The 72089-nt window shown below is 40.7% G+C and overlaps 1 protein-coding gene and 1 long non-coding RNA gene across 2 annotated transcripts; both read left to right on the top strand.

Moving 5' to 3' along the window:
* The first annotated feature begins 8598 nt into the window (after positions 1 to 8598).
* Positions 8599 to 52972, top strand: LOC120860680 (thyrotropin-releasing hormone receptor). Its single transcript, XM_040236431.1, has 2 exons — positions 8599 to 9387; positions 52565 to 52972. The coding sequence occupies exons 1-2, from the start codon at positions 8599 to 8601 to the stop codon at positions 52970 to 52972; spliced, it is 1197 nt and encodes a 398-aa protein (XP_040092365.1).
* Positions 23887 to 40906, top strand: LOC120860693. Its single transcript, XR_005720409.1, has 3 exons — positions 23887 to 23986; positions 27787 to 27792; positions 40896 to 40906. It is a non-coding gene; the product is annotated as an uncharacterized LOC120860693 (long non-coding RNA).
* Positions 52973 to 72089: the final 19117 nt, after the last annotated feature.

The raw sequence follows: 72089 nt of genomic DNA on the forward strand, positions 1-72089 counted from the left end.
GTTTCACTCTTGGAATTTGGTAATTCTTATCCAAGAAAAATGACAAAATGTTTTCACAGACCTTGTATTTGCATGCTATTTAGAGAAGTTTTGCTCATAATTGTCAAAACTTGAAAACAACTGAAATATCCACAGGTGATTGGATAAAATATGATATATTCATATAGCCATACAATGGAATACTATAGCAATAAAAGGGAACAAACTACTGATTCATGCTACAAAATGGGTAAGTATAAAAAACATTACACTGATTTATGTGTATATAAGAGTACATACTGTATAATTCCACTTACATAAAGCTCTTCGAAAGTTAAATATAGTCTAGAAATAGAGAGCCGAGCAACATTTACCTGAACTCAGAATTATTCAGAGGATACAGAATTGAATGGGAAGGAACATAGGGAACATTTTGTGGTGATGATGTTTTCCGTATCTCAATTATGGTGGTTGCTACGAAGTTTTATGTATTTGCTATAATTCATAAAACTCTATAGCTGAAGTGAATTATTTTATGTAAATTGCATCTCAATAAAATTGATTTTTTAAATGGTATATACATAGCTGGGAAGCAGTATTATATGTCTGTATCTGTTTGTCTGACATAATAAATAAGAGCAGAAGAGGAACTGAAAGTCAAATACAAAGTTGACAGACTTAGTTAGCAAAAAAAAGAAAGCATTTTATTGGTAAAGTCTTACACAACTATTTATATAAGGATATAGACTTGGACTTGAAATTCCTAGCAGCCAGAGTAAGCCATATTCAGTTTACAAAATGGAATTTTATAAAAACTTAATTGCAATAACTTTTTTATATTATATGAACTTTTAAATTTATTTTTATTGAAGTATAGTTGATTTACAAGCTTAGAAGTTTTGATTAAAATCCTTACTCTTCAATCTTTTGTGTAGGCCATGATGCTTTGGAAAATTTTAGTAACTGATGTTAACTCTTTCTGAATACGTTTCACTCAACCAGGTAACAAATGGTAGACTGCAGACAGTAAGAAGCTATGTGTATGTATGTGTTTCTACTTTTTTAAAAAGAATATTTTTAGGTTGACTTCTACTGTACTTCATTTTTATTTTATTTTTTTTTATTTTTTTTTTTAATTTATTTATTTATTTTTGATTTTTACTTTACAATTCTGTATTGGTTTTGGCATAGATTGACATGAATCCACCACAGGTGTACAGCAGGAGGATTCTTCACCGCTGAGCCAAAAAGGTTCAGCAAAAAAAAAAAAAAATACACATTGTTACTGTGCAACTTACTTTTGCCTTTCAGATTCTGTGCCTTTTTCAATGAGCACAAACACAACTCATAATCCCATTTCATAAAGTACTTTTCTTTGTTGATCAAAAGTTAACAGTCTTCTCTAGCTAATATATAAATTTCAGCCAAAATAATTTTTGACATCTTCTCTATCAAGTTTGCCAAATGCCTTCTTCTACTCCAGGCTCTGTGATAAAGCTTATTCCTGAATAGGAGAAATTTTGAAGGATGCTTAGCTCAATATCCAGATGACTCAGCATCAAATCCTGAGTTGACCTTTTTTGCTACTTCCTGAACCCAGATCTTCTACCCCAATCCCAGTGACCAGGTCTTTACGTCTGGGTCTCAGCTCGATAGCCTGCACCTCACTCTGCTCTTCTAAACCAAGCAACCTGCACGGTTATAGTTTCTCTCAGGAACCAGTCTAAGCCAGTGTTGTGTTGCCAGCGTTTTCTGATGTCGTCACCCTTTCCACAGCTTGGCGGGTTACCTGCATCTAGTGTACTTCACCTCCCTGGCACTCCCACAGCTTGGATGCCCATGTACCCCTACCCCCTCCTCTCCAGAGACCAGCAGTTTTTCGGTGTAGTTCAGTGGCTCTTAATCATCACCATACATACCAAAGTTTAGGCTTCACTTCCTGCCTAATTAAATAAGAATATCTGGGAAAGGGACCTGAGTATCTATATTTTTTAAAACTCTCCAGATGATTCTGAAATTCAACCAGGGATGAATAGACAGAAGCAAGGGAGGGTACAAAGTTTCATGGGGCTCCAAAAAGACAACAATCAGGATATAGATTTAATGCAATGGTTTTTTAAAACTCAAAATGAATGCAAAATAATCCAGAGTAAACAAAAGATCAAAATTTTATGTAAAGAATCCATACTTGGAGCCTGAGGTGAAAGGGACAGTTAATAATAATGATGATTCTGTCTCTATTTAAAATGTTGATATTTTATTCATCATAGACTTTTTGTATAAACTTTAATTTTAAAAATATTACATTAAAGTATTAGTGATATTAATTAGTGAGGTTGTTGGCAACCCCTTAAATTTTACCCTCCCCTCATGCTGGCCAGGGTCCTGCAAACCATGGACCTAGCTGGATGCTCGGTAGTATCTCTGAACCCAGGGCCACTTGACCACAGTGAACACAGATATTCTCTTTCCCAACAATCCTGCATCTGCTGAACCAAGCTCCAGGTATGACGGTAGAGATGAGAGAGAATGATAGATGCAGAGGAGTAGAACAAGTCAGTTGCTTTTGTCCAGAACCCCAGTCTCTTTCTCAGGCCCTCATCCAATTTGAGGAAATATACCAAAACTCAAAATAATTAAGAGAGAGCTAAGCTGACATGTACATTTTAAAAACTCTCTCCGGGTGATTCAAATTCATCATTGTTCCCACCTCCCACAGGAGAATCACTGACTAGGTTGTACTGTGCAGTATTACTCGTGGTACACAGACAAGCAGCATCACCATCACTTGGAGTTTATAGTAAATGCATGTGCTCAGGTTCCACCCTCAAGCTACTGAAACAGCAACTTGGGGCTGGTGTTACCCAGATTTTAACACACTGCCCTGGAGATCCAGATGCATGCTAACATTTAAGAAATGTTGATGGCAGAACTAATCATCTTTCTACTAATGGGTTCATGACAACCAAAGGACAGTCACCTGCTGCCTAGACAACTGAGATCACTGTCAGAGGCCAGCGTAGGATTTTCCTAAACTCCTCTTGTGTAGAATTCTTGTAGAATTCCCCTTGTGTAGAACGAAGCATGTGTGGAAGCATGTCAGCCACTGTGTCCCAGGGACAGAGACTTGGCCAAGCAGATGGTTTCCTGGGGTAGCCAGGAGAGGGAATGCCAGACACTGAGAGCAAGCTGTCTGGTTGGGAATGCCAAGGGTGGGAAGCGGAAGTGCTAAATCTTTCCTCAAGCTCAAGGGTCAAGTCTGTGTCCAAGCACAAAAAAAAAAAAAAAATGGCCTAGCTTGGAGTCCAAGGACATTCTTATAAAGGAACCTGTAAGTGTGATGCTCATTTTTACTGATGCTAGCCAAGTGAGTGAGAAGGCCTGCCTGGCTAAAGCTCAGAGAAACAGGGTAAACTGAAAGTGGATGATGAGGAGTGTGTGCACCAATCTACATGCCCATGACTTACCCTTGTTTCAAAACAGATGCAACTGGACAATTTTCAAAGGAAGCGTTTTTCTCCAGTCAGAATTACTCAAAAGACATGAATGTCAGACCTGGTTAGAATTTCAGCTACTATAGGGAAAATCTCAACCCAACTGTGTAGTCTAGCTGTACACTATTTTGTGCTATTCTTTACACATGGGAACATTTATTAGATATTATCTAACTGAGGTTTACAAATAAAAAACCTCCATTATAAAATCACAGACACTTTGAGAATACAGTTTTGCAAAGGGCATGAATTAGACTGAAAACAGACAGGACTGTAATGGACGGCAAGTCTGGGATGGAAAAGGCAGAAGTCTGGCCTCTGCAGAGGAGAAAGAGGTAGTTATGAGGGAGGGAAGGACGAGCTGAGGATGGTCCAAGTCAGAGGAGGTGGGAGCCTCCTTAGTACAAAAGCTGCCTGTTGGTCATCAGTGGTTGTCTCATACCAGCTCATACACCTCACAGCCAAAGCAGAATTATAAGGTTACTTTCCCACACCACCTCCCACACACACAATCCTTGCCATCTTACACAGCTGGGCCTTATATATTCTATCTCCTCCAGTCAGAATATCTTCACTTAGCCCACCTTTTGACAAAAAGCTGTACTTCTCTTTCAGACTGTGCCCAGATGTTACTTGGCCTCAGAAGCCGGCTCTGGCCCCTCAGCCCGTTGCCCCCACCATCTGTGAATGCTTTCCCTTCACAACCTAAACCCTCTTGACAGATCTGTGCATATCTGTAACTGTTCATGAGTCAGCTTCTCCCAGTAGACCACAACATATCTGAAGGTAAAACAAAATGTTATCTACTAGGTGCCTGGAGCATCAGTCAGTCAGTTCAGTCACTCAATCATGTCTGACTCTGCGACCCCATGGACTGCAGCACGCCAGGCCTCCCTGTCCAACACCACCTCCTGGGGTTTACTCAAACTCATGTGCAGTGAGTTGGTGATGCCATCCAACCATCTCATCCTCTGTTGTCCCCTTCTCCTGGTGGTAGTAAGTGCTTAACAATTAAGCTCTAAAAAATGAATAGAGACAAAATGGAGACTCAGAATGGCGTCCTTGCATAGAAATGCTGAAGAATGTGATCAGATTTACCAGGAGATGGCGTTGCCAAGGCAGATAGCTTGTAGATGGACATCCTCTCCCTTTGCCTTTACTACCCACATATAAGACTTGAAGTGAAGTTTCACACTTTTAAGGAGGCCTAAAAGCTGACTAAAATCTTGGGGACAGGAAGAGGGGAAGAAGTGTTTTATAAAGTGTGACTTTTCAAGAGGTCTTTCAGATTGGAGGTGGTGGGGTTGGGATGGGGTAGGGAGACAGTGCTTTCACCTTAGAAGGCACTTTTTTATTCCAAAATGGAGAGGACTCCACCAGGAGCCAGGTGGTCAGAGTAATCTCTGTCCCCGAGGGCAAGGAGGGAATTAAAGAGGGCGCCCTTTTTCCAGTCTGCTAAATCAGCTGGTCCAACAAACTAGAATGTGGACAGAAATCCTATCCCGAGTAAAGGAAGACTACAGAGGCCAGGTGTGTGTGATACTGAGTGAAGCTGGCATGTGACAGAAAAGAGGGAGGAAATTAGGAAAGGACACATCCTATACCTCACAAACTGCTCGCACATCCATACTCATGGTTATTATTTCTAGCAGGAATATGGACTCTTGGTTGCCAGATCTTTCCATGTTTATGAGAGGTAGAAATCTAGATTTAGTATGCAATATCTCCATTTCTTTATAGTCCAACTCTCACATCCATACAGAAGAATTGATGCTTTTGAACTGTGGTATTGGAGAAGACTCTTGAGAGTCCCTTGGACTACAAGGAGATCCAATCAGTCCATCCTAAAGGAGATCAGTCCTGGGTGTCCACTGGAAGGATTGATGCTGAAGCTGAAACGCCATTACTTTAGCCACCGATGCGAACAGCTGACTCATTTGAAAAGACCCTGATGCTGGGAGGGATTGGGGGCAGGAGGAGAAGGGGATGACAGAGGAGGAGAAGGGGACGACAGAGGATGAGATGGTTGGATGGCATCACCGACTCAATGGACATAGGTTTGGGTGGACTCGGAGTTGGTAATGGACAGGGAGGCCTGGCGTGCTGCGGTTAATGGGGTTGCAAAGAGTTGGACAGGACTGAGCGACTGAACTGAACTGGTCTCCATTTCAATATTGAGAAATTGTCTAAATAGTCTACCTTTGAGCCTACATTGTACAGGCCAAACCATATCTTTCTGAAACCTGAATCTGGGTCATGTGTCACTAATTTGTAACTGGATGATTTGGAAGGAGAAGTTAGATACTCAAGGAGCCCTCAATGGTTCCCAGGGTGGAATTCATGCAGCGTCATTCAAGTTTCACCTTCATCCCATTGTTACCTAGCCCCGAACATGGTTCTGATACCTCCATGGTCCTGCCTACTCCAAACCTGTCCTTCCATTGACATCTTCTAGAAAAAAGAATATCTACACTTCTCAAAATAGAGAATCAACCTGTTCTATATATGGGGAATTAAGTTAAGGGCTGTTTTTCGTTGTCAGTATGAAATAAAAGTGGACAGACATTAACATTTGGTGCATTCAGTTGCTTCTGAGAGAAGAAAGACATATTTTCTGAGATTCCATTAAAAAGTATAAAGATTTGCCCATGGGCTACTTTCCACTAAAAAGTATAAAGTTCATTTCAGCTGCTCAGTTGTCTCCGAGTCTTTGCAACCCCATGGACTGCAGCACAACAGGCCTCCTTGTCCATCACCAACTCCCAGAGTTTGCTCAAACTCATGCCCACTGAGTCGATGATGCCATCCACCCACTCATGCTCTGTTGTCCCCTTCTCCTCCTGCCCTCAATCTTTCCCAGCATCGGGGTCTTTTCAAATGAATCAGTTCTTCGCATCAGGTGGCCAAAGTGTTGGAATTTCAGCTTCAACATCAGTCCTTCCAATGAATATTCAGGACAGATTTCCTTTAGGATGGACTGGTTGGATCTCTTTGCTGTCCAAGGGACTCTCAAGAGTCTTCTCCAACACCACAGTTCAAAAGCATCAATTCTTTGGTGCTCAGCTTTCTTTATGGTCCAGTTCTCACATCCATACATGACTACTGGAAAAACCATAGCTTTGACTAGACGGACTTTTGTTGGAAAAGTAATGTCTCTACTTTTTAATAAGCTGTCTAGGTTGGTCATAACTTTTCTTCCAAGGAGCAAGTGTCTTTTAATTTCACGGCTGCAGTCACCATCTGCAGTGATTTTGGAGCCCAAAAAAATAGTCTGTCACTGTTTCCACTGTTTTCCGGGCTACTTTAGAGAAATAAAAATCAAGCTGAAGTGCACTTTTCTAAAAAAGATGGCTTATATAGTTCTGTTTCAGAGGTGTGTTATTAGAGTGGCCCCAGTTCAGATTTCCACTAGGTATGTTTTCTACCTAGAAATAAATTGACACAGAACCTTGCTGGATGGTACATGTGACTGGTAGTCCAGAGGGTGGGTAAAGAGGGAAGAGGTATCCAGAGCAGTTAGAAAGAGTCTAGTAAGTGATGCAAAAACAGAGTTGAAAAACAAAGTTCACAGATCATATGTAGGTTTAAATCAATGTTCTTATCTCAAATGGGTTGAAAAAAATAGTCTGTATAAGCCTCAGAAGATTGCAGCTGAAATGGTTTAAAATCAATTTTAACTCATTTTCCATTCATATACCGTGAGAGAAGGGAGCCGACTTCACTGGTTCGCCGGAGAAATAGTCCTCAGGTTTCCATCATAGAGAAAAAAGTGTGCTCTCAGTCCAGACAGATATTTCAGTCTTCCGGGGCTGTGTCTGGACTGAGATGGGTTCGCTCTCCCTAAGTCCTATCCCACAGGGGATGGGACTTTACCCAGGTGCCTGAGTTTCTCTAGAACTTAGACCATAAACAACTGTAAGACCAGCTGCTTCAAACTCCCTGGCTGGTGCCGTCAGCCTTCCAGATTACAACTATATCGTTAGCACATTTATAAGAAAATCCTCAGAGGGGAGATCATGAATCAGTGAGGACTGACTGGCATTTGTGAGTGTGAGTGTGGGGCGTGTGTGCTAGAGGGGAGGGGGAGACAGAGAGCCGAGCGTGTTCTCATTAGGGGACGATCTATGATTTGCCAGGCGCTCTGCTGCTGCTCCTGCTGCTGCTCCTGCTGCTGCTGCTGCTGCTGCGGCTGTATGGTCTGTCATCAGTTGGAAAGGCTGTGAGGGTTTAGAGGAACCGCAGTTCTGAAGACGGAGCCCTGCTAAGTGGTCTCCCTGCCAAACAAAGTGGACGAGGCTTTCCGCAAGGTTGGAAACTCGCGCTTATTACCGCTCCATCTACCTGGAAGAAGGGGCCGCGCTACGGAGGAAAAGGTAAGAGGAGAAATTGTTCTCTGTTGGGTCTGCAGGGCAGGGGGCCTGGGGAGGCTTGCTATTTTGTAGCAGAGGGATCTCACTCTTTGAGAGCCAAGGAGGCAGATGCTAATTTTCTGTCAAGCTTTTTGGCTCCCTGCCACCAACCCCCAGCCTCCCAGCCAGTATCTTTTTCTTCTTTATTTTACTTTCCCCAAGCATCTGAGAGATTTCTTTGTATTTATGTTTCAGGTGGCTGATATTGTTTCTTTTTTTCCCCCCCTTTGAGGATTCTTTCAAAACAGGGAGCATTTTCTGTGTCTCTTTTCTTGAGCATTTTTGTCCATTAAGAAAAAAAAAACAGCCCCTCTTATTGTAAAGTGGTCACAATTGTTACTCTATCCTGTACTGCTGCTGCTAAGTCACTTCAGTTGTGTCCGACTCTGTGCGACCCCATAGACGGCAGCCCACCAGGCTCCTCCGTCCATGGGATTTTCCAGGCAAGAATGCTGGAGTGGGGTGCCATTGCCTTCTCCACTATCCTATACTAGATTGCAATAAAAGGAGTTTTCAGGAGTATGAATGAGCCCTATTACTGCAGAGAAATGGGAGGTGAAATGAGAGAACATGAGAATACCTGTAAGTGACTGTGACGCTGTGAATGAATATGGACTATAACTCTTCACAGGGGGAGAGAACCAGTGTGATAAAGGCAGGGTACCGGAAGGAAGATGTGTTGAGAAGTGTTCCAGAGAAACCTCAAGCCACTAAAGATGGAAAACGAGACAGGAAGTGAACTGAACCAAACGCAGCTTCAGCCGCGAGCTGTGGTGGCCCTCGAATACCAAGTGGTCACCATCTTACTTGTGCTCATTATCTGTGGTCTGGGCATCGTGGGCAACATCATGGTAGTTCTGGTGGTCATGAGGACCAAGCACATGAGGACTCCCACAAACTGCTACCTGGTGAGTCTAGCAGTAGCTGATCTCATGGTCCTGGTGGCCGCAGGCCTCCCCAACATAACGGACAGCATCTACGGTTCCTGGGTCTATGGCTACGTTGGATGCCTCTGCATTACTTACCTCCAGTACTTGGGCATTAATGCATCCTCTTGCTCAATCACAGCCTTTACCATTGAGCGGTACATAGCAATCTGTCACCCCATCAAAGCCCAGTTTCTCTGCACATTTTCCAGAGCCAAAAAGATAATCATCTTTGTCTGGGCTTTCACATCCATTTACTGTATGCTCTGGTTCTTCCTGCTGGATCTCAATATTAGCACCTATAAAGATGCTATTGTAGTCTCCTGTGGCTACAAGATCTCCAGGAATTACTACTCACCTATTTACCTGATGGACTTTGGTGTCTTTTATGTTGTGCCAATGATCCTAGCCACTGTCCTCTATGGATTCATAGCTAGGATCCTCTTCTTAAATCCCATTCCTTCCGATCCTAAAGAAAACTCTAACACATGGAAAAATGACTCGACCCATCAGAATAAGAATTTGAATTCAAAGACCTCTAATAGATATTTCAACAGCACAGTATCTTCAAGGAAGCAGGTAAGCAAATCTGAGCCTCCGAGTTCACAGAGGAAATGTGGGAGACAGTTCCTTGTGAGATAGGATCAACTTTGCCCTACTTAGCTGATGGCAAAACTAAAACACAATCATACAAATGTTTCACTGGTGTAAGCCTCTGCTTTACATATTAAATCCATCTCTAAAACAACTGAGGATCTAAAAATAGATGGGAAGGGTTGACAGCACACCAGCGGGTACCAGTTTGTGTGCTATTAAAATATAAGGGAATATAAACTGAAACCCTAGAATTCTACCTTTAAAATGGTGTGCCTCTCTGAGAAATGTTATCAATATATTTAGGCCATTTCTGGCTTCTGTAGGCAGCAGCTGGATATTTTGAAGAACTCTATCATCTGAAAAATATTTGACAAGGTAGTTTGAGAAAAGATGAGTCAAAACAATACTGAAACTGAGAGGGGTTCCTGGACTTTGTTTTGTTTTCTTCTTCAAGCTTAGTGGAGAAAGATTCTGTCACTTTCTCCTTCAGCTCCCTACAAAATGTCTTGGCGTGTAGAGGCTCCCAGTGCACTCTGCTTAGGAAGTGTTCTGATAAAAAGGCTAACACCAGGCTTATTTGTGACAAAGAATGATTGCATTTTTCACACGTCTTTTTCCTATTTAGCATAGCTATGTTTCAGATCACCTGAATGGTCAGGTGGTTAAGGTTGAACAGTGGTTTTATATGAGTGAAGTGTAACTGTGTTTCAGTAGGTGTAGTTTGTAAGACAGTTGCAGGAATACTTTATATCATGTGCACACTTACCTATGGTTACACACCTAAGTCATCTAGGAACTTGGCTTTCAGATCCTTTTCTTCCTTTGTTAAACAGGAAAAAGAACAGGTGATCAGCAAGACTTGCTCATTCAAATAGGTTGAATTTTCTTTCTCTCTCTCTCTTTTTTTTTTTTGATCCTGTAGGAATTTAGTTCTTCCTATGTACATAAACAGAAACTGAGTGTACTTTTTAAAGTATGCAGATGAATCATTCATACTATCACTTCCTAATCTCTGGATTTGCTGAAATATGAAGAATTGTATTGAATGTTGGGCACATAGTGAAGTAAGTTACTAATAAATAGTGATGTTTTAGGCATGCATGAAATGAATAATGAACTATCACTAAAAAGAAATATATACAACATTTTAAATGATATTATGACATTTGATTTATATAACATTTATTATTAAAGGTGCCTAGATGATAAAAGGGAAGACTTGAGAAACTGTTGCCAGCTCTTAGATTTCTGTTGCTTTGGATCTAGCAGTGCTACCTAATACAAGGCATATTTGGCCATCTATTACCCAAAACTTGATTAAGGGAAACTTAGAGAGATCTGTTGGCCATCTGCCAAGGCAAACATTAACAAATACAATAAGAGAGTAAAGAATATGTATGTACATCTCAATTAGAGACTAAACATGGGTTAATGTCTGTAGCAAAGAAGGTCAGGAAGTAAATTCATTCATTGGACTCATTTATATTCTTGTTATAAATTCTAAAAAATTGTTTGTCTGGTCTAATATCTTCCCTTTCAATTACAGTCATTAGTACCTATCAGCATTAATAATGTGCTTTAAATTGCTAATTGTGTTACATGTTCACACTCATATTTCAAAGCTGTTAACAGATAGGCTGTCCTCATAGAGGCTGAGTGGTAAAACAAAAAGCCAAAGGCTCCAAAAAACCCTGGGCTTTAAAATTTTAGGGTTCTAATAATCTTGGATGTATGACCCTGGGTAAGCAAACTCTCTGAGCCTCAGTTTCCTCATCTTTAAGCACGAGGATAAATAGCAACCAGGATTGGTGTGAGGGTTCAATGAAATACCTGATGAAGGACACCTAAAGTTGGTTCATCTGAGTATTTAATTAGCCTCATTCTGGGTCTGTTAATATGTTGGCAGCTGTAAGGGAAATAGATTTATTCTTTAAACTATACATGCACCATTTAAACACAGATCACTGGTTGAACAGGTGTGTATAGGATTTGGCAATTTCTCGAACTTTTAATAATTAGGGCATTTAGAATTGTGTTCAGAGCATTTAGGGTTGTCATGAGGATATGGCTGGAAAGAGAATGGTACGGATTTGGAGAGGGGACCAGGACAGGGTACTACTGGGGAATTTTAATAGTGTGTAGTGATTTGGTTCCCTGGTAGCTCAAATGGTAAAGAATCTGCCTATAATGCGGGAGTCCTGAGTTTAATCCCTGGATTGGGAAGATCCCCTGGAGGAGGGCACGGCAACCCACTCCAGTTCTTGCCTGGAGAATCCCCATGGACAGAGGAGCCTGGCAGTTTACAGTCCATAGGGCTACAAAGAGTCAGACATGACTGAGCAACTAAGCACACTCAGCAGTGATTTGGTTGATTAAAATGAAGTCTTTGAAGGAACAGCAGAAAGTAAGATTGGATTGCTAGTGTATATGTGTATCTGCGAGAAAGAAAGAGAGAGAGAAGAATGAGAAGAAAGGGTTGTGGAGGATCCCAAATATCAGGCAAAGGAAGAACTTCGAACTTAGTGCAAGAGCAACCAAGAGTGTGAGTGGTGAGCAGGAAGCAGTGGTGAGGAAAGTGGTGTTTGGGGACAATAAATCTGACAGCTGGGGACGAGGCAGGGCTGGAGGCTGAGACTCTGCCTCTACTTTTGAAGAAGGACCACTCTTGAAGCTGTTGGTAGTAATTTAGGCATGAAGTATTGTAGCAAGATTCTCTATCAGGAGAATTTAAAGGTGTAAACCAGAGAGGAGTTTCAAAGAAAGAGGAGGTGAGATGTGAACGTGTCAGATACAAAGGATGAAGAGGGGACAATTCGGCGGTTCTGAGTCTGGAAGAACAGAGGCGTCTCCTGATGAATGGAATGAGAGCCATGAAGGGCAGTCAGTTTTGCCCAAAATCAATGACCCTTTGGTCTGGCTTTTTCCTCTTCTGCAGTGGTTCTTTTCTTAAATCTTGACAAGATTCTAACCTCCACCTCCTCTAGCCCCAGGATTTGATTCTACTATTTTCTCTGCATGTTTTTTCTTTTGGGCAAGTTTAATTTACATTTTAATAAATATTCTGTCTGGACCAGGTCTTTCTAACCAAGTAATTAAAGTATGTAGAGCTTAGGAGAACTACATTTTAGAGGAAATATAAAGAATATTTATATGTGAGGGACAAATGTGAGGTTTGTGTTTGCTGATTTGTTTACTTTTAACTTATATTTCGGATGCAGAAAACTCAGGCCAGAATCTTTCTTTCTGTTATTCAGATTCACCTAAATATTTGGTCATGTCAATAAAACAAATTAAATAATAGCTTGGAATTCTGTAGACAAAAGAATTATCTGGTTGACTAAATCTTTTGTTTTACAATTGGTTGTTTTGACGCTGGAGCCATAGTTTAAAGGATCACATTTGTTACATTTCAGCTCCATCCACACAATACCAAAAGATCTCTCTCTGTTCAGTCAACTCAAGTGTTCAACATTGTATAGATACAATGTCTTTATCATTGGCTGAAGAATTGATTGGATCTTTTGGCATTGTGGAGACACAGCAGTATCTTGCTAAAGGACAACACTGTGAATAAACACATTCAATTCAAATATTTGCTTTCCATAGGACACAGGGATATGTAGACTATTTTATAGATCAGGCTACCAGTTTCATTTTCAGTTGAGTCACTCTAATGTACTTTTTTTAAAAAACAGTATAGCTAGTGGGGAACTGTGTAACATAGTCTGAATAGAAACTCCAAGAGTTTGTGACAAATTTTTCGTTATGGGTTTTGTTTGACTGGACAAGTTTTAAAAAGGCCAAATGGTCTTTGTTTCTATAAATTTCTTAACAGCCTCCTACCTTCCCAAGAGGAGTGTTGGTAACCCAAGAGACAAAAGCAGTCTTCCTTTTAAAGAAATACATGCCCTTTATTTGTTGCTGTTGTTGCTATTATTATTGCTGATGATAGAAAAGCAATCATGTATTATGGAAAACAGAACACAGGGCATAAGAAAAAAAGCATCCTGTATCCTACCTCTCAAAACCATAGTATATTAGCATTTAGTAATATTTTTCTCATGTTTTTGCTTGATTTTCTTTTATATCATTATAGTCTATATAGCTGATATACTGCTGATTCCCTGATAGCTCAGTTGGTAAAAAATCTGCCTGCAATGCAGGAGACCTGGGTTCAATTTCTGGGCAGGGAAGACTCCCTGGAGAAGGGATAGGCTACCCACTCCAGTATTCTTGGGCTTCCCTTGTGGTTCAGCTGGTAAAGAATCCTCCTGTGGAAGTGGTGGTGGGTGGTTTAGTCGCTAAGTCGTGTCTGACTCTTGGCGATCCCATGGGCTGTAGCCCGCCAAGCTCCTCTGTCCATGGGATTCTCCAGGCAAGAATACTGGAGTGGGTTGCCATTTCCTTCTCCAGGAGATCTTCCCGACCCAGGGATCGAACCCAGGTCTCCTGCACTGCAGGCAGACTGAAGACCCGGGTTCAATCCCTGGATTGGGAAGAGCCCCTGAAGAAGAAAATGGCAACCCACGCCAATATTCTTGCCTGGAAAATCCCATGGATAGAGGAGCCTGGTAGGCTACAGTCCATGGGGTCGTGAAAAGCTGGGCACGACTGAGCAACTTCACTTCGCTTCACTTCGTAGATATATAACCTTACATGCTGCTTTTACACAAAATGTTGAAATTAATATTCCCAAGGATAGCACAGAGTAAAAGAAAATGGATAAGACTGTGAGTCAGTTTTTCTCAGCCTCAGTTTTCTCATTAATAAAATGAAACTAACAATGCCTCATGGAGTGACCTGAATCAAATGAGAGGCATCAGACAAAATCCATGGTTTTGTCTCTCCTCACCTGTACCACCAGCTGTCCTTCCCGCAGCCCTGTCCTTCTCAGTGACCTCCACACCCCCGGCAGCCCCCTGACTCCGACTCTGACTGAGCAATCTGAGTAGGATGTGCTCGTGGAAAATAATGAACTTGGATAGAAAAGGGGCTTAAATGTGTCTCTTCTCCCCTGCTTCCCTCCAACTCTTACCTTTTTAAAGAAGAAACCCTGAACAAGAAAAACAGAACACAAAGGAAAAGAGGCGTAATAGTGGCAATAGGGCTGACATTTGCAAACATGAAATCACTGAAGTTGTGTGGGTAGCCTCATCAATGATTAAGCTCCAAAGGCAAATTAATCATACCAAACTCTTCAGCATTAGGCCTAAATCAGAGGTTTCTCAAGTTTACTGGGCCTGTTTTCATACTATTCTCATAGGTCCATCTTTCATTTTTGATTGTCTTATTTGCTCTATTTGTCTGGGCCCAACTACATTCTTAATAATATAAAGATTTCTAAGATGGGAGGGTGCAATTTTTGCCACTTAGCACACAGATATCTAGTGTGCAATCTTATTTTTTAATTATTAAAGAAAAGTGTTCCATTTTCTAATTCACATCCTTTTTTTAAAATTTTATTTATTTATTTATTTATTTTTATTTTCCTTTGGGAAAACTCCATCTGCCATAAATTGCCTCAGTGAAAGTGCCCTACAGTTTCATGTTTTGTGCCCTTTGGTTAGATGAACACACATTGTTTATTCCCAATTGTATACTTGCAGCTTTGAGTTATAATTTCACTGGTAGAGAAAAATAAATTTGTCTATATGCCTACAAAAAAGAAAAACCTGCAGTCCTACAGAATTCTCAATTTGACCATATACCAAAAAGCCCCTTAAAATCAGCTAACCTTGAAAATAAAAAATTATATTTATTTATGCATTCTCTTGTGAATTCTTCAAGTTGCAGACAGTCCAAGTTCCAGACAGATGAAGGCTGGGCTGTAACCAAGTTCTTAGTCTCCTTTACTTTGGTTATGAGTTAGGGGAAGGTGAAAGGTGAAAAGTTAAAGCTAGGTCAACATTAAGCTGAATTTTATGGTAGATCATTTTATATTCAAAGAAAAGTGAAAACAGTGAAAGTGTTAGTCACTCAATCATGTCTGACTCTGAAACCCTATGTACTGTAGCCCACCAGGCTCCTCTGTCCATGGAATTCTCCAGGCAAGAATACTGGAGTGAGTTGCCATTCCCTTCTCCAGGGGGTCTTCCCCACCCAGGGATTGGACCTGGGTCTCCTGCATATCAGGCAGATTCTTTATCATCTGAGCCACCAGGGAAGTCCAGTATTGGGGAAGATTCAATATCCTCCGCAGTTTAATGAAATATTCATTCATAACCCCAAAAGCACCTAACACTCCTAGATATAGAGGCCACCAGGACATTTAAAAGCAAACTCTTCCCCTTCGAGGAGCTCACTATCGGCCGTGTGCACAAATAATCCTGAGTAGACTTCTAATGCTTTACAATAGAGGACACAGCATCCATGAGGAGAAAAGCTGGGGAAGAGTGGAGGAAGGCTCGGTGGAGTACACGGAATTGATCTAGGCCTGTGAAGATGGGTGGGATGTCTCAAAGCAGCAATAAGGAGAACAGAGAAGAAAGGAAGAAAGTTCAACTGTGAGAGGAGTGAATAGGGAAAGACTGGGCACGTTCAGGGAGAGAATAGTCTAGTATCATTGAAGTGGGACAGTGGAAGTGCATTGTCTATGGAGGGAAGCCTGAACTGGACTGTGGTTGCTCTTTCCCAGCCCTGACCTTTGTCACTCCACCTACTTACATCCACACCCAAGGTTACAACTCCCGCCTATGAGAGCCCAGGACACAGCTCTTGCAAAGACATCTGACCCATACACCTAACTGGTTTTTGGACATCATGTAAGTACATCAAATCCAATATGACTAAATCTAAATCCATTCATTTCCTTCATAAATCCATATCACTTTTCTTCTTTCCTATTTTAGATTCCCAGACCACAAATCTAGGAGGCCTTATAGTGCTTTTCTGTCCTATCGACCCACCCCAAGTGATAACCAGATGCTAGTGATTCTAGCTCCTAAACGCTCATGTTTGACCTACTCCATCACATGACCATTGCCCTAGTTTGCCATTTCTCATCTGCCTCATTTCAGGACACACTTCACCAAGCCTCTCCCATTCCACCATCTCCTAGGTTATCCTACACTGCTCACCAGGAGGTTTCTCTAATACACAAATATGTTATCAAAATGCTTTTTGTAGTTCCCTGAAGCCTAGAGTTTAAACCTCTTAGCATAACAAACGTGATCTTGACTCCTTTATATGTTTTTAACTTCATCACTTATGGCTCACCTAATGTATACTTTATACCCCAGCAGTACTGAATTATTTGTAGTTCTCTGAACTTGCTACTTTCTCTCAGCTGGAAAACATTTCATATGGCAAGCTCCCAACTATCTTCCAAGTCTCAGATCAAATGGCAGCCCCCCCCCATGCACCCCATCAAGCCTTCCCTGCATTTCTCAGGCAGATCTATATAACTGAAAGCCTAGCTATAATCATTATGTTAGGTATTCTACTTGTTTCCACAGTACTTTGTATTTACTTCTGGTTTAGTAATTCTCATGTATCATAATTGTTACCTGTTGGTTTTCCCATTGCCACTAACGTCTGTAAGGGTGGGGCCCTTATTCCCAGTGCCCTCAGCACTGAACTTCGTATGCAGCAGCTCCCCAAAGAATATATGGCAAGTCATGTGTTGCAGCCAGGGAATACAGGCTTTGCAAGAGTGGGTGGCTAGCATTTCTTCGCAAATCTACGTTCAGTGACCTCATACTGGTTGCTTAAAATTGGTCATGACTGGAGTACTAATATTGTAGAAATCAGCAAATATGACATTTCAGGGTCCCTCCCTTTTTTGTGGAGAGCCAATTGTTAAATATTGATCAATACACTTCTGTGTATGTGTGTGCATGCGTGTCATACATAATAAATGAATTGTAAAAGAGTGCATGACGTGCTCTGCATAGAAGTTAAATAAGCCGTGTGACAACATACAGCCTTGAGGTAATCCTTTTCCTATTCGGAACCAGTCTGTTGTTCCATGTCCAGTTCTAACTGTTGCTTCCTGACCTGCATATAAGTTTCTCAAGAGGCAGGTCAGGTGGTCTGGTATTCCCATCTCTTTCAGAATTTTCCACAATTGATTGTGATCCACACAGTCAAAGGCTTTGGCATAGTCAATAAAGCAGAAATAGATGTTTTTCTGGAACTGTCTTGCTTTTTCCATGATCCAGCGGATGTTGGCAATTTGATCTCTGGTTCCTCTGCCTTTTCTAAAACCAGCTTGAACATCTGTAAGTTCATGGTTCACGTATTGCTGAAGCCTGCCTTGGAGAATTTTGAACATTACTTTACTAGCGTGTGAGATGAGTGCAATTGTGCGGTAGTTTGAGCATTCTTTGGCATTGCCTTTCTTTGGGATTGGAATAAAAACGGACCTTTTCCAGTCCTGTGGCCACTGCTGAGTTTTCCAAATTTGCTGGCATATTGAGTGCAGCACTTTCACAGCATCATCTTTGAGGATTTGAAACAGCTCCACTGGAATTCCATCACCTCCACTAGCTTTGTTCATAGTGATGCTTTCCAAGGCCCACTTGACTTCACATTCCAGGATGTCTGGCTCTAGGTGAGTGATCACACCATCATGATTATCTTGGTCGTGAAGATCTTTTTTGTACAGTTCTTCTGTGTATTCTTGCCACCTCCTCTTAATATCTTCTGCTTCTGTTAGGTCCATACCATTTCTGCCCTTTATCGAGCCCATCTTTGCATGAAATGTTCCCCTGGTATCTCTAATTTTCTTGAAGAGATCTCTAGTCTTTCCCATTCTGTTGTTTTCGGACACGACTGAGTGACTGAAATGAACTGAACTGAACTGAGAAGAGTATATACATGCATAGTTGAGACTAAGTCAAGTCCAGCACTCTATTTTGCTCCCTGAAAAAGTATTGCTTGCCATTCCATATCCTTCTCTGGTTTTAATTAAAATTTATTTTCTTTTATTCCATTCCATATCCTTCTCTGGTTTTAATTAAAATTTATTTTCTTTTATTGACTGTCTTTGCATTATAAAATAGCAAAACTAGCAACCAGCTAGTATAATAGTGAGTTTGTTGCTAGATAAGAATTTGAGGACGATTTCCCCACTTTCAGACAGAACAGGCTGACTTAGAAACATGGCATACTCAAATCATAATTTACTTTTTATACAAAATCCTGTTGGCTTTCCAACGAGCCTTTCAGATATCCTTCCCAATAAGCGAACTACAGTGGACAGAATATGCAGAGATGCAGAGGGATGGCAACTTAGGGAAGGAAACAATGTGAGCACAAGTACTAAGATGAGAATAAATCTATCTGAGTGCTCCTCTATGACTAATTTTCCAAAAACAATTTGCACACATCATCTTATTCCAAAGAGAAATGCCCCCAATTTCCCCTGACTGGCTTTCAAAATCTGACCTTTTCATCTTTTTTCTTGCTTTGTTCAGCCATTATTTCTTTATTCAATGAACAATTACTGAGCACCAATCTCATGCCAGGCATTACTCTGGAGAACAAATAATAGTCACTGTCTTGTGGAACTTTCTGTATCACAATTCAAAAGCAGTTTGAGTGGTATTTTTGATTTTTCAGAGATATAACCAGGAGTGGATCATATAATACCTCTATTTTTAGTTTATTGAGAAACTTCCATACTGTTTTCCACTGTGGCTGTGCCAACATGCATTCCCACCAACAGTGCACGGGGGTTTCCTTTTCTTTCCATCCTTGCCAACATTTGTTATTTGTGGTCTTTTTGATGATAGCCATTCTGACAGGTGTGAAAAAATAAAAACACTAATTTGAAAATATGCACGTACCCTAATGTTCATAGAAGCATTATTTACAATTGCTAATATATGGAAGCAACCTAAGCATCTATCAGCAGTTGAATAGATAAAGAGGATATGGTACATCTATACAACGGACTACTGCTCAGCCATGAAAAAGAATGAAATTTTGCAGTTTGCAACAACATGGATAGACTTGGAGAATATTATGCTAAGTAGATAAGTCAGAGAAAGACAGATACTGTATGATACCACTTATATGTGGAATCTAAAAAATAAAACAAACTAGTGAATATAGCAAAAAAAGAAACAGATACAGAGAACAAACTAGCAGTTACCAGTGGTGGGGGGAAAGGAGGGGGGACAGTTAGGATCAGGGGATTAAGAGGCACAGACTACTGTGTATAAAATAATCTACAAAGCTATTGTATAGCACAGGAATATAGATGATACTTTATAATAATTGTTGTTGTTGTTCAGTCGCTTAGTTGTATCCAACTCTATGTGACCCCATGGACTGCAGCACACCAGGCTTCCCTGTCCTTCACCATCTCCCAGAGTTTGCTCAAACTCATGTCCACTGAGTCGATGATTCCAACCAACCATCTCATCCTCTGTTGCCCCCTCCTCTTCTTGCCTTCAATCTTTCCCAGTGTCAGGGTATTTTCCAATGAGTCAGCTCTTCACATCAGATGGCCGAAGTACTAGAGCTTCAGCTTCAGCATCAATCCTCCCTGTGAATATTCAGGATTGATTTACTTTAGGATTGATTGGTTTGATCTCCGAGCTGTCCAAGGGACTCTCAAGAGTCTTCTCCAGGACCACAGTTCAAAAGTTCTTCAGTGCTCAGCCTTCTTTATGGTCCAACTTTCACATCTGTACATGACTACCGGAAAAACCATAGCTTTGATTTGCAGACCTTTGTTGGCAAAGTGATGTCTCTGTTACCTTTAAAATTGTGAATCACTATATGGTACTCCTGTAGCTTATATAATATTATACATCAACTATAACTTTTTAAAAAGTTGAACAAAACAGTAGGAAAATACAATGTTAGGCTGTACAATGTGCAGAAGAGACACAAGGAGTGGTGAACACCACACATGATGCTGGAGAACAGCACCCCCAACAGAGAAGAGTCACTGCACTTTGGAAAAACAAGTAGGCAGTCACCAGGCTGCCATGAAACCAGCAGGATTAGTCATTTACGTAGTCAAACAGAGTCCAGGGTAAGACTTTGGAAGGCCCTGTGTGTCATTGAAAATATCTAAATTTGGTTCTAAGGAACCAGGGAACCACTGAAGGACTCTGACAAGGACAGTGGCAAACTGGATTTGACTTTTGGAAACTTCACTCATGAAATTTTACAATGAATCCACCCCATAACCTGGGAAACAAAAATGACACTTTTGTAATCCAAGCAAGAAAGCAAAGACTTGCACTAAGATGTAAATAGTAGAGAAGGCTAAGATGGATGTATAAGAGCAAAATCAGTGGGATTTAACTACTAATTTATCAAATGACAAAGGGAGAAGTTCCTAAATCGAGTCCCAGATTTTCAGCTGGAAAGAGTGGACAGGCAGTGGTGTTAGGAGGCATGGCACAGAATACAAGAGGAAGAATGGCCTTTACCTATATTTATTCCTTCTTCAGAGCTGCAAGTGAGTCCACTAGATTCTCCCATGTATACCAAGCTCATTTAACTTTGCAACCTTGCTGGTGTAATTTTTCCCACCTGTAAAACCCTCCCCACTCTCAATACCTCCCACCTCTCTGAAAAGCTCAAGGTCCCAGTTCAGGCTGCAGTTAGAGCAAGGAATCCCATAGGTTGAACATCTACCCAAAGGCAGAGTCCAGCATGACCTCTGGAGTCAGAAAAATGTAAGTTCAATTCTACTTCCTGTCTCTCTAACTTTGGATAAGTTATTTTACTTCATAATACTTGTTTGTCCAAGGGTAACATGGGATACTAATGATACCCACTCATAGGGTTGCTGTGAGGAAATACCTAGTACATACTAAGCATTCCATAATTCTTATTTACTATACTTAAATTCTATGTCATAATTAGAATATTGTTTATCCCCACCTTATTCATGAAATAGCAAAAATTTTAGACTAGTAATTCATTCCTGAAGAAGACAAAGTTTAGAGGTTATAGTAGATGGATCTTCCAGGCTGACCTAACAGCATATTCATAAGATCAAATTAGTAAGTGTTTCTCAGTCTTCTGCTCTATGCCCAGAGAGAAATACAGTAAGCACATTAAGTTTATAGGTACTAATTCAATATATCATCACCAGAATCCTGAGTAGGAACTAACTGTAAAAGAGGATTTGGAGGCATAGGAATTCAAAGTGATGTGCCCATTGTGTCAAAGCCAAGATTTTAACCCAGCTCACCTGCTCCATTTCAACCATAGAGTAAGAGAAAAATCAAAGGAGAGATCAGTATGGGTTTCCTGGAGCTGGAGGTTTGGGCCACATTAAAGAGACTGAGCAGAAAGAGGTCATTCCAGATAAAGGAGGGAGATGAGAAGGTTCTGATGGTATTATCAATGGGAGAATAAGCCCAGAATTGTGTTATAAAGCATGCTCTGTCTGAGGAGTAGTAATGCAATTAGCTAGATGTGTGCCAAAAGTTTATGGGAAATAAATGTGGAGGACCTGCAGGCTGGGGCTGGCTCAGTGAGGCCAGAAAGCCAAGCACAGGGCCCCCACTGCCACCTGCCTTCCCAAGTTCCCCATCAGGCTGGTGAACAGCACCAAGGAAGTCACATTCCACAGGGTGCAGCTTTGGAGTTTCCCTTCCAATGGGCCCTCGTTAACTGCTGCCTATCCATGTCCCTGACAGCTCAGTTGGTAAGGAATCTGCCTGCAGTGCAGGAGACCCAGTTCAATTCCTGGATCTGGAAGATCCCCTGGAGAAGGGATGGGCTACCCACTCCGGTATTCGGTTCAGCTGGTAAAGACTCTGCCTGCAATGCGGGAGACCTGGGCTCTATCCCTGGGTTGGGAAGATCCCCTGGAGACGGGAAAGTTTACCCACTCCAGTATTCTGGCCTGGAGAATTCCATGAACAGTATAGTCCATGCGGTCGCAGAGCTGGACACAACAAAGCGACTTTCACTTTCATCCATGTACAGGGCCATCACCAATTCCCTTCTTCTGGGCCGTAAATGCCCTCCTCTTGCATAAATTTCCACAAGTCTGCTCTCCTCAAGTCATCACACCTGGAATTTTTTTCCTCTGAAATCCCCCCAGCACCCACCTTCTTCTCTAATGCTGTTTCCCTAATTCCAGCCTCATCATGTCCTCTCTGCACTGGAGACCAGGAGGCCAGTCCCTCTGCCTGGCCAAACCATTGCATAAGCTTCCTTCCTAACCACTCCCCTGCCTCTTGGTTGCCCTTTTGCAATTCAGCCCCCAGGGTGCTACTAGAATGAGCTGAAACACACACTAGGTATCATCACTATACCCTCATTCCCTATAGGTTTACATCCAAGGTGTTATCACAGCACACTGGGGCAGCTAAATTCTGCCGCCTGCTTACTTCCTCAAGCTCCTCCCCTTTCTGTCCCCAGGATACCCTTTCACAAGCAGTCTCCTTTATCTGGTCACACTCTCTCCTGCCCTCAAGCCGGTGTGCATACTCTCCCTGCAGAAAGCATTCCAAACAGGTGCAAGAACAGAGTGCTACAGACAAAGGGACAAGCACCAATCCCTGCCCCTGGAGGGAAGGAAAGCCTGCTCTGAAAGCTGATCTGTGAGAGGGTGAATTGGAAGTAACAGGTCTGATGAGGCCCTGCATGCACCAATTTGCTGGAGTCATTGTTCACATGCCTTTCCCACCAGATTGTGTGCTTTGATGAAAGAAATCTTAAAGGACAGATGTTAAAAAACATTGTCAGAAATATTTAGCTTACAATAAAGATATGGAAATTTTAGAGTTTAAGTATTTAGGATTTGGAAAAAGTTATACTCTAAGTGAGTAGTCAGGAACAGATATGTGCATTTACCAACCAGTAGAATAATAGAAAGAAAGTATGACTAGGATTGAATTTATTTGTATATTTGCCTAGTGGCTCAGATGGTAAAGTGTCTGCCTACAATGCAGGAGACCCAGGTTCAATCCCTGGGTTGGGCAGATCTCCTGGAGAAGGAAATGGCAACCTACTCCAGTATCCTTGCCTTGAAAATCCCGTGGACGGAGGAACCTGGTAGGCTACACTCCATGGGGTCGCAGAGTCAGACATGACTGAGCAACTTCACTTTCTTTCTTTCTATTCTTTTTATTGAACTACAGTTAACATATTCATTTCAAGTGTACAACATAAGTGATTCCACATTTATATACATTGAGAATTGATCACCACTACAAGTCTAGTAACTTCTGTCACCATACAAAGTTATTATTGTAATTATCTCCATGACATTTATTTTTATAACTAGAAATTTATACTTCTTAATCCTCTTATTTCAGCCAACACCCTATCACCCTATCCCTTGCTAACCACCAATTTGTTCTCTGTTATCTATGAGTCTGTTTTTATTTCATTTATTGTCTGGTTTTTTTAGATTTCACATTCAAAACAGTTCATTTTATCCCAATTCATAGGTATTGCAGTTTTTGCAAATTGAAATTTTGTGGCAACCCTGTGTTGTTGGATGATAGCATTTTTTAGCAATAAAGAATTAATTAAGGTATGTATATTGGTTTCTTTTAGACAAAATGCTTTTATGCATTTAATAGACCACAGTATAGTGTAAACATAACCTTTATATGCCCTGGGAAACCAAAACATACATGTAACTCACTTTATTGTGATATTCCCTTTATTGCCATGGTCTAGAACCAAGCTCACAATTACTCTGAGGTGTGCCTGTGTAAGTGAAATCATACAGTATTTGTCTCTCTGTCCCACTTACTTCACTTAGCATATATTTACCCTCTGGTCCATCCACATATTACAAATGGCAAGGTATCATTCTTTTTTAAGGCTGAGTAATAGTTAGTGGGGACAAGAGCCACTTTGGAGGGGCCAAATGGGACAGGTGGGTTGAGTGAGATGGGTCCCAGGGAACACCAGGATAAGGTACACAGCTTTAGCTCAGTTGATGGAGTGGGACAGACATTGTGTGTGCCAGCCCTGAGCCAGCTAGGTGAAAGAGAGTGAAAGAAATTTGGGACCCACCATTGCTTTCATCTCCAGAGAAAGTGCCAGCAGAACCCTGTGCCTCTGGCACCTGTCTTTATGTCAGTGATCTCCTCTGTGTATGGCCCAGGTTCTTTTCAAGCTGCTACCTGTGTGCTGGGACTCAGAGGGAATGGGTTTATGTGCAAGCCCTGCAAGAGAGAAATCTGTTTCCCCACAGCCCTCCAGCTCTCCTGGACATAAGCCCCTCTGGGTTTCAAAGTTAGATGTTATGGGGGGAATCATCTTCCCAGTGCAGGACCCCTGGGGCTGGGGAGTCCAAGGAAAAGCTCAGACCCGTCTCTCCTCAGGGTTGGGGAGGGGGTTCTCCATGAACGTGATATCTCTCCCACTTCTGGATCACTGCCCTGAGGGTGGGGGTTCTGACTAGACCGCATCTCGGCCCCTCCTACCCATCTCAGCGTGGCCCTTTCCTTATGTCCTGAGCTGTAGAGAAGCTTTTCTGCTCGGCTTCAGGTTGTCTTCAGAGACGGTTGCTGTGTGTGTAGTTGTGGAGCATCCCTGGGAGGGGGTGAGCTCAGAATCTGCATACTCCACCACCTTGATTCTGACTCTGACTAGAGGTGAATGTTTTTAAAGGGAAGGACAGATGGACAAAATCCAAGTTCTGGAACAATGACTGCATTTAAGAGGCTAGAAGAGGGGTGGGTTCTTTGCTAGAGATTAAAAAAATACACAATTCCCCCCGCTTGGAACAGCTAGAGGGCCCAAGGCATATTTGTAGCAGGTGATTCCAGTTACAAGGGAAAGTAAAGAAAGACAAACGAGCCAGGGAGAGTGAGAAGTTTCAGTTAAATTAATCAGTGGATTTACCTAAATCTGGGAAGTCATGGCCTTGATGATAGAGTCAGACACAGCTCTCCAGAGCTGCATGGGAGGCACCTAAAAAGAACTTGAATAAACTAAAAATTAAATTAGCTCTGAAGATTAAACAAAGCTAAATACATGTGCTCATGGAATAGGATGAATAATGTAAAGCACCTGACATCCATATTTAGTTGCAATAAAAATAGATAATGTTATTTTGGAAAAGAAAATAGTACAACCTTTTATAAACAACACAGATGACTTTTAGCCAAAATCTATATCCCTTGGATAGATTGCCTGAGCATAATTATAAATTAGCTGCAAGTAAGTAAAGCATCCTATGCCTTTCCATTCTGTGCCTTTGTTGTTTGAGTTTTATGGGGATTTATGACTATGGGAGAATTCAGCATCCTTTCTGCAGGCAGCAGCTCTTAGCTGGGAAAACAAGGAGAGTGGTGGCACCACTGGGAGAGTGAGAAAGGAAAAAGGCAGAGTAAATGGAGAGCACCCCATGGATCTTTAAAGATCATTTCTAGAGTCAAGTGACTAAAGCCCCCATGTGCAGGACTGACATCCTGCCACGGTTCCTCTGGTGAGAGTTCAGCTCTGTGACTGATTCTGCCTGACAAACATTTGCAATACTATGCATGTAGAAAAATCTGAGGGAAGAGTAAGAGAAGAGTGCACGGAGGCAGTTTTGTTCTACGGGAAAAGATAGAAAGGGACTCGAATTCAGGATGAATTTACAGAAGAAATATTTAACTAGATATTATAAAGTGCTAGAATGGACCACCAGGAGTTTTTTACAAATCCATTAGGCATGTCTCTGAAGAAATTAAGAGCAATCGAGTCAATACTTTTGTATAAACCAACTGTGCAGTACACAGTGGAGATATTATCCTGGAATTAAGGATGGCTTTGTTCAATTTTTATAATCCCTTCAAGTTCATTATTATATGGAATGGGAAAACAGTGGGATTAAGGTTCAGTCCCTGGGTCAGGAAGATCCCCTGGAGAAGGAAATGGCAATCCACTCCGGTTTTCTTGCCTGGAAAATCCCACAGACAGAGGAACCTGGTGGACTACAGTCCATGGGGTCACAAGGAGTCAGACATGACTAAGTGACTAACCCAAGAACAGATTTGCATCTGCTCATTTATGATTCAGTTGAAAACCTACTGTATGTCAGGCACTGAGTTAGGCACTGGGATATAAAAAGGAACAGGAGTTCCCACTCACAAAAATATCATAGTCTAATAGGAAAACTATGAAAGTAAACCAATCACTAACGCCATAAAGGAACAAGTGTTACCATGAGGGAAAGCACAGATTAGTGTTACCTGATCCCGATAGTTCTGGGGAAAGGTGAGCATCAAAAAGGCTTTCTGAAAAAGAAAATTCCTAAACTGAATGGATGATGGAAATTAATGGAAGCTGTCTAGGTGAACAAGGGAAAGAAGGTGACTTATGCAAAGGTAACCATAGAGGTGAAGGCCAGGAGTCCAGAAAGAACAGGATTGGTCCAAAGAACTGAAGTAGCTCATTAAGGCAGAGCAACAAAAGTGAAGACAACCAGGAACGAAGTCTTAGCCTAGGATACTGAGAAGGTTTCCCTGGTGGCTCAGATTGTAAAGAATCTGCCTGCAATGCAGGACACCCAGGTTCTATCTCTGGGTCAGGAAGATCCTCTGGAGAAGGGAATGGCAACCCACTCCAGTATTCTTGCCTGGACAATTCCATGGACAGAGAAGCCTGGCAGGCTGCAGTCCATGGGATCGCAAAGAGCCAGACACAAGATTGAGTGGCTAACACTTTCACAGGATACTGAGAATTTGGACAGTATTCTAAAGGCTATGAAAAGTCACTGGAAGACTGCAAGGCAAGGTGTATTATAGTTAGATTTATGCTTGAGGATGATCACTGTTTTCAGTTGGCAAAAGATTAGACCAAAGTCAAAGACATTAGTTAGGAGAGTGCTGAATGATATGAGTGAGATAATCTGAGTAATAGTGCAATGGCCTAATACACTGAGGGAAATAGCAGTAAAAATAGAAAGAGATATATTTGAAATAGAATCCATAGACTTGATAGATCTAGGTATGTAGAAACGGGGAGAGAAATGACTCCAACACTTGAACCACTGAGTTAAAAAGTGGTATGACGGTTGAGAGTCTGCATTCTGGATCTCATGCCTATGTGACTGCCTGGGCCATGAAAACAATAAGCGTTATTATTAATCGAATAGTGTAATTTGTCTAAATGAAGACAATTAGTGGAGGAACATATTTCAAGGAGGGTGAGTGTATTAAATTCAGTTCTGCCTTCATTGTGTTTGAAGTGCCGATAGAATACACAGGCACAGTCAGAAACACAGAATTAGAGCTAGAATAAACATCTGACCCGAAGATATAGATTTGAGAACAAATCAGGTTTTTGAAGACTCTGGAGTAAGTGTAATTATAGGAGGAAATTTTGTGGAATTGAAAGGAAACCCTGGAGTAGCTTGAATTATAGGGCGACTAGGATGAACAGTCTATGAAATTAACAGAAGAAATTTCCAAAGAGGAAGAAGGAAGAAGAGGAGAAATAGAGTCACAGAAGCCAATAGTGGATGAATAAAAGAGGCAAAGATAAGAACTGAATAAACACCCAAAATAGGTGTTGGTAATCTTTGTGAGAAGCATTTCCACAAAAGCGTAGGGAAGAAGAATAAATCAGATCTCATGCAGTTGGTGAATGAATTGATGCGATGAAGAAAACTGGAAAGAGAGAATAAGCAGCTTTCCTAAGCTTGACTGCGACAGACAACAATAATGACGGTGAGGAACGAGACAGGGTATTTTTATAATTGTTTCACTTGTATTTTATTTCTTGAGATGAAGAAATCACAATGGGAAAGAGGTAGTTGAATGGGAGGATTTATGTGTAGATACACAAGCCAGACCAAGTATTGGTAGAGCCCAGTTTCTGAGGATGCAAGAAAGGAAACCATAGAGTGTAGGCAAAGCTCTCAGACAGGAAAGGGGGCATCCTTGTTTCCCTTGTCAGCGGGGTTTGTGTCTAATTCACTGACCCATTTACAGCACCTAGCACTATGTCTGGCACATAAAAGTATCCAATAGGTGTTCATTAAATAAACAAATGGATGAATGAATGAGTGAAGGAAGGAATGGATAAGATACAAAAAAAAAAAAGAGAGAGAGAGATGAGGATGACTATGTTGCATTAGTTTTAAGTGCTGGGGCAGGAAGTGGTGAGTTCTTACAAGCTGGTCTCTGTTTTCTCAGTAATGGGATGGACAGTATCAACTGAGAATGAAGAAGCAATCCAGAAAGAGGGAACATGGGAAAGTTCCCACGAAGTTCATTGTGGAAAATGGGAAAGGCCAGTGGCAGGGAGAACGGGAACAGGATTCAGTCCCATTCTTGTTTATAAAAGGTGAACTAGAGCACTAGTAAGTTGTTCCTGCCATTTAGTCACTAAGTTGTGTCCAGCTCTTTTGAGACCCCATGGGCTGTAGCCCACCAGGCTCGTCTGTCCCTGGAATTTCCCAGGTAGAGTGGGTTGCCATTTCCTTCTCCAAGGGATCCACCTGACCCAGGGACCGAACCCGTGTCTGCTGCATTGGCAGGATGATTCTTTACCACTGAGCCACAGGGAAGCCCAATAGTAAATTACAGGTGGTTTGATTTCTTCATGACATCTGAATACTTGCAGTGGACCTCTTCTAAGACTTATTCCCAATAAACATCTCCAGCAAATTAGGAAAACCCATCCCTTTGTTTGGACAAGCAGAGGTCTTTACTCATGGTGTCCTGTTTAGAAGAGCTGTTTCTTTGTCCTCAAGGTTTGTTTCCTCTTCAGTTGCAGCAAGTGACACACCCACAACCAGAACAAGTCCACATCTAGCACTTCATTCCCTTTCACTGAGGCAAAGATCTTAAGACAAAGGGTCAGATCAGACCAAACGTGATGCGTTGCCGCAGGGCAGGGATTTTCACATTTACCAAAATTGCCATGGGAAGCTCTGCCTCCAGATTCATAGGAGCCAGGTGCCTCGCTAAACCCCTTCAACCGAAACGTTGTGACAGGATGAGTTCACGGGCAGTAACTCCTTCCTCACCTTTCCTTCATCAGCATCCTCAGCTGACGTTCCTAGTGTTCAGTCTGTTTTTCTCTCCCCTCAAACATCTTGGCTCTTTCCACTGTGGATACTTCCGAGTTGTTATTGAAGTATAGTTGATTTACAACACTGTGTTAGTATCAGGTGTGCAAAAAAGTGAATCAGTTAAACATATGCACATGCCCACCCTTTTTCTTGGATTATTTTCTTATAGAAATCATTAAAGAGGACAAAGTAGAGTTCCCTGTGCCACACAAAAGTTCTTATTAGTTATCTGTTTTATATATAGTAATGTCTATGGACTTCCCAGGTGAGGCTAGTGGTAAAGAATCTGCCTGCCAGTGCAGGAAACATAAGAAATGCAGGTTCCATCCCTGGGTCCAGAAGATCCCCTGGAGAAGGGAATGGCAACCCACCCCAGTATTCTTTCCTGGGAAATCCCATGGACAGAGGAGCCTGGCAGGCTACAGCCCACGGGGTCACAGAATTGAACACGGCTGAGTCCTTGGTGTGTATATGTCAATCACAATCTCCCAAATTCTAACTGCCCCCTACCCCCTGGTAACCATAAGTTTGTTTTTAACAAGTGTGACTTCTGTTTTGTAAATACGTTCATTTGTACCTTTTTTTTTTTTTAGATCCCATATATAAGCAATATCACATGGCATTTGTCCACTTTATCTTTGGAGGATTTTGGAAACATACTTAAAGGTGATTAGCCTTGGGACAAAACCAACACACTCCATTTTGCACATAGTCCTTGACTTTAACTTGGCTATTGACTTTATCTCAAAGAAAGAGGGTATAATGAGGTACAGACACCCTTAATAAACAGGGATCCACATGATCAAGGGTGCTTGACCCTTCTTGTTCAAATGCAAGTATACTGGGTTCTTGTGCCTCACTGAGACCCTTGAGATGCTAAAGGCAAAACCAGAGAGGCTTCACATAAGGACACTTTTTTCTATCAGTGCTACACTTCACACTTTAGCATCACGCAGAAAGTTTGTTTATTTCTCAGAGGAGCTCTCCCATCTCAAAAAGCCTGTGCCAGCCACTCAAAATCCAATGCAGACCCAAATTCAGACAGGTGAGAACTGCTGTTATTCACCACGGCTTTTAAGCTAATGAATAAAAGCTTCTGTTGCTGGCTCCTCCCCAACTCCACCCAAATCCTCAGAAAAATTAATTAAAAGAGGTTGTTAAATCACATCAGACTTATGGTACCCTTCTAAACATGCTTTAAAATAGATAATTATCCATGCATAAACCACAAATAGAAAAAGCACTCTGGAAATTTTTTTAAAATCATGAAGACTAAGGCATACACAAAGAGAAAAATCTCACAATCCTATTAAACTCATTCAAAAGAGAGACATTTCTAGGCTGAGATGGTATGAATTATCTTCTCAAATAATTTTTAATGGCCATTAAGAAACTCTTGGTGGCCCTTTAAGTTTTGCAAATGTAGACTCACTTGCAGATGCTGCTACTATCTTTTTTTAAAGAGTTACAGAGTAAAGCTATTAGGATTCTATTCAATACGGCCACCTTCCTGCCTTAGCTAAACTGACCCAATACAATCCCATTATTAAGGATAGTTGTTGTTATTTAGTCTCTAAATCATCTCTGACTGTTTTGCAACCCCGTGGGCTGTAGCCTGTCAGGTTTCTCTGTCCATGGGATTTCCCAGGCAAGAATACTGGAGTGGGTTGCCATTTCCTTCTCCAGGGGATCTTCCTGACCCAGGGATTGAGCCTATGTCTCCTGCTTTGGCAGGTGGATTCTTTACAGCTGAGACACCAGGGAAGCCCCAAATATTAGGGATAGAGTAAAGTTATTTAGTAACATGGAGAAATATAAAGGATTCTTTCAAAAACACTAGTAATTTTATCATGAAAATGAATCATGGTGATTAGCAAGGCTAAAATTCACAAAACCATTTTCCCTAAAGAGAAATAGAAGTTTCTGCTTTTAGAAGTAAAACATCTTGTTACACAGTTATGTCGTAGTGCCAGGGGAAGTAGTATGCACATAAGCCTCTGTAATAAGGAGTGATTACCCTGTGTACTAACTAGGCTATATTTCACATATGTTCCATGTTTACCATCATCATCATAAAGATTTCAACATATTATATTTTAATGCGTGTGCTCATTCACTTCCGTTCTGTCCAACTCTTTGCAACCCAATGGACTGTAGCCCACCAGGCTCCACTGTTCATGGGATTTTCCAGGCAAAAATACTGGAATGGGTTGCCATACCCTCCTCCAGGGGATCTTCCCAACCCAGGGATCGAACCCATGTCTCCTATGTCTCCTACAATGCCAGGCAGACTTTTTTTTTTTTTTTTTACCATTGAGCCACCAGAAAAGCCAGGATATCTTAATAATGTATTGCAAATTTATCAACCTTTTTTCTACTCCAAGTCTGTAGCCAAAATTCAGCCTGTACCAATTTGAGTCTCGGAGACAGACTTTTGGGTAAGGTGATGCTAATGGTAAAGAACTTGCCTGCTTATGCAGGATGTAAGAGAAGCAGGTTTACTCCCTGGGTTGGGAAGATCCCCTAGAAAAGGGAATGGCAACCCACTCCAGTATTCTTGCTTGGAGAATCCCAGGGACAGAGGAGCCTCATGGGCTCTGGTCTATAGGGCTGCAAAGAGTCGGATACAACTGAAGCAGCTTCACACACAGAAAAAAATAGCTTTATTTTTGGGGGGTTCCAACTGGTCGGCGGTCTGTGTGCTTGTGGGCAGCATACAGTTAACTTCTTTCACCTGGTAGGAGTTTTAATATCTTCAAAACAGCTCAAAGATATTGTTATGTGTATCCCTTGATGCGGAACCAAGACCCTGCCCCAAGGCTGCACTACTGTTTCTTATGTGCTCCTGTCTGTCTCTGCATCGCCTTCCTTCCCTGATTAGCACCTGTTTGAACCTGCCTGTAGGAACTCAAGGAAGATCACGGAGGCTAGATGAAACCTTTTTCCTGAAAACGAGAAGTAGGGACCCAGAAAGACTTTTGTGCCCAGGAGCCTCCTAGTGTCCTGCTGGGTTTCAAAACCCCTAAAAAGCAGGACATTTTCCCTTCAATAGCAGAAGCACATCCCAACACAAATTCTAACGGGAAGGCAACTTTACCAGCTCTCCAGGAGCCTGGAGGGCTCTAAAAATTCCATGAGATTCTTACAACCCTCCTCAGAGCCTCCCCACTTAAGGTCCAGAGTCACTGTATATAACGCTACCTTCAGTTCGGGTTCAGTTCAGTCACTTAGTCATGTCTGACTCTTTGCGACCACATGGACTGCAGCACTCCAGGCCTCCCTGTCCATCACCAACTCCCAGGGTTTACCCAGACTCATGTCCATTGAGTCAGTGATGCCATCCAGCCATCTCATCCTCTGTCGTCTCCTTCTCCTCCCGCCCTCAGTGCTACCTTAGATTCTTCGATTAGCATCATGCCCCCAGGCCACTTGTCCTATCTTCCTCCCATCAATGTAACCAGGCAAGTAGTCTGTCCCACTTGCCTAGGTAGTGGTTTATTAACCTTTCTGATAAGTAATATTATTGATAGGTAAAATTTGTTGAATACCTGATTGAGCGTTCTAGACACTGTTTAGACCTTCAGAATCAAGGTGAAAAAACCTTGAGAAATGTGATGAGTAAATAAGACAACTAATTTACTAAGGTCAAAGACTTCTCTTTTACAGCAGACCCATAGACCTTACACCTAGGGAGTGGAGTTAGAATCAGGGAATAAATACACTTAGTATATAAATAGGGCTTCCCTGGTGTCTCAGATGGTAAAATGTCTGCCAGCAATGCAGGAGACCCAGGTTCAATCCCTGGGTTGGGAATATCCCCTGGAAAAGGAAAGGGCAACCCACTCCAGTACTCTTGCCTGGAAAATTCCATGGACGGAGGAGCCTGGTAGGTGACAGTCCATGGGAATGCAAAGAGTCGGACACGACTGAGCGACTTCACTTACTTACTTAGTATATAAATAAAAGCACATAGTATATCGGATTGTGATATATCAGAATGTAGAGAAAAATTAAGCAGATAAGGAGAATATGAAATGCTGAAATAGGAGGGGTATGATTTTAAATAGGACAATCAGAGGAATCAAATAAATAGACCATTTTTAGAGTGTAGTGTTGTTTTGATTCTGTATGCAGGCATTAGTCAATGTCATTTGTAAATCAATGCCTGAAACACCAGGGTTTTTTCCCAGCGATAAAATGTTCAAACAAGCTGGCCTACATTAGTCATTTGGCTTTTAAGCACAGGAAGTATAGCATTAGTGATACTATTTAATTATATTTCATAAACTTGTAAAACACTTATTCCAAAAGGAAATGTATTCTATGTTCTAATTCAGAATTGAAATATTTCTCAATGGTGGAAATAAAGACCTCTAGGTAGGTCACTGATTGAGGGAGGTTTGTAATAAATATTTCTGTGTCCAAATAGTGTTGCTAAGTCGCTTCAGTCGTGTCCAACTCTGTGCGACCCCATAGATGGCAGCCCACCAGGCTCCACCGTCCCTGGGATTCTCCAAGCAAGAACACTGGAGTGGGTTGCCATTTCCTTCTCCACTGAATGAAAGTGAAAAGTGAAAGTGAAGTCACTGAGTCGTGTCCAACTCTGAGCAAGCCCTTGGACTGCAGCCTACCAGGCTCCTCCGTCCATGGGATTTTCCAGGCAAGAGTACTGGAGTAGGGTGCCGTTGCCTTCTCCAAATAGTGTTAGCCCTCTTCATTTTTTTAAAAGAAAGTATAACAATCTCTACTTGTCCTTCTCAACTGGGCAAGAAGAAACAGTTGCCTTTTTTAGGGACAGAATAAGAGACTTCCATCTTTTTGGTGGCAGCCAGAGTGGTTAAAAGGAAGATTGGGACAAACTGCCTGAATCAAATCCCAGGTTTCCACTGGTAAGTGGTATATGAGAGAAAGAAAATGTTAGTTGCTCAGTCATATCCAACTCTTTGTGATCCCATGGTCTGTAGCCACCAGGCTCCTCTGTCCATGGGATTCTCCAGGCAAGAATACTGGAGTGGGGCGCCATTCCCTTCCCCAGGGAATCTTCCAGATATAGGGATCAAAACCAGGTCTCCCACATTGTAGGCAGATTCTTTATCTTCTGAGCCACAAGGGAGATGAGAGTACCTTCCTCATAATAGTATTGTCAAGATCAAAAGAACTAATATGTAAGTGAAGCACTTAGAACAGTGTTGAGGTCCTTTAATGGACCAGAACCTGGTGGTCCGGAGTCCATGATAAAAAAGTAAAGGAGAGAGAAAGAGGTTGATATTCCTTGGTTTACGCAGAAAACCAATAAAGTCCCTGACATGAGGCTTGCTCTGTTCACAAAGGCCTCAGGCGCCCTCTTTAGGGGGTGAAGGCGTGCCTTCACCAGAGGGTCTTAGAAGCCCGGGCAACTCTGCACTCCAAAGAAGTAGCCTGAGAGAGAGAGAGAGAAAGAGAAAGAAAGAAAGCAAGACAAGGAGACCAAAGCTCTGATGGAGCAAAGGTGTTTTAATCAACATGGTGTGGGCATATATATTGTCTTACAAGGTAGTTATTCTCAGTAAAGATAAAGATTAAAATTCCAGACTTACAAAATATAGGTGATCCATATTAAAGAGAGAGAGAGTTGTAAACAATCACTTTTACCGTATGGTTCATAAGAAGGAAGAGGGTACTTAGCACCGTATTGAAAAACTAACGAAGGAAATGCCTGGATTCCTCAGCCCCAGGAGAGGCTTGCCTCTCCTCTTAATTCTGAAATATTCAGGAATTAATAAGGAACAGAGGATTCCTGACAGATCCAAAACAGCACACACGAAGCCTCCTGTTAAATGCTTCCTGACAGAATAGGACTTGATGTTTTCTGTATTAGTTTTTAAAACAGACTTTGCTTTTCTAGCATTTGCTATGTCCCAGTCACTAGCATTAGCACTTGATATACATTGTCTCATATATTCACACAAAAACCCTGGGAGTTAGGTAAAATTTTTTTCATCATCTCACTGAAGAGAAAACTGAGACTCATAGTGTCAATAGGGCCCAATGTCTAACAGTTGGTAAGTGAAGGGGCCAAGACACCAACACAGAGAAACTTCTGTAAAAGAAGAGTCTTTGGCATTAGTAAATTAGGAGTTTTGTATAAAAACCAAAGGACTGGCTTGCTCAGGGACAGGAGGGCCAACTACTAATCAATGTGTGGATTCACCTTCTCCAGCTGGCTCCTGTGATGGTTTCTACAGCACTCCTGACTTAATCACCCATGAGAGTGCATATCTTCTGGAAAAGTAACTCCCAGGATTATTGAAAGTACAATGTTGTTTTTTTGGCAGGGGGAATTAATGCTTACTTTTATTTATTTATTTGGCTGCACCAGGTCTTAGCTGCAGCAAGTAGGATCTTCTAACTTCCTTAAGGCATGTGGGATCTAGTTCCCTGAGCAGGGAACAAACCAGGAACCCCTGTATTGGGAGCGTGGAGTCTTAGCCACTGGACCAAGAGGGAAGTCCCCAAAATACAGTGTTAACATTACATTTTCTAGGTGATATTTTTTAGAGAGGTAATGGTAACCATGATTCTATTGTTGTTGTCCTGTTGCTAAGTCCTGTATTACTCTTTAAGACTCCATGAACAGTAGCACACCATGCCTCCCTGTCCTTCACCACCTCCTCAAGTTAGCTCAGACTCATGTCCATTGAATCACTGATGCCATCCAACCATCTCATTCTCTGTCACCCCCTTCTCCTCCTGCCCTCAGTGTTCCCCAGCATCAGGGTCTTTTCAGTGAGTTATCTCTTCACATCAGGTGGCTAAAGTATTGGAGCTTTAGCTTCAGCATCGGTCTTGCCAATGAATATTCAGGGTTGATTTCCTCCAGGATTGATTGGTTGGATCTCCTTGCAGTCCAAGGGACTCTCAAGAGTCTTCTCCAACCACAATTCAAAAACATCAATTCTTTGGCACTCAACCTTCTTCATGGTCCAACTCTCACATCCATACATGACTATTGGAAAAATCATAGCTTTGACTATATGGACCTTTGTCATAAGAGACATCAAATATTCAATTAAATCTTTGGTTCATGAGCTGAGAGCCAGCATTATTTGGTTAATATTTCTTATAAGCTCATCAATAATTAGATGAAGAGCTTTTAAAAATTAGTCATAAATTACAACAATAATTTGAAATAGGCCATATGCCATTTGTTGTTTTATTTCAAGCGTTCAACTTTCCAGTTGCTAGGCAAACTACAGTCAAGTGCCAAATCTAGTTCTGCTGCTTGATTCTCTAAATAAAGTTTTAATGAAACACAGCAGTGCTGGTCATTTAGGTGCTGTTTATGGCTCCTTTTGTGTTACAATAGTAAGGTTAAGCAGCTGAGACAGAGAGTATATGGCCCCAAAAGGCTAAAATGCTTACTCTCTTGCCCTTTATAGTAAAAGATTTCTGACCCCTAAACTATTCCTATTTAAAAGTTTATCTTTAAAACTATAATATACTTAGTAAGCATGCTAAGTGATGTCAATCATGTCTGACTCTTTGTGACTCTATGGACTGTAGCCCGCCAGGCTCTTCTGTCTATGGGATTCTCCAGGCAAGAATACCGGAATGGGTTGCCATGCCCTCCTCCAGGGGATCTTCCCAACCCAGGGATCGAACCTGTGTGTCCTGCATCTCCTGCGTTGCAGGTGGATTCTTTTCCACCAAGCCACCGGGAAAGCCCCTGGATACCTATATAGGCACTGGTAAATGGCAGATGTTGAAAAATAAGTGATAGATACTTAGTACATAAGTATGTTTGAATTCCACAAAATTATTCAAAGCTGAAAAAGTTCAAGCTTATCACAGACAGGCTAAGTTAACAGTTAGCATATTTCCTCCTTCATCTTGACTCTGTATCCCCTTAAAGAACTTGCTGAGCCTGTTCCATGGGAGAATCTTTGATTTCAGTAGGCTCTAAACATGCAAAGTTAAGATGCAGAATGACAGCTAAAGAAACAGTTTTCTACAGTTTCATAAGTGACAGAGAAACCACAGATGACTAACTTTGACAGCAGGAGGTAAGACAGAACAAGAATGGCTGTCAAAATGAGATTTATCTCTTTTGGAGGCACCCTTCACCTTACTTTGGTGCACATTAGCAGAGTATCAATCAACATCCACCAATGGGAAATGAACTCAGCATGAGTCGTACTGAGTTAGCATCTCTTTAGCTCTTTACATTTCCTAAGTTCTTCATAACCACATATCCAACATTTCTTTAATTCTACAGACTATTCCCCAGAAATTTTTCTTCAGCATAATTTCAGTCTGATCTATCATCAATCTCTTGGACACTGAATCTTTACATACTGATTTTAGTTTTTAATTTCAAGCATTTTTTTGATGCCAAACCTTGCCTGAGGAGCTAGAGATAAAAATATGTACTCAAATTATTCCCACCATCAAGACCTTGTGGACCAGGAAAGAAAAAAGTCCAAAATAAGAATGACATTTGCGATTAGGGCTAGAAGTATCAACCAACCATGTGGAACTCCATGAATTCCATGTGGAATAGCTTTAGTGATTTTTTTCTTTATTTATATAGTTGTTTATTTCCTGAACATTTATTGTGCTTACCAGGTGGAGACCTTCGTGTTGTTCTTTGCATGTAGGGTAGAACAGCAATGCTCAAGGAGCCATCATCATTCTAAGGAAGTTTGTTATTTGTTTAGTTTATAATAAACAACCAAAAGAAGCAAAAGAATCCTTTCAGAATGTGATTATTAGTACAGAGGAAATAGACAAGCAGAGATGGAAGTGACTTAGGGAAGGGTTAGTACTAACCACTCTCTCTAAAAATATTAACTTGTCTGGATCTCTGTCTCTTCACCTATAAAGAGAATACCTACCTCATAAATACTATAAAATAACTCAATAAAGCCCCCTACATTATGCTTAAGACATGGGAAATTTCACCACTCTAATTGTAAAATTAGTCATTGTTTATTGAGGACTGCTGGTCCTTTATGTAAATTATTTCATTCATTCTTTATACTTACTTCCATTTCACAGTTGAATAAACTGAGGCTTAGAAGCCTGGGATGTCTTGCTTGGTGCCCCACAGTTAGAAAGAGGCAGAACTAGAATCAGAATCCAGCTATATCTGGCTTCATAACCTGTTCTCTTAACCACTATACCAGCACTTCCTGGGCAATATCATTGAAAAAGGACTCTAAAGATGTAATAATCTGTGGCAAAAGCATGGGCTTCATAGCACAGAGCCAGTATGCCATGGTTTGCCTCATAGACTTTGTAGATTCATTTGGGTTTCTAGTCAAATAGACAAAAAGCAGATAAATGTAAAGTGGCTCCATTCAGTTAGGTTAACTGCTGTTATTGTTAAGTTGCTAAGTCATGTCCAACTCTTTGTGACCCCATGGATTATAGCCTGCCAGGCTCCTCTGTCCACGAGATTCTTCAAGCAAGAATACTGCAGTGGGTTGCCATTTCCTCCTCCAGGGGATCTTCCTGACCCAGGGATCAAATCTGTGTCTCTTGCTTGGCAGGCAAGTTCTTTACCACTTGGCCACCTGGGAAGGTCAAGTTAGGTTAATACTTGATGATAGAACAAGCAACCCTCACCAAGGATGCAGATTTCAAGTTAGGATAAGGAATACAACATTCCCTTATGTTAGGAAGGTATAGTATATGTTACAACATGTTTCCATGATCTCCTTGCAATAAATCTTGAAACATACATTTTCCTATATGACATGCTCAGAAAGCTTTGAATGGTGATGACTAGTGAAGCTAAAATTTCAAACCATATCTTCTGATTCTCACTCTAAGTTCCATGTTTAACATATCAGAAAGTTAGAGTCAATGAAAATGCTGAATTTATTGCTCTACCTCCCCTATTTTGTCTGTCACTGTGGGCTCTTCCGGGATGGCTAGGTAAGTAACTCTGTAACTCCGGAGAGGCCCAAGCCTGGTGCAGGCTGTCTCTCCAGGGAGAAAAACAGGTAGAGAAGGAGTTGGCTGCCTTTCAGATGCCATCCGCCCTGTAATCAGGGACTTTGTCCAAGACCTTTAGAACAAGACAACGAAATGCCCACTCAAAGTTTGGCAGCCCTGAGAGCTTTGTTGCTCTTTAGAGACCACCTCTCTTCCCCTCCACCACTCACACTTTACATTTTAAGACATTCTCACTGATTTCCCATCCCTGCCGGGTGAGCAGCCGAGGGATCACTTGTCTGTATTACAGTCTACAGTGTCACCCATATGGGGCCAGAGAAGCATGAGGGAAATAAGATTGGGAATCTCTTCTTCATAAAGGATCGATATCTTCATAGAAGTGAGATAGCCCGTAACTGGATTTCCAGCTCAGACCCAGCCAAGATGCCTCATGCAGAATTTCTAAGGTCTCATAAACACACCCTTGGCACAAGGAAAGGAAACCAAAGTAAGACTTATTAAGATAAGCTCTTCCACATGCTTAGCCATTCACCAGTAATTTACCTGGAAGAGAAAACACTCAGAAAAGACCAAATAGGACACTCAACCCATGGCAGATGAACTGGTGCATTGTTCAAGCATGGCTCATAAAAGAATTCACTGACATTTTATTTTCTAAATTGAGATGTCATTATAATTTGAATCCCAATTGTGCCAGCTGAGTTTTTCCCTTCCCAGCATGTTTCCAAATACCCACCTCCTGTGAGCAAGAAAACATCCAAGCAACAGGAGGGAAGCCTGCTTTTTCTCATGTACAGTTATCAATACCCAAACCTCCCCCTACAATAGTTGCTAGTACTGTGGCAAGCTTTGCAGCTTTGCAAAGGTTACCTAGCACACAGCTGCTTTCTACTCTTAGCAGAAGAGCCTGAAATCAGAAACATTCCAAAAACATGTTCCATCAGGACTTGGTATCACAGTATGAATAGGAATATCTTTGTTAAGTGCTGATAAACCCTGGATAGCATTAAGAATTAGTTTTAGGGGGTTTTGTGTGTGTTTTTTTTTTAACCTTATCTGGGCTCTTTTTTTAAATTGAAGTATAGCTGACTAACAATACTAACAATTGAAGTTTTCTGGTGTACAGCAAAGTGATTCTGATATATAAAAAATATATATTTAAGAACATATACATTCTTTTTCATATTCTATTCTGCTATGGCTCATTATCAGATATAGAATATAGTTCTCTGTGCTGTACAGTAGGATCTTGCTGTTTATCTATTTTATATATAACAGTTTATATCTGCTAATCCCAAACTACTAATTTATTCCTCCCCAACACTTTGGTAACTGTAAATTTGTTCTTTATGTCTGTGAGTCTATTTCTATTTCATAAATAAGTTCATTTGTATCATATTTTAGATTCTACATAATATAGAAGTGATATAATATGGCATTTGTCTTTCTCTATTTGGCACACTTTACTTAGTACGATAACCTCCAAGTCCATCCATGTTGCTGCAAATGGCATTATTTCATTCTTTTTCATGGCTGGGTCATATTCCATTGTGTATTATATACCACATTTTCTTTATCCATTCACCTGTTATTGGACACTTAGTTTGCTTCCATGTCTTGGCTATTGTAAATAGTGCAAGAGTGGAGGGCATGTATCTTTTGGAAATGGAGTTTTCATCTTTTCTGGATATATGCCCCCAAATTGCTGGGACTGCCGGATCATATGGTAACTATTTTTAGTTTTGGGGGGAACTGCCATTCTGTTTTCCACAGTGGCTACACCAGTTTGCAGTCCTGCCAACAGTGAAGGAGGGTTCCCTTAAGAATTAGTTTTTCATTCTCCCTACTCTTCTGCACATAGAGCCTTCATCAGTTCCAACCTTTAAGCACATGTTTTGGGGTTTTTGTTTGTTTGTTTGCTTTTTTAATTTGGCTTCCCTTATAGCTCAGTTGGTAAAGAATCTGCCTTCAATGCAGGAGATCCTGGTTCAATTCCTGGATTGGGCGGATCTGCTGGAGAAGGGATAGGCTACCCACTCCAGTATTCTGGGGCTTCCCTTGTGGTTCAGCTGTTAAAGAAGCCACCTACAATGTTAGAGACCTGGCTTCAATCCCTGGGTTGGGAAGATCCCCTGGAGAAGGGAAAGCCTGCCCACTCCAGTATTCTGGACTGGAGAATTCCATGGACTATACAGTCCATGGGGTCTCAAAGAGTCGGACATGACTGAGCGACTTTCATTCATTCATTCATTTGGAATTTTTTTTTTTTTTTTGCAAACATTAGGGAAAAATATTTCTTCTCCAAGTTCTGGGCATTATATTGAAGAGGATAAGGAGATTTTCAAGTCAAACATACATCTCCTTAAAGTGTGGCTTTATTCTTTAGTGTATGACTTTTCTCAGCATCAGTCTTGTCCTTTGTAAAATGCAGATAAAGTAAGGCAGTTGTAAAAAAAGTGCCAAGCACATTGCCTGCTACAGAGTAGGCATTTCATATATCTTCATTCTCTTCCTCTCTTTCATCTGCCAATTCCTTTTGCTAGATTGGAATACCTTTCATTTTCATCCAGTTTTCTGCATTCCAGATAGAAACGTGAAGAAATACTGCACAGTCCCCTCGTCACACAGCCTCTCAGAGATTCTGAGAAAGTGAGGCTTACAACCACTCAGGTCTCTCTCACCCTGAGAGGCATTGGTATAGTTTTGCCCTGAGCCCTGGCTCTACTAACTGGAACAGCTCAACCTTCCACCTTTTTTTCCCACTCTTCCTGTGTCCGTGCCTCTCCCTATCTTTGCTCTTGAGAGAAAGGACAAGTTTTGAGGGTTCATCCCACATCAAAGCTGGGTGCAGAGTGTTAAGTATTCTCCACAAGAGGTGACTCACACTTGGGATTTGGTGATGCTCAGTGATTATCCTGGAGAACTGGAGGAGTCACAGCAGAAAGGCCACATCGTGTTACACAGAGGTGTGCCACCCCATGACACCAATTGTCACCGCTGCTCTCGAATCTCCTCCACAGAGGGCCAACTCCAGGCTCTGCCGGCACACGCCGCACCCCTGGGATGCAGACTCTGGTTTTCTGTCCCCACAATCATCTCACTCAGGAAACAGCTCTGCTTAAAAGAGCTGAGGAAGTCCTCAACACCCATAGAACACTGAAGAAAAAAACTTTTCTTCAGTTTCACTGGATATACCACACTTACAGATTTACACTTGGAAAGTCTTGTATCACCATCTTTTTTTCACTTAATTTCTCCTTCTCCACCCTCAGCCATCACCAAAGACAACCACAGTGTCTCTACTGGGAACCCCTGCTAATACTTTCATGGATCTTTAAAATCAGAGTAGAGCCCCAAAACCCTTCAAAATTCTTACCAGAATGACTATTCTGAGTGGAACATTTAGATACAGTACTTGACAGGTGGAGTCAAGAAGCCTATGCCTTAGCATCCCTGTGTGGCTTCTTGTCAAGAAATCTGCAAGTAATTCACAACACAGGTTATGGCCGTCCACAACCTCTCCACCATGAAGCACCACTCAGACTTGATTCACTTTTATTATACTTTTGCTGACTTAGAGTTGATTCCAACCCCTTCTCTGGCCCCATCATTCAATTTTTAAATCCCATCAATGATCTCACTCCAAGATATGAAACATCCACATTGAGGATAACTGTCTTTTTCAAACTGTCTGTGAAGACAGTAAGTCAAAACAGAGCAAAACAGGCTGAAAGTGGAAAATTCCAGGGGCCCCCAAGCAGTGTTGAGGCTTGGCTAAATTCAGATTTGCATAATTGTCTAGTCAAGTTTTTCCTTCCATTGTGCCAATTAATGTCACTAAATGCAAAGGGTCATCAATCACATTAATCACAGGTCATCTGGGAGGAAACATATTCCCAGTTACAGAACATTTTGTTAATATGCAGCTATACAGGAGAATGTGGATAAGTTCCAAACACAGAATGTATTGTTACCCTTCAAAGAATGGCATTAGAAGATTAAAGGCTAACTTTTATATCCATTAACCAACAAATGTGTCCAGAGGAAGTACACTTCTGAAAATAAGAGTATTCCAGCCAGAAGTGCAAGAACTAGAGCACTTTGCTAATTTAAAGAGCCCTACCCCCAATATCTTTGGAAGGACGGATGCTAAAGCTGAAACTCCAGTACTTTGGCCACCTGATGTGAAGAGTTGACTCATTGGAAAAGACTCTGATGCTGGGAGGGATTGGGGGCAGGAGGAGAAGGGGACGACAGAGGATGAGATGGCTGGATGGCATCACTGACTCGATGGACGTGAATCTGAGTGAACTCCGGGAGTTGGTGATGGACAGGGAGACCTGGTGTGCTGCAATTCATGGGGTTGCAAAGAGTCAGACACAACTGAGCGACTGAACTGACTGACTGACCCCCACACAGACTTCCACAATTATATTTTAAAATTTGCAAAACATATTTACTCAGTAATCATTCAGCTGTTCATGAACACATTACATCACAGGCATGTGTTCTCCCAACCTGTTGTACAATCCTACGGAAGTTAGTTGTTGATTTACTTTGTTCATGAAGCCTAAAACAGAACTTTAGCATTATAGAATGTGAGATCCAACCTGATAAAGAGCTTATTTAAAAGTTAAAGTTACCTGTTATGACGCTTTTGATAATCATTCATTATAAAAGAAAAGTGGTAAATATTCTTCAAATACATTTGCTGATGTGGTTGTCATTTCCTGTTATATGACTTTGCCTTTTCAGTTCTAAGAAAGATTTTTCAAATTGCCCTGCAATTTAGATAGTCTGCCACTAAATGACAGCTAAGTGTTTAAGTGGGCCTTTTATTAAGTAATTTTTGTCTAACCATTCTTTTTAAAACTTCTATAGATTCCGTTTTTAACTTAGCAGTACTTCTGAAAAAGGATTCAATTATTTGCTTTCTTCTCCAAGTGACACCTGTATATCTTTCTATAATGCCATGTCTTCAACAATATTTCAGTTATAATGAACTTTCGAAGAGAAACAACAGTAGGTCCAGAAGCCAGGGTCCTGAGTCTAGAGAAGCACCTTGTTCTTAGTTAGCTACAGGATATTAAAATAAATTCTAGTCATTTCTTCAACACTTCAAGAAACTGTATCACCTCTCTGAATGCAGAAATTAAAATGATTATCAACAATCACTGTGGTTAGGAACTGAATGGAGGGATGCATATACCCCAGGGGCTGTTTCCCTTTGCCTGGCCGCATAACCCCCAATAACAAAACCCAATCATGTGAAAATATTTACAAACATGTCTGAATATTGTCTCCTCATTAGTAGCATATAAGTTAGATTTATGTAGAATGTTCAAATTGAAGAGATTTGGAGAGAAAGCCAGATTGTCTATTTACCGGCTCAGAATGTGAGGTTCAGACATGTCACGTGACCTGTCCAGTTTCCTCAGAGCTCAGAGGTGGACTGTGAAGCCAAGATGCCAGATGTCCACTGTACTTTGTCCCTCACCCACATGCAGAAGGACCGTGTCACAGCCTTTATCTCCCAGGAGGGAATGTCTGGATAATAGCAAGAGCCATGACCAAGCACAGGATTTTTTTCTGAACCATACACAGAATCAAAAATCCAAAAAAAAAATTTTCTTTATCAGTACAAGAGTTTCAACTAAATCTCCCAGAGTACTCTGAGATATTGATAAATTGCCCATGACTTCCTAGATGGACTACTAAGCTAATCTTTGATGAATCAAAATTTCCTCAGATTTTACATAACCAGATTCTCATAAGTGATATAGTGTTAATTGGGCTATAATCCCAAAAGACAGAAGTTTCTATTTTACTTTTTACGTAATTTTATTACTTTTGCATCTTAAATTTTCTTGTTTGTTTTTTCCCTAGGAAATACATTAGTATGAAGGATTCTTGTCTGCCTTGTTATGACAATTTTTCCCTAATCAGTACTTCCGAAATGTAACACTCCAATTTGGGGCAAAAATCATATGTAATTTCAGGGCTACCACTGATTCTTGCTGACATTCTTGTCCAGTAGCTGAGTTGTATCCAACTCTTTGTGACCCCATGGACTGCAGCACAGCAAGCTTCCCTGTCCTTCACGATATTATCATTTCAAATACTTCATAAACATTATTTACAGCAATTAGAAGGCTTCAGCTTACCATATATGTTGATTTTTGTAATTATCTGGGAGAAAGTGAGACTTAGTCACTTTCAACAGATCTTAGTTTAATAACTAGTTTTGCTTTTATATGTGAGCTGTATGACCTTATTACTTTGCTTCTCTGAGCTCAGTTGCCATCCATCAGTGAAATGGGAATAGTAACACCTGTTCCACAGATCTCACTGGAACATGAACATAAAATGGTTTAAGGGCAATGAAAGTATTTTGTTAATTTCAAGAAATTAAGCAATTAACTGCTATCAGGACTCCACTCAGGATTCAGGGTGTTGACAAGAAAGTGGCATTTTTCCCCTGGAAGATCTTGATCGTTTAGATCAAGTACAGCAAAGAACAACAACAACAACAACAAAAAAACAGATATTGAAAAAGTAATTTTGTGTCTACACTTGAGACGAGGCCAACACACCACTTCTGCACTGGACTCTTGTTCCCTATTCAAGAACATAGCTCTTCCAATTGTCTTCTTTCTCCATCTGGATCATAAAAGTTCACCTCTCCATGAGGATTGTTCCCTAAGCAAACAAAGATGCTGTAATGTCTCTCATCTTTAAAAAAAAAAAAAATTGATTCTTCCTCCCCCTCTGATAGCCCTTCTGCTTTTCTATTCCTTTTCCCAGAAAAACTCTCAAAAGGTATGCTTATAACCTCTATCCATTTTTTCCATCTTCCCTTGAACCCACTCCAAACAGGCTTGCCTAATAAATGAAAGTTTTTATTTGCATAAATAAATAATGCTTTTCTCCAAAAATACTTATTTCCTCTTACTCATGCTTTTCTGTCTTGTAGTTGGTCTCCAAGTTTACAAAAATAGTCTAAGAGGGTTGTTTTAACTGTGTATATTTTGTCTTTGCTCTTTCACTTTCTTGAGTCCTGATCTGTAAAATCAGTTAGTACATTTTACTAGGCATTAAAGAAGGCAACGGCACCCCACTCCAATACTCTTGCCTGGAAAATCCCATGGACGGAGGAGCCTGGTGGGGTGCAGTCCATGAAGTCTCGAAGAGTCAGACAGGACTAAGCAACTTCACTTTCACTTTTCACTTTCATGCATTGGAGAAGGAGATGGCAACCCACTCCAGTGTTCTTGCCTGGAGAATCCCAGGGACAGGGGAGCCTGGTGGGCTGCCATCTGTGGGGTCACACAGAGTCGGACACGACTGAAGTGACTTAGCAGTGCCTGGGAAGGATGGGGAAAGGTAGAGAGTGACTGCTAATAGGTATAGAGTTTCTTTTTGGGATGATAAAAATGTCCTTAAATTAGATTGTGATAATGGTTGCAAAACCCTTGAGTTGTACACTTTAAGTGGGTGAACTTAATTATATGTAAATTATATCTCTATAAAGTAATGTACAATTTAATGTCATCAGTCACAAGTCCAGTTGGTAGCCTGTTCCTCTGGTATGTTGTGTCAAGAATGGCAGTTAACCTCTGTGGCCTTCCTCTAAAAACTCCATAACTTCACTTCAACCATGAGGAAAACATCATCCAAACTCAAGCTGGAGGATATTCTATAAAATGCCTCACCAGTAATGCTCCTCAAAACTATCAAGAACATCAAATGAAGGAAAATTAGAGAAATGGTCACAGCCCAGAGGAACCTGAGGAGACGTAATGACTAAATATACTGCGTGGGATCCTGGAACAGAAAAAAGGGCATGAAATCTGTATCAAGTATGGAGTTGGCTAATTCTGTGTAAGGATTGTCATTAATTGTGACAAAGTAAATGCACCATACTAGTGTAAGGTCTTAGTAATAGTGGAAATTTGATGTTGAGTATTTGGACACTCTGTGACAATTCTATAAATCTAACAGTGTTTTCTTAAAGGCAAGATACGAATGTTAGCTAATAGCTTTAGAACTTGTAGGAAGAGTCATAGAGATGGTAGTTAGGAAAACAAGTCTCTCAGCAGCCTAGAATAGAGAACGTAGTTAGCCTCTGGCTTTTCACAGGCAGCACACATGTGCAAAGTTAAACTTGAATCCATTCAAGGAGCTGTACTCTCAACCTGAACAATAAGATAGACACCTATCCAGTTTACATCTTTGTTTAAAAAAATTTTTAAGGAAGAAAATAAATACTTTTTAAAAGTATTTATTTCCTTTTTTAAAGGCAAAAAAGAAATATTTTTATTTAGAGATTTTATAAAGATAACAAATGAGGTTTTGAGAATTGAGTTAAAACTTCTTTGTGAGAACTCTATACCACTTATTCCATATAATTAAATATTGAAAGAGTAAAACATCTATTGGGTTAATGGGGGAGGTTTCATGCATATGTGCTTAGTTGCTCAGGCATGTCTGACTCTTTGTGACCCCATGGACTGTAGCCCATCAGGTTCCTCTATCCATAGGATTCTCCAGGCAAGAATACTAGAATGGGTAGTCTTTCCCTTCTCCAGGGAATCTTCCTGACCCAGGGATCAAACCCCTGTCTCCGGCATTGTCAGATGGATTCTTTGCCATCTGAGCCACCAGGGAAGCCCAAAATATCTATAGCCAGGGCTTGATTTTAAAGTTTCACGCTGGTCCACATGAAAAAAACAGCCCTTCACCATGGTGGCCAAGGACAGAGACCTGCCCAGCTTAGACCCTCCTGTTCCCAGCCCCCTCTCCTCAACCATCTCTGTAGGCAGCTTCTCAAGCTAAACACTGTTTTACTTAACTGATTCTTATGACCTCTTTTCCTGGTCCTCAATATACTCTGCAAAAATGGCTGCCTGTTTCTTCATTGACTTCTTAGCTCCATGAAGCTGATGTTTTTAGGACTCAACACTGCATCTCCTTTGGCAGCTGTCCTAACAGAGGGAATACCAAGTACCCCACAGAAAATGATGGCTTTTGTAATGGTTTCCACAAGCTTCCTAGAGAAAGAGGTCACTCTACTTCTTTCCATGGTCTGCAGCTGAAACTTGCACACTAAATTACTTCTGGTCCTCATATCATGCCTCACTATCTCATGCCTCCAGCTTGTCACACACACCCGATCTCTGCAGTAACACTTGTCCAGTCTCTCTTTACCTTCAGATTTTGGCTTAACTATCACTGACACCAAACCCTCACTCACCAATCCTCAACCCCAAATCCAGATCAGGGGCTCTCATAGAACCAAAACTTTCTTCTCTCTTAGCATTGATTGCATTATATCAGACTGTAAAATACATGAAGCCACTGGCAATGTGTTTCTGGGTTACTGTCAAATCCTTAAGAGCTAGAAGATTAACTGGTACCCAGTAGGAATGCAAATGAACCTACTGAAATAAATGGATAAATAAATTCCAAACCAATCAAAAATATATGATAAGATCATTTCCCCCTGAAAACTGTTTCATGCTGTTTCTCAAAGACCAGTAGGTCCTGGGGAAGAGGCTTCTATAAAGAAATAATCTTTCAACTCATTGCATATCTGATGCACTTCCCCAGCAAAATGTCAGTGCTTAAAAACAATGGCCCACTACAATATTGTAAAGTAATAAGCCTCCAATTAAAATAAATAAATTAATTTAAAATTAAAAAATAAAATCACACACACACATACACACAAAAAAAAAACAATGGCCCAAAGATATTTTCAAATTTGCATTTTTGTCACTTATTTGGAATCACAACAGAAGTAAAACTTCAACAACCAACAGCGAAATTAATTGGGTATGAAAGACAGTCTCCAGGACATTTCCTTTCTAGGTGTTTGCTCCTATATTAAGAAACTGTTAAAAATCCAAGCTATGGCTACACTAAACACTTGTAAACATTTTAGAAAGTGATTAAATGCAACTAGAGATATTTGGAATTGACTAAAATAGTTCTGAGTGAAATTAAATATATTCTTTATCAGCCCACTGGGGACAATGTATTCTCTATCAGCCCACTGGGGACATTTTTTCCTCTGGATCAGTCATAGAAACATCGTTGTATTTGTTTCATTCCACATGCCTTAAAATTTTTAAAAATATATTTCAAACAAAAAGCTGAAATGTATTAAGGATTCATTTTACTAATTAATCTCTATTTAAAAGGGATTTTTAATGTTAAAAAAATTAAATGTTTACAAAAATTCTCTACCAATACTTTGGAGTGTTAAAACACAGAAAAGGATCATGTTTCCATATTTTGAAATAATTATTTCTATATCTGAATTTACTCAGCATTTATTGAGGGCTGTCTTATGTCACGTGTGTATGCTCAGTTCGTGTCCGACTATTTGCGATCCTATGGACTGTAGCCCACCAGGCTCTTCTGTCCTTGGGATTTCCGAGGCAAGAATATTGGAGTATTCTTGGAGTGTTCTGGAGTTGTCATTTCCTTCTCCAGTGGATCTTCCTGACCCAGGGATTGAACCCACATGTGCTGGCATCTCCTGTGTTGCAGGTGGATTCTTTACCTACTGAGCCACCTAAGTAGCCCTCTCTTATGTCACATACTGAATTAAATCCCCAAGGAAAGAGAAATGAACAGACTTCACTCATGTCCTGAAGAAAGTTCACCATCTATTGGACAGGTGGACAAATATAACTCATTGAAATAAGAAGTGTGGGGAGTGATGCCAAAGTATACATGGGGGGCACGTGGCAGAGGTGCTAACCTAAAAACTGACTGCTTTCCTCTAAGACAATGGAAGTTGCTCCTGCACTCGCATTAAGTAAAAACATGTTGGTAGATATTAAATGTGGATTTAATGTTTTACCTGAAAATTTTGTAGGGAAAAACTAAACAGATAAAATTCAATCTTAAAGTTCAGAAATTTGGCAGCAATAAATAAGTTGGAATTATACTTAGAAGAAGTTGAATGTTTTTGGCACCATATGGGGATAACATAGTAGAAATCTCATTAATGAAAATGAGTCTCACAGTGAGAGCAAACTATAAAGAAAAGAGCATGGGCTTTGGCTTAAGCAGACTTAGCTTGAATCATGGCTGTTCTTTACTAGCTATGTGTCTTTAGACAATCACATAGATTCTCTAAACCTCAGTTTCTTCGTATGCAAAATACTAGCTTACACATTAATAAGTATTAAATAAGATCATGTTTACATATCTTTATGACAGACCATTATAAAGACTCAAATGTAATGCTGGCATTCCAACTGTAAATTAAGCCAGGGGCTCGAATATAGGATGCTCAGTCCTTGGCACGGAGTGGAAGGATGTTGGCAAATGTGAAGCAGTGGCCTGATGTCAGAGAACCTGAAGTACCAGGCGGTGGACAAAGCAGAGACGTGAGTGATGACGATGATGACAAAGATGATAATTACCATGGTTCCTTCCAAAGCTCAGAATACTTATCACTGAATTAAGCTTTTAATTTCCTAGGATCAATTAAAGTATTGACTCCTAATCTTCAATGTCAGCTTAAGAAAAAGCAGGCTTCCATTAACCTCTTGTCTGAATAGATCCTCCTTGAAAGAAGGCAGGATCTCTGAAATGTTTTACTAGGTATTATATTAGTCAATGGGAATATCACTTTCTACTGAACAACTTCTGTGCCCCAGTAAGCCAAATATAAAATATAATTATCCTACCTGCACCGAGTCAGTAAAACAGTGAACAGTGATCAGCCAGGGCATGAGGTAGAGCGGGAGGGCTTGGGGGACATTCTTCAAGGGCAGAGAGAGCTTCCAGAAAGTGATCAAATGGGCCTGGAAGCCATGGAAACACAGTAACTTGAGACTGGGTGGATAGATAGTACTTAGGTTCCATTGCGGAGAAGTTGTAGGAGCTATTTAAAAAAAAGATATTAGTGGTTCAAAAAGCTATGAAGGCTATGCTGTCCATAAGTGGGCTTCCCTGGTGGTTCAGATGGTAAAGAATCTGCCTGCAATGCGGGAAACCTGGGTTCGATCCCTGGGTTGGGAAGATCCCTCGGAGAGTGGAACAGCTACCCTCTCTAGTACACTGGCCTGGAGAATTCCATGGACAGAGGAGCCTGACAGGCCACAGTCGATGGGGTTACACAGAGTCAGATAAAAATTAGAAGTTTTACAGCAAATGGTATTTGGGAAGCTCAGAAAGGAGACAACTGCTATAGAATAACAGCAAGAGGACAGCATTGCCCCCACAATGCAGGATTTGTGGGAGTGCCTGGGGTGGACAAGATACGGTTAAAGGGTAAGACAGAGTCCCAGAATCAGAAGGAGTATTAGTGGGGAAAAAGAAGGTATTCTAACAGAGAAGAGTAAGATGGATCCTGTCATCAGTACTAAGTCCAAGGAGCTGAATTTATAGTGGCTACTAATAACGGAGTAAATATCTAGCTGTGGAATCCTTATTTCTACACAGTGGGATCTCTCTTGATGCCAGAACAAGCTAGAGGCTGGCAGTGGGGGCTTCAGAAAAGCAGCTGGGAGGTTAAAGGAGGACCCATCAGTCCCTCCTATTTCAAGTATTTTCAAGTTCAGAACATCTAGAAAGTCTGGGCTGAGCAAGCTGAACTTTTTCAAACACTGCAAGGGACTAAAGATAACTGAAAACTGATTTTAAAATATGTAAAGTGTTGCTCTTGAAGAAAAGGTGAGTAAAGATGGGATTGGATCCAAGGTCTCCTACTGCTTACCGCAGACACTTCTCATGCCTCGGGTCATATTCTCAGATTGCGATTTCAGCTGTGACTTCATGGCTATCGTGGGTGGTCCCTGCTCTCAGAGAACATTGCACTTTATCCACGATCTTCTGACTGTCTCTCCTCTTCTCCGCCTCAAGATTCTCTCTGAAGCCCCCGGAAGTTTCCAGACAGGAGAATCCTGGAGGTACAGGGCAATTTAAATAAGGCACCTCTCAACAAAGGGCAGTTGGTGAATAAATGCCTCCCAAGCTGGACAAGTGATCCAAATATATCACTTGACCCAAAATTTTCCAGAGTGGGAGCTGTCAAAAATACATCTTGTTTTGGCTTTTTCTCCTCTGTCCATTCTGTCCTCTGTGCCTTTAATCCTGTTCCCTGGGTTCATCTCCCAAATAAACTGCCCTCACCCAAGTCCTTGCCTTGGGACTAAAGTTTGGAAGAAGGCAGAGAGGGAGTCGTCTTATTTTCATACTTTGGTCCAGTTTTGTTTTAATTTGTGTTTGCACTGCTTTTCTGTTTCTCCATAGGTCACCAAGATGCTGGCAGTGGTTGTCATCCTGTTTGCCCTTTTATGGATGCCCTACAGAACCCTTGTGGTTGTCAACTCATTTCTCTCCAGCCCTTTCCAAGAAAATTGGTTCTTGCTCTTTTGCAGAATTTGCATTTATCTCAACAGTGCCATCAACCCAGTGATTTACAATCTCATGTCTCAGAAATTTCGTGCGGCCTTCAGAAAGCTCTGCAACTGTAAGCAGAAGCCAGTGGAGAAACCGGCTAACTACAGCGTGGCCCTAAATTACAGCGTCATCAAGGAGTCTGACCATTTCAGCACAGAGCTGGATGACATTACCGTCACTGACACTTACTTGTCTGCCACAAAGGTGTCTTTTGATGACACCTGCTTGGCTTCTGAAGTAACCTTCAGCCAAAGTTGATTGATGGAGTAGAGAAAATGGATGATAAAGAAAATGGGAATCTGTGCAGTTATCAACCCAAGAGAGGAAACAGCCAATTACTTGTATGTGACGACAGAGCAGACAAATTCTTTGCTGACGCTCTAATAAATCCTGGCCCAAGGTACTCTATCCCATGAGAATGATTCTGTTTCATTCTCATATCAAAAAAATTCATCATAAAAAAAATTGAGCAGATCTGTGAAAGATCCAGATGGTGGAAACTTTCATTTAGAGACGTTTCACTGTATATTCTGGGGCTGTGAATTTTAGATAAAATCAAGGCATCGATTTACCTATTCAGTATAACTTTATCAAATGTTTTTTCTCACCCCTTCCAGATTATTTATACATTTGAGAATTTGGCAACATAAAAAATTTTAATGTTTTCATTTAGCATTTCACTTTAATAATGTACAGTGCTGTCTTCATGAATATCTGAAACTACAGTGAAATATAGAAAAAGACACTTTATTTGTTGAGTAAAAATGAGATTTCAGACAAATATATTCACTGCTTTTAAAATGTCATAATGCCTATAAAATTATGAGTTGTTTTTTATATTTTACAAAGTAGATGGTCATCATTCAGCTTTAGTGTAAATAACCAAAACCTCAACATAACCAAAATTACTAATTGAAAAGACATGTAGATTTGATATTTAAATAAGTCCAGTTCTACACTCTTCAAGCCTTCGAAATGATGGGTAAGACCAGAGAAATAACTAGATGAAATAACTGTGAAGATACAGACACATAATTAATATTGAAAAGTATAACCAAGACAAGAGCAAGGTTTTACTTTTTCCTCTGAAACTTTTAAGGAAGAAAATCCTATTTTTGAGCATTCCCATGTATAAACTACTGAGCCATGTCAAGCAAATCCTTCTAGTTGAATCTAGCTTAAAAGTCTGAAACATTCTCAAAAGCTTAGTTGCTATTCTAAGTGACCAAAGGCTGACTATTACACTTCCAGATGAAGACCCCACTGAGCATTGTAGTCACTGGATTTTAACTTGTCTGCAAGTGTCTTTCCTGCCTTCCTACTTGTCTTTTGTAGGTTCTTCTTTTCTTTTTTTTCCCAAATGCTTGTGATTGTGATATTTTGTTTACAGATTCTAAATCAAAGCAATGAAAAATCTTGTCAGCATTATGTTCAATAGAGCTAAAATTGATTTCATCTCACTGTTAATATATCTTCACAGTTACAACTTAGGCCTGCTCTTCTATTCCAGTAATTATTAGAGAGATGTAAATGTGAATCTCTCAGGTCCTGCTTTAATCCCTTTTGGTTGACTCATCTACTAAGATCTGGCTAATCAGTATCTCTGTGTCAAAATGGCCCTCGGTGTTGATTCAGAAATAGCTGAATTTTAATGATTGGGTTGAAAAGTACTGGGTACTTTTAAGTGCTTGCAAAGACTGGCATTTTCCCTCTCCAGGGTATATCCCTACCTTGTGACTTTTTTCTGAAACCTATTGCTAATGATCATTACACACAAATATCTTGTTTATGAGGAATGTGTTACTCAGTTTTGGAAACTTCAGCTTTTAAATGCCACTTCATGGAGACTCTGCCATCTAAAACAATCCCAAATATGCTTTGGTGAAAATTGGCCTCATCTACTCCATGAAAACATTCTTATCCTGTCACTGTGGCAGTAAAAAAAAATGCAAGCAAACATTTATAGGAAATGCCCTAAAAGTCTGTATGCATGACATGAAGAAATCTATTTTAAGTGACTTTTCATCCTGGATTAAAGATTGAATTTGGAATCATAGAGCACTAGAGTGACCCAACCCCAAATCACACATGCATGTGTCCAGATGCATACAAACGCATGCTTCTAGTTCCGTAAGTTACTTAACAAGGGAGATTGGAATATGCTAGATTTTTCTGATAACAGGAAAGAACTGCTGTCTTTGAACATCTACTATGTCTCAGGCATGCTCAGTTCAGTCACTCAGTCGTGTCCGACTCTTTGTGACCCCATGAATCGCAGCACGCCAGGCCTCCCTGTCCATCACCAACTCCCAGAGTTCACTCAGACTCACGTCCATCGAGTCAGGGATGCCATCCAGCCATCTCATCCTCTGTCGTCCCCTTCTCCTCCCGCCCTCAATCCCTCCCAGCATCAAAGTCTATTCCAACGAGTCAACTCTGCATGAGGTGGCCAAAGTACTGGAGTTTCAGCTTTAGCATCATTCCTTCCAAAGAAATCCCAGGGCTGATCTCCTTCAGAATGGACTGGATGGATCTCCTTGCAGTCCAAGGGACTCTCAAGAGTCTTCTCCAACACCACAGTTCAAAAGCATCAATTCTTCGGCGCTCAGCCTTCTTCACAGTCCAACTCTCACATCCATACATGACTACTGGAAAAACCAGTCCAACTCTCACATCCATACATTACTGCTGGAAAAAAACCATACCCTTGACTAGACGGACCTTAGTCGGCAAAGTAATGTCTCTGCTTTTGAATATGCTATGTAGGTTGGTCATAACTTTTCTTCCAAGGAGTAAGCGTCTTTTAATTTCATGGCTGCAATCACCATCTGCAGTGATTTTGGAGCCCCCAAAAATAAAGTCTGACACTATTTCCACTGTTTCTCCATCTATTTCCCATGAAGTGATGGGACCGGATGCCATGATCTTCATTTTCTGAACGTTGAGCTTTAAGCCAACTTTTTCACTCTCCTCTTTCACTTTCATCAAGAGGCTTTTTAGTTCCTCTTCACTTTCTGCCATAAGGGTGGTGTCATCTGCATATCTGAGGCATGCTAGTAGATATTTAATCAACAATGTCTTCATCACAGTCTCACTACAGCTGTGATTTTCTTATGATAAGGCCAGGGATCAGGGATCAATTCCCTAAACTGTGTAGATGTTAGGCAGAGAAAATGAAGAAATGTCTTTCTTTTTTCTTTTCCTTTTTTTTCAAGCTAGCATGCTGATTAACATTCTTGTGACCTGATGGCATAAGTAATATATATATACTTTGCAGAATGATAATAATTAGATATTGAAAATATTATGATTAGTTTTATATGTTAGTCACAGAATATAATATACTCTTCCTATCTTTGGAGCTTAATATATGGCCTCAGTGTTTGTTTTAATGCTTAAAAAGTTATTTGCTAATAATCTGTTAGTTTTAGACCACATGGGAAATTCAAAAGAACACAGTTCATAGTGTTTCCACTCTAAAGCAAATGCCATTATGAAGTTAAAAATTCCCATGCAATATCCAATAAACATTTGGGTTTACACAGCACCAATCTAACTTTTTAAGATATTCTTTATTACACTGTACTAAATCAAAAATATTGCCTTAAATAATGAAAAGTTAACAAATGATCAAATGAAAAATAAAAAGCTACATTAAAGATTGTTGAAGGAGTGAATTAATGTTATTAAGGCCTCACCTAATAAAATTCCTTGAGTTATTTTATTACTTCCAATTTCATTAATTGCTGAGTGTCTTTGATTAGATCTTGCACCTAACGTAATTAGGTAAAGAGCGCAGATAATTAATAAAACAAGCAGACATAAATTTCCACTTCAGAATTCTCCATCAGTATCATGAGTATATTTCTAGACGTTCTCTCCAATATAAATATTCTAAATGATGAGAAATGAGAAAAGTGTAAACTCTACAATTATTCTTAAACAACCCAAATGCATAAAACAATGTAACTTAACAATAAACCAAAATAAAAGGCTGCTTTGAGCTAAACAATTAGTTAAATCAAAGGAAGCTACAGTCATAAAACTTAAGTGGATACTTCAATTGTTTCTTTTTTATAATGAAATAACAATGAAAACATATCTTAGTAATGCTGAATTCACATGGTTTTGAACTACTCAAAGAATCAGAGTTATATCACTGTTGTTATTATTGTTCAGCTTCTGTCATGTCTGGCTCTTTGTGACTCCATGGACTGTAGCACACCAGGCTCCTCTGTCCACTATCTCCTGGAGTTTGCTCAAATGCATGTCCATTGAGTCAGTAATGCTGTCTCATCCTCTACTGCCCCCTTCTCCTCCTGCCTTCAATCTTTCCCAGCTTCAGGGTCTTTTCCAATCAGTCAGTTCTTTGCATCAGGTGGCCCAAGTATTGGAGCTTCAGCTTTAGCATCAGTCCCTCCAATGAATATTCAGGGTTGATTTCCTTTAGGATGGACTGGTTGGATCTCCTTGCAGTCCAAGGGACTCTCAAGAGTCTTCTCCAACACCACAGTTCAAAAGCATCAGTTCTTCAGCACTCATCCTTCTTTATGGTCCAACTCTCACATCGGTACATGACAACTGGAAAAGCCATAGCTTTGACTACATGGACCGTCACCAGCAAAGTGATGTCTCTGCTTTATTGATATACTGTCTGGGTTTGTCATAGCTTTCTTTCCAAGGAGCAAGTGTCTTTTAATTTCATGGCTGCAGTCACTATTCATGGTAATTTTGGAGACCAAGAAAATTAAATCTATCACTGCTTCCACTTTTTCTCCTTCTATTTGCCATGAGATGATGGGACCAGATGCCATGATATTAGGTTTTTTTGATTTTGAGTTTCAAGCCAACTTTTTCACTCTCATCAAGAGGCTCTTTAGTTTCTCTTCACTTTCTGCCATTAGAGTGGTATCATCTGCATATATGAGTTTGCTGATATTTCTCCCAGCAATCTTGATTCCAGCCTGGGATTCATCCAGCCTGGCATTTCAAATGATGTACTCTGCATAGAAGTTAAATAGAAGGGTGACAATATACAGCCTTGATGTACTCCTTTCACAGTTTTGAAGCAGTCCATTGTCCGGTTCTAACTGACGTGCATACAAGTTTCTCAAGAGGCAGATAAGGTGCTCTGATATTCCCATCTCTTGAAGAATTTTCCACAGTTTGTTGTGATCCACATAGTCAAAGGCTTTAGCATAGTCAGTGAAGCAGAAGTAGCTGTTTCTCTGGAACTCCCTTGCTTTCTCCATGATCCAACAAATGTTGAGAGTTTGATCTCTGGTTCCTATGCCTTTTCAAAACCCAGCTTGTATATCTGGAAGTTCGCAGTTCACACACTGCTGAAACCTAGCAGGAAGGATTTTGAAGATAACCTTGCTAGCAGGTAGAATGAGCACAATTATGAGGTATTTTAAACATTCATTGGCATTACCCTTCTTTGGGATTTGAATGAAAGCTGAACTTTTCCAGTCCTGTGGCCACTGCTGAGTTTTCCAAATTTGCTGACATAGTGAGTGCAGCACTCTAACAGCATCAACTTTTAGGATTTCAAATAGATCTGCTGGAACTCTGTCACCTCCGCTAGTTTTGCTCATAGTAATGCTTCCTAAAGCCCTCACCCTCCAGAATGTCTGACTCTAGGTAAGTGACCACACCATCATGGTTATTCAGGTCATTAAGACCTTTTTTGTATACTTCTCCTGTGTATTCTTGCCACTTCTTCTTACTGTCTTCTGCTTCTGTTAAGTCCTTATCATTTCTGTCCTTTATTGTGTCCATCCTTAAATGAAATGTTCCCATGATATCTCCAATATTCTTGAAAAGATCTCTAGTCTTTCCCATTCTAATTTGTCCTCTATTTCTTTGCATTGTTCATTTAAGAAGGCCTTCTTAATAACCTCCTTGCTATTCTCTGGAACTCTGCACTCAATTGGGTATATCTTTCCCTTTCTTCATTGCCTTTCACTTTTCTTCTTTCCTCAGCCATTTATAAAGTCTCTTCAGACAACCACACTTCCTTCTTGAATTTCTTTTTCTCTGGAATGGTTTTGGTTACTGCCTCCTGCACAGTGTTATTAAGCTCTTGTCCATAGTTCTTCAGACACTCTGTCTACCAGATCTAATCCTTTGAATCTATGCATCACCTCCACTGTATAATTGTAAGAACTTAGGTCATACCTGAATGGCCTAGTAGTTTTTCTTACTTTCTTCAACTTAAGCCTGAATTTTGCAGTATGGACCTCATGATTTGAGCCATAGTCAGCTCCTACTCTTGTTTTTGCTGACTGTATAGACCTTCTCCATCTGCGGCTACAAAGAACATAATCAGTCTGATTTCAGTATTGACCATCTGGTGATGTCCATATGTAGAGTCATCCCTTGGGTTGTTGGAAGAGGGTGTTTGCTATGACCAGTGTGTTGTGTGTTCTCTTGACAAAACTCTGTTCACCTTTGTTCTGCTTCATTTTGCATTCCAAATCCAAATTTTCCTGTTATTAGGATTATATCTTGACTTCCTGCTTTTGTATTCCAATCCCCTAAGATGAAAAGGACATATTTTTTTGTTGTTCATCCTAGAAGGGGTTGTAGGTCTTCATGGAACCATTCAACTTCAGCTTCTTTGCATCAGTGATTGGGGCATAGACTTGGATTACTGTGATGTTTAACGATTTGCCTTGTAAATGAACTGAAATAACTCTGTCAATTTTGAGATTGCACTTAAGCACTGCATTTCAGACTCTTTTGTTGACTATGAGGGCTACTCCCTTTCTTCTAAGGGATTCTTGCCCACAGTTGTAGCTATAATGGTCATCTGAAGCAAATTTGTCCATTCCTGTCTATTTTAGTTGTTGTCAGGGTTCAGTCTTACCATTTCCTGCCTGACCACACCTAACTGACCTTGATTCATGGACCTAACGTTCCAGGTTCCTATGCAATATTGTTCTTTACAGCATTGGACTTTACTTTTACCACCAGACCCATCCACAACTGAGCATCGTTTTCACTTTGGCCCAGCCATTTCATTCTTTCTGGAGCTATTTGTATTAATAATTGGCCTCTGCTCATTCCCAGTAGCATATTGGACACCTTCTGATCTTGTGGCAGGAGGTGGGGGCTCATCTTCAAGTATCATATCTTTTTGTTTGCTCATGGTGTCATGTGGTTCTTGTGGCAAGAATACTGGAGTGAGTTGCCATTTCCTCCTCCAATAGATCATATTTTGTCAGAGCTCTTCACTCCAACTCATCCATCTTGGGTGGCCCTGCATGACATGGCTCATAGTTTCATTGAGCTACACGTGGCCCTTCGCCACAACAAGGCTGTGGTCCATGAAGAGATACATCAGTCTAAACTGTGCTAAATATACAGACATGAAAGAAGAGGGAAAAGATTAATTTTTGGAGAAAAAAAGAAATTTTAAATAGTTTGCCCATGGCTCTGTGAATTCTGTAAATAATATATTCAACATTATTTACATCTCTCAACCACAACTCGCAACAGAGTTGGAATGTTTTTTCATGGATTAAGATGACTGGGTGTAAGTTATGCAGTCACTGCAGGCAATCAGTCCACCCAGGTTCTAAGAACATTTATTTCTAATGTTTGAATTACTTGTTCTCCTTGGAAGAAGCAGAGGATGAACATCTTTAGCAATTTGTTTTCTGTTTATCTGTAGTTGTCCATAGTAAATGACCATCAGAGCCAAGATTCGGCCAAGTGAGTATGTCTTTAGTGTAATACACATGAAGAAGTCTTACTGTACTCTGTAGTAATAAATATATTCTTCTCTCTTTCTCCACCTCCCATATCAAACTCTTCTCTTTCCACAAATAATGGTTTTCCTCAGAGCAGTCAGTTATATCTGACTTCACTGAAGCCTAAACCTGGATATGAACTGTCTTAAGTAAAAGTGTATCAAAGATATATATTCAAATCTTTCAAATATATGTATGTGTATATAAATATATATCTTATTGCTCTGAATACGTCTATGTTTCATAAAGTCATGTTCAAACTGTGGAAAAACGGATGCTTCTAAAGTTTCTATTTAAGTTATGTCCTCATTTTCATGGTGGGGAGCCATGTACAGAGTTGAGCTGTTTGATACAGAATTTTCCCTCACAGATTAAAGTATAAGTCAGGCATTTCAGGGCTTCATTGAGAAACAAAAGAAAACTCCACATGTGATGAACTGCTACAGAAATTTAAGAAAATTAAAGGCTTTTCCCATTTCTAAGAATTTCACAGCCCAATGAGGAAACTATATTGACTTCCATGACAAAGCAATATGATATTATCTCAAGATAAAACGGTTTGGCAATATTTAGAATATGAATTAGAGACATCAGAGTGTTTTAAAGAAGCAATTAGGGTCATTTACGTTGTGATTCTATTTTATGAACTATAACTGGAAGTATTGATTAATGTAGTTCTTAACTTCATTGATCACAAGGGGGAAAAGGTTAGATATGGCCCTGTAATATCTTTGTTTTTATGTTTGGTCTATAATCTCAAATTATTCAGCAGAAAAGGTCATTTACAAGAAGGCCCATTGGAGAATAGTTTTGTTATGGAGATGATTACAGCCAAATGGACTATTCTAATATAGACTGAATCATATGGTTCTGATGTTAATATTCAAGCAATCTCTGAAAAGAGTTGCCAAGAATGTTTGTAGACAATGTTTTCAGACCTGTTTACATTCTTCTACACCGAGCACATTTATGGCAAACCCAATATGAGGTGACTGATTTATATTTTAGAAATTACATCTGGAAAAATTAAAAATCTGGATGAAATGGCTCACCTGGGACAACACATTGTGAGCGCTGTCAAATCTGGATCCTGCAAGAAAACATAAAACGGTTTTATGGCCAATAAACAGCAAATCCCCAGCAAAATCGCCTATATATCCTTGTGGAGGAGCATCTGTGTTAAGTCCATACCACACGTTCTCAGCTGATATAATGGAAATAGAAGCGCTTGGAAAATCATACAAGTTAAATGAATGGGATAAGCAATTCAGTTGGCTAAAGCTCCTGCAACTTACTTGAGCCCTGAAGCCACACCCACGTGTGATTATTTCATTCCTCACAGAACAATGGCCTTGGTGTTTGTGCATGTGGCTATTCTCTGACTTGCAAAAAAGAGCATATGAACTTTCTCAACAATGTTACGGACTGATATTGATAAAGATGGAGACTCTCCAGAAGAAAAAAAATATACAGCGTGGCAGTAGAGTAACGTTCTATTTAACCACAGCTCTTAATTCAGAGGCTAGTAAGAACATCTGTATTCCTGAGATGCCACAAAATGCCCTAATAAGAAGGCTAAATGTTTATTCCTTAGCCAAGAATAAGAAACCACTCCCACTTTAATATACATAAGAATTATCTGAAAGCTTATCTTAAAATGTGCTTTATTTGACTTTGCCCCCAAATTCTTATTTATTAGGTAATTTTGAAGCCTGTGGTCCTCTGACCACACCTGAAAACATTAAAAATAATAATAATAAAATACACTTAAAAAAAAGAAAGCCATTGAGTCATGTCCCCAGTGGAGATCTTCAAGGCTCTTATTTATCATAATTCTTAAAAAACAAACTATATGAAAAACTCTTTGAGAATACGTCTATCATTGTTGTATTCCACGAAACATCTAAACTTGGATAATGTCCCTAAGTGTTAAATATAGGAATGAACCAATGAATTCCAAGCTATGCGATACATTTTAAAATTTTCTGCTGATGTCCAATTTGCCTCTAGATTTGTTTACACAATAAGAGAACTAGTTCTATCTGGTTTTTATTTTTTAAACAGCTCTTGGGGCTTCCCAGGAGGTGCCAGTGGTAAAGAATCTGCCTGCAATGCAGGAGATACGGGAGAGATAGGTTTGAACCCTGGGTCAGGAAAATTCCCTGGATTAGGAAATGGCAAACCACTCCAGTATTCTGGCCTGGAAAATCCTATGGACAGAGAAACCTGATGTGCTATAGTCCATGGGGTCACAAAGAGTGGGACATGACTGAGTACCCAGGCCATCCATCCATCGCCCAGCTCAGTGAAAGGTACTACATTAAGTGTACTAGATGAGAGTCGAACAATTTCTCACATATGCATAGTCCTTGGCAATTTCAGTGGCACTTCCACATCCTAATTTAATAATTCAAGACTGACACATTGCCTCGGCCCTCAAGAAGATTACAGTCTGGTGATGACATATTAACATGGAAATATAAGAAATATAGAATAAATATTTGGAAGCCAAATTGTGTGATTTCAGATTACAAACAATTGAACTCTTCAGAGGAAAAGTGGCATCTTTGGCACTTGGGGTCATTAAGGAGGACTGTGCAGAGAACACAGGACTTCTTTCAAGAATACATTTGATTTAGTCAGTTAAAGGAAAGACAGTTCATGGGAGAGAAATAAGATAAATGAGCCCAGGAAGACACAACTTTTAGAGCAATGCTCTGGATGTGAAGGATATGTATCCAAAGTCCATTTCATGGGAGATTAAAGCAGCAGCCTGTCTTTTAATATTTGCCACCACCAATAAAGCTCCAAGGAAAGGAAAAGTAAAGGAAGTCAAGGACCTACATGTGCTTATATTTGAGGAAATAGTCACCTATACACTAGAATATAGAGTTAAAACATATATAGGTCAGCTTTGTTTATTATATATAGAAGCTATATTACACTATTTGCCTTGTAAGCATTATAACTCTAAAAGTATTCTTATAAGTCTTAATTTTTGAAGTGAAAAATATGTATATATATGTATATACATATATATCTTTGTTTCTAATCTATATCGTATCACCATCCATTTTTAAATATTTATACTTGCATACATTATTCAGGGGTCCTTAACAACTCTGGATTTATCCAATTATGCCAACCATAGACATCAGAGCTAGCTCAGGGACCTAGACCCTTCATGAACTTAAGCTTCAAGATTAAGTCTGTATTGACAAGCATGTAGTGAGTAGCTTCAGATTACTTGTGATGTCATGGACTTGCATGTTGCTTTTGATGTTCTCCTAAATGTGTTGGCCTCCTTCTATTAGTTTTAGAATGTTGTATGCTGACTCATTTCATCACCCGGGAATTAATTTGTGTCCTTGTGGGACAAAGCCTCTTCTTTAAGAAAATACAGCATTATGTGCTCTGCTGTGAGAAACTGTGTGTCTGTTCCAATCTGTGTATTGTGAGCAATAAAGCATCAAACTGAAAGAACTGGCTCTTTAGTTTTCTTTGTCTTCCAAATATTTCATTTTGGTGCAATTTGACTCTTAACCACCTGCTCAGAAAAACATTAGTGGCATTCAACATGTACCAGTGTGGTTTTATGAGATGATTGTAACACAGAGATAGATGTTTTCCATTTCAATAGTAAGTTTAATGTGTATTGGAGAAAATGTGACTAGCTCATCAAATTTACGTCAGTGGCATCGGTGTATTGACTTGATGTCAATACTGTGCTTAATCACTCAGTTGTGTCCTACCATTTGTGACCCCATGGACTGTAGCCCACCAGGCTCCTGTGTCCATGGGGATTCTCCAGGCAAGAACACTGGAGAGTGGAGTGGGTTGCCATGCCCTCCTCCAAGGGATCTTCCCAACCCAGGGTTGATATTAGACAAGACAAAAAACCATGCAGTTTAAACAAGCGGCTAAGGTGTGGGCAACACTGAACTGATTGATTCGGGTGTCTGTCCCCTTTTGAACAATAGCAAAATAAACTCAGATACTTGTGTACATAATTGCAAAGCAAAGTGCTCTGTTACCTTTGTTGGTCCAAGTGATGGCCAACTTTACCTGGAAGAGGCAGGGCGAAAATACAGACTGTAAAGTTCAACTCTTGTAGAAGTGGATTTGGATCATTCCTGGGGCCACTGCTCTAGCAAACAGACTCCATTTGATAAAGTTTATCTTGCCATGTACAAGAAAATGCTTGCTTAAGTAAATCTCAAGCTTTGCTTTAATGACCTCAATCTTTCACACTTGGAGAATATGAGAAAAATAAAAAATACCACTTGAAGCACTGAACATTGAGTGAACAAGAGAAGGTTCTTTGAATCATCTTTATTCAAGAGTTAAACAACCTTGCCACCACTACCCCTATCTACCTTCCAAAATGTTTGTTCTTATATTATGAGGTGCAGCACCTTCAGCAATGTAAATTTTCCTCAGTCCCCCCAGGTAAAAAGTTTAGTGGGATTTTACCAAATAGCATTGTCCTCTTTCCCAAATCTCCTAAAAATGCTGTGAAAATCAATGAAGACATATTTTTGCTCACCATGGTCGAGTAAAGTTCAGTGACCAGCACATTAACTGATACAAAATGGACCTTCCAAAAGTACCTGCTAATGGATGTGAATAAATATGTTTATTGAATATTAAATTTAATGGACAGAAAGCATTTTATACCACAGAGAATAACCTCTAAGAGTATAGATTGCAAATTGACTCTAAGTCTTAGACCTTGTGTCTAAAATAGAAACAAACGTATTCGAGATTTTCCTAGGCTTCACCAGTCAAAGGGTACAAATGCAGTCACAGTAACATTAGTACGTAATTTCCCCGGCCGATCAACTGTCCTAACACCAATGCCTCAGTCTCCCCTTCAGTTATTTCTTGCAGACCTGGGAGTGGGTCACTTTGCTCAGCATCTCTTATTTGTCTTCCACTTCAGTCTCTTTAATGACACAAAACAACGAGATAGCATCTCCTAGCTGATGTGGCTGCCAGTTCACATCATGACTATGGAGATGTGCCCAAGGAAACATCTCTTCTGACTTCAAAACACATAAAGATTTAGAAAGTTGCCAAAAAACCAAAACAAAAAACCTCCACTTCTTTCCTGATCTATAAAGAATCCGCATCTTTCTCCTAATTTATACCATGTTTTGAAATAATCCTGGTTCTGTATACTCCTGCTTATGTTCTGTGGGTAGCAATGATTCCTACAAAACTGAGCTCTCAGTATCCACCTGTGAGCATTCTCTCACAAGAAGATCAGATTCAGCCTGGAAACAAGGCCAAAAAAAAAAAAAAAATCACCATAACCCTTTGCCTCTCCCCACCTCTCCTCTCAGACACTCATCACAAAGCTTTCCACCTCTGATGTTTTTTTGTCCTTTAATGTGAATCCACTCATAAATGTAAATAATGGAAGGCATTGACCCACAAGAGCGGAGACTATATCTCAGTTTCTTGTTGTTGTTTAGTTGCTCATTCATGTCTGACTCTTTTGCAATCCCATGGACTGTAGCCCACCAGGCTCCTCTGTCCATGGGACTCTCCAGGCCAGAATACTGGAGTGGGTTGCCAATCCCTTCTCCAGGAGATCTTTCCAACCCAGGGATCGAACTCATGTCTCCTGCATTGCAGGCAAATTCTTTACCACTGAGTCCCCAGGGAAGCCAAATCCCTGCTTTGGGAGTCCATAATAATTACAGCCATATTGAAAACTGATTAGATTTGAGGAACAAAGTAGATATGCTACTTTATTTCTTCTTTCTGGAATTTCTATGAACAAATGCTGAAGAAGAAAACTCAAGGGATCCTTAGCTTACTTCAGATCTTAGTTCAATCCTACCCAAACAAGGAACACTAATAGCAGCTTCAGACATGATCAGTCTTGGCTTCATGATCATATCTCAACAGTAGCCTCAAGCATTCAGGGGTCATGAGTGGGGGGTGCTGTGCAGAGCAGGAATGAAATGTGTTTGTCTGTCATTAGACCGTACATGACTGGAAAGAAAAAAATCTGCTTAATTTGACTAACATCCAATACAAGTGGAATTTGTTGAAGTCAAACAGGAGGATCTAGTTCTTAAGATGCTAAAAGCAAGTGTATTAGATGATATTTATTCTACTACCCAGCTGTTGTTTTGAAAACCTATAGACTCTGCACGGAGATCAAAAAGCATTCTACTCAACAAATCTAGACCAGAACTGGATTTGTTCAGTGCGTTTGGAGGGAGGCCACAGGATACACTCTATTTCCCCACAATCTGTAAACATTGACTGATAGATTCACAAAATTCAGTTTTATGGTGAAAGCCTGTAGCCTTTCTCTTCCCATGTTTTCGAGACCATCCAATTATTCATCCCCTTCTTTTGCAGTGATCTCCAGAGAGGGTGAAGTCTAAATCTTCACCTGCAGGTAAATACAAAATAGAACTTTCATTAGCAAATGAAGAACGCAAACCAGGAGCTTAATTTTGGTTTGCACATTCAAATCACACAGCAACAGCTCATCCAGGTCCACTGAACCCAGTAAGACCAGAGTCAAAAAAGCACTCTTTAGATGGAATCCTGGAAGTCAATTTCCCTCTTTGCCTATTACTTCTCCGGGAGAAAGTTCCCCAGTGATTAAAGGTCTTGAATTCATGCAGAGTGCCTGTTACACAGATGAAACCACATACAGAGAATTGGGAGACACATTGCAGCATCAAGCACTGTAATTAAGTAAATTGCCTTTATGTTTTTCTATGAATATGAATGAATGACTAAATAACTGAGCAGCATGGGCCTCTTAATAACTGCAAGAGCAGAAGCAGGGGAAGCACCTGCGTCTCCAGGAGCTCCAAGGGGGGCTTGAAGGACTACAAGAATCAGTCAATGCATCTCAAAATATAGGAGCCCAGATGCTTGCAAACAGAAGATAAAAATACAAGCAACTTGCAGTTCAGGTGCAGTCGCTGAAACATTAGCCTGGCTCAGAAAGAACATAAAGTAGAAAATCCAGTATCAGGGTTACTAAAATGCCCCTAGGGAAAGGGGCACTGTGTTCTGAAAGCAGGCTTGTAGTCAGGCCACTCAAGATGGCTGCTCTCTTGCTCTCTGTCCAGCCCCTGACTGACCAGTGCCTGCTTCACCTACACCCTACCCCCTCTCCCCAACTGACCTTCCAAGTACTTGCCCCAGGCCCCAGCTGGTGATTGTTCTCATCAAAGGGGCGGGAATGGGTGTGCCCCTCTGCTGGTTTCCCTGGTAGCTAATGAGCCCACCTGATGTCAATTTCTCTCATAACCTGCAATCTCCACAGAGACTGAAGGAGAGAGAAGAAGGCCGCCATGTCCTGCTCAACTTCTGCTGCACACACTGGGGTGTTGCTCCAGGACCTTGCTTCAGACAAGTAAGTGCCCCCCACCCCACTCCATTAAGCCCCCGATGTCTCTAACCGACTCTGGGCTCTTGTTTAAAGTGGGGCAAGTACAGGCCCTGCAGGCCTGTAGGGCACAGCCCAGTGGCGGGTTTCCCCTGGGTTTTCCACTCCCTGGCCTCAGCACTGCTCTTCATCCTTCCCCTAGCTCCTGCCCTACTTGTAACGATTTAAAACCCTCCTGTGGTCACCTCCTCGTGCCTCACAGAGAGCAGAGCTGGTACAAGCAGTCAGTTCTAAGGAAGGTGAGGAATAAAGCAGAGAGGCATGCAACTGGGCTCCCTAGAGCACCCAGTGCCTAACTGGCAGAAACAAAAGGAGGTCTCGGTCAAGGGTCTCCTGGGGGAAAGCAACGAGGAGACATTAAAACTGAAGAAGCCAATGTGGGAGGCAAATGAGGCTCAATATCAGGAGCCAAAGAAACAGTCAAGGAAGAGGGACTAGGGTCCATTCCCTGGGTAGTGTTTGCCCTGACAAAGGAACACTTGAAATAAATTTGCCCTGCCAAAAAGGGTACCTATTTTGGCTTTTGACCAAGACTTAACACCAGAACCTAAGAGTTTGTGTGGAGGGGCTGATGTTGATACCATAGTTCAGAAGTTCCTCTGGAAGGAGCTCCTTTGGGTATAGTGGTTGTGCATTGGGAAAAAACTGATTTCACTAAGAGAACAGTAATCTTGGGGAATCCAAGTGTGGAATCTGGGTGAAGCAGAGTAGGGAAGCGGAGAAGGTGATGGCACCCCACTCCAGTACTCTTGCCTGGAAAATCCCATGGACGGAGAAGCCTCGTAGGCTGCTGTCCATGGGGTCACTAAGAGTCGGACACGACTGAGCAACTTCATTTTCACTTTTCACTTTCATGCATTGGAGAAGGAAATAGCAACCCACTCCAGTGTTCTTGCCTGGAGAATCCCAGGGACGGGGGAGCCTGGTGGGCTGCCATCTCTGGGGTCGCACAGAGTCGGACATGACTGAAGCGACTCAGCAGCAGCAGAGTAGGGAAGACGTGTACTCAATCTGCCCTTTCATTTCATTATAGGCTGCGTTCAGCAAGAGCACTGAGGGGACCAGTTAGTGACTCCATGTCTACTGAGCTCAACGACTGCAGGACTCCAACTGTATACAAAGCACCCGAGACACTGCTTGGCCTCCAGTAAGTACTCAATAAGCAACAGCCCCTTTCCAAATGGGAGCTGATTATTGATCACAAAGGTATATGTAGCTCCTTTTCTTAGAAGTGAGCAGGATAGAAGATTTCCACCCACAGTTCTGAACAAGGTAAGTTTTCTATTGCTCCATGTCCTATTCTCCAACCATCTCCCTGGAAAAGTAGTCATTTGTGCCCATTGTTTATAATTTACATTTATGGAGTGTGGCAATTATGTAAATCACTAAATGAGTCAGGTTAACTTTGTTTTGTTTGAGTACACCACAAAATTCTGAACTCACAATTTTGTAATTAGCTGTTTGTGTAATATATCCGTTGGTACGGATTCAACTACCGTAAGAGAAGCCATGACTCATCTGGACTTAAACAATAAGGAACTGTATTATTTCACACAGCACAGAGTACAGCTGTCAACTGCGGGGTGATTTGATTCATGGGCTCAAGCTATGATGCCAGAGACCAGATTGTTCTATCTTTCCGCTCTGCTCTAGAGTGCTTACTTTATCCTAAGGGTTCTTCCTGTTTGGGTCCTAAGATGACTGGCAGCAGCAACTGTAACCATGTAGTCTCTTGTTCGCTTCTCAAAGGAGGGAGAGAGAGAAACCACTGCCCAAGGAAGGAATCTAAGTCTTTCACTTTAGGCTGGTGGAGCCAGCTGAAGTCAGAAGTCCACTCCTGCATTAGCAACTGTTGCCAAGAGAGTTCCATGTGATGGTTCTTTGAGACTAATTGTTACCCACCCTTGGTACCAGGGATTGTGTCAGTCTCCTGTTAATTGTGTACACTGTGTGGTCCAGGGATAAATACCCGAGCAAGATCAGAATTTGAGCTGGAAGGAGGTAGGGGTGATGAATGGCAGGCAGCCAGCAGCCCTGGGCTTAGGAGGCATGTGGGGAGATTGTTTTTCTGAGGAAGTGGTTGTAGGAAAGAGAGGAGTTAGGGAGCAAGAACTGCTTGGGAGTAGCTTACACACTTAGGAAGTTATAGGGAAATGTCTATATTTTGAGCAACTTGGAAAAGCATCTCTCTAAAAGTCTATGGTAATTTCTGTCATCAGATGCAAGTAGCCCCAAAAAGGAAAATGGTTGTGGTCTGAGTTCACAGATAACTTAATTGATATCAGGAGCGTTGGGCCAGAAGTCACACTCCTCCCCAATTCAAAATGCCCCATTGTTCTCACACCAAGATTTCATTCCTTAATCTTTCCTTCTCTGTGGGTGAGCTCCTCACAGTGAGGCTTTTCTAGATCACCTCCAGAAAGATCAATTGCCAGTGACTCTTCCCTGTCAGCTAGTCAGATGCAGCTCGATTTACCTGGTCCCAAAACCTTGCAGGTGCACTGTGTAGCTTTCCAGCTGGGACTTCACTGTGTGAGCAGCCTCCAGCATCAAAAACAGTTTGAAAGCTAAATGACCAAATAGCCTGCATGCATCTAAGTCTAAGCTGTCCTCTGTGGATGATTGAATAAATGATTGTTAGTCTAAAAGCCATTTCACCAAATGAGAGAATGAATGTGATCTGATTAAAGCAGAGCCTGTTGAACTCCAAACACCAGTTTTTAAAAATCAAACTCTGTGGTCTAAGGCAATGATTGGTGTTTATAAATCCTTCAGGTGTCAGTTGTCTGTGTGCAAGCATTATCTCCCTAGAGATGGCACATTCTCCAAGTTTTTGACCCATGCCAATCACAGTCAGTGAATTATATACATAATGAAAGCTCATTTATTAAGTAATAATTTGCTACTGAGCCCTGACAGTGTACCCTGTGAAAGGTCAAGGCAACCCCCATTCCCAACTGTGACTTGATGTATGTACAGCTACAATGAGAAACTTTTTAACCTAGAGATCTGCAAACTGTTCTGGAATCGCACAGAATAAGTGGTAAATTCTTTCCCTTTTTTAAAATATGAATTTATGTATTTTAATTGGCAGCGAATTACTTTACAATGTTGTAGAGGTTTTGCCATACATTGACATGAATCCACCATGGGTGTACACGTGTTCCCAATCCTGAACCCCCCTCCCACCTCCCTCCCTGTACCATACCTCTGGGTCATCCCAGTGCACCAGCCCCAAGCATCCTGTATCCTGCATCAAACCTGGACTGGTGATCCATTTCACATGTGATAATATACATGTTTCAATGCCAGTCTCCCAAATCATCCCACCCTCTCCCTCTCCCACAGAGTCCAAAAGACTGTTCTATAAATCTGTGTCTCTTTTGCTGTCTTGCATACAGGGTTATCATTACCATCTTTCTAAATTCCATATATCTGCATTAGTATACTGTATTGGTGTTTTCCTTTCTGGCTTACTGCACTCTGTATAATAGGCTCCAGTTTCATCCACCTCATTAGAACTGATTCAAATGTATTCTTTTTAATGGCTGAGTAATATTCCATTGTGTATATGTACCATGGCTTTCTTATCCATTCATCTACTGATGGACATCTAGGTTGCTTCCATGTCCTGGCTATTATAAACAGTGCTGCGATGAACATTGGGGTACACGTGTCTCTTTCAATTCTGGTTTCCTCCGTGTGTATGCCCAGCAGTGGGATTGCTGGGTCATATGGCAGTTCTATTTCCAGATTTTTAAGGAATCTCCACACTGTTCTCCATAGTGGCTGTACTAGTTTGCATTCCCACCAACAGTGTAAGAAGGTTCCTTTTTCTCCACACCCTCTCCAGCATTTATTGCTTGTAGACTTTTGGATAGCAGCCATTCTGACTAGCATGAAATGGTACCTCATTGTGATTTTGATTTGCATATCTCTGATAATTAGTGATGTTGAGCATCTTTTCATGTGTTTGTTAGCCATCTGTATGTCTTCTTTGGAGAAATGTCTGTTTAGTTTTTTGGCCCATTTTTTGATTGGGTCATTTATTTTTCTGGAATTGAGCTGCAGGAGTTGCTGGTATATTTTTTGAGATTAATTCTTTGTCAGTTGCTTTGTTTGCTATTATTTTCTCCCATTCTGAAGGCTGTCTTCTCACCTTTCTTAAAAGCTTTTCACCTTGTGCAAAATC

The sequence above is a fragment of the Oryx dammah genome, unplaced genomic scaffold, assembly GCF_014754425.2.
Source record: "Oryx dammah isolate SB20612 unplaced genomic scaffold, SCBI_Odam_1.1 HiC_scaffold_11163, whole genome shotgun sequence".
Lineage (NCBI taxonomy): Eukaryota > Metazoa > Chordata > Mammalia > Artiodactyla > Bovidae > Oryx > Oryx dammah.

Bases quoted from the DNA above. Each gene is read 5' to 3' on its own strand.
- LOC120860680 (XM_040236431.1), top strand. From the start codon at position 8,599: ATGGAAAACGAGACAGGAAGTGAACTGAACCAAACGCAGCTTCAGCCG. The intron at 9,388-52,564 runs GTAAGCAAATCT...GTTTCTCCATAG, and splicing joins CAGTATCTTCAAGGAAGCAG to GTCACCAAGATGCTGGCAGT.